Source organism: Lepus europaeus, chromosome 16 (assembly GCF_033115175.1).
Source record: "Lepus europaeus isolate LE1 chromosome 16, mLepTim1.pri, whole genome shotgun sequence".
Classification (NCBI taxonomy): Eukaryota; Metazoa; Chordata; class Mammalia; order Lagomorpha; family Leporidae; genus Lepus; species Lepus europaeus.
Genome location: NC_084842.1, coordinates 30011040 through 30083128, shown reverse-complemented (window position 1 = coordinate 30083128; position 72089 = coordinate 30011040).

Sequence of the window (72089 nt, the reverse complement as noted above, 5' to 3'; positions counted from 1 at the left end):
GATATGCTTTGATCTTAGAGGGAAAAGTAAAGTCACTCTATTTTAATTGCACACAACCTGAGTTCATTAAATGTGGGCTGTAGGTTAAAAGATGTTTCAAACCTGGTGATGTGTTCATTATAAACAGAGTTTCTGATCTTCCTTAGCCATTATTTGCAAATGAGATATTGAAGGAGAAGTCAGTTGGAAAAGCTGTCAGAAAGGAATGGTGACTAGCTGGAGTTCATTTAACTGCAGCTCTGTCCTGTTGGTACAGAACCCTCCCTGTGCTATTCTTTACTGGTAAGCATTTGTCTAACACTTTGAATTTTCTATGTATCACATCATCTTGTGGACCAAACAAGTCTGTACTGAATATGCTGTTCTAATTGAAGCAGTATGTTACAGTTCTTTTGTCTAATGCAGTTCCTCTCAGTCCAAAATTATTTCACGATTGGTCTCTTTATGCATGTTTATTCTTTCTGTTGAAATTAGTCTGAAGCATCATTCTGGTCATATCACCATTTTCCCCCTTAAAATTCTTCCGATGGATATTTAACCTTCATAATAAAATCTTACTTTTAGCCTGACATTCACAGCCCTTGCTATCTGTCCCGAGCAGCAACAACTGTAACCCACTGAAATTTCACTTTAACACTCTTCCCTGGCAGAGGGCATCACTCTCCTCCTGCCTTCCTTGGCCTGTCTTTATTTTCTCTAACTCAGTACCCTTCATCCTGCAGATTATCTTCTCAGGTAGCCTTGTTTCCAGGGGTGGCAATTCCATCCAATATTCCTCACTTTCACAGAGTTTGTTAATTTTATATCTATATGGTTCCTAGTGACCATTCTTAAAATGAAATTTAATTAACAATAAAGACTTCTTTAAGTCTGGTTATCATGTTGCTGTTAGCTTGCTTAAGAGAAAATGCCATGTAGTAAACTCATGAGGTTAAATTGAAAAATTTGTACTGCACTTGTTGCTTGAGAATTCAAAGGACAAGTCCCTTAAACTGAATGCCTGGCCAGCCCCCTGACTCACACTGACTAGAGATGCACTATAGCTAGAACTAGAAAATATTGTGTGGTTTTCATTATGTTCAAGAAAGCTAGAATAATGGATTTTCATTAAATATCCAAAGGGGTTCTAAGGTCCTTAAACAGGGAAACTCCATATGTCTAAAGATCAATCTGTTTCTAGAAGAACATTTATGTGTATGTAGCTAACTTTGAAAAGAATTTTGATTTTATTTACCAGTTTATACATACAAATTAACTGAAGTAATTAATATGATTTATGTTACTACATTATAATCATTCAATTCAATGAGAATGAAAACATTTTTATTAGTATGTTTTTAAATATTGATTTTCAATTAAGAATGATTTGAGAAACCTTATAGCTAATGAAGATACCTTGAAGAGATAACTTTAATATTTTCTAAAAAAACTTAACTAACATGAGAGTAACTTAATGTCTTTCCTAATAAAAAATCCCTTTTATCTACATTTTCTTTTGAAGAAACACTAATGGCTGAAATTCTTCATGACCACTTTGATATCTTTGGAAAGTATATCTAGGAGATACAAAAAATGATCCAACTGTCTCATAGATGCATCATTTTTTTCTACCATTGTCACTTTGGGTATTGAGTTATCCTCATGAAATAGGACCATGACAGCCATGTTTTGATGGAAGAATGACAATCAAGGTTTGGAATAGGAAATTATTCCAAATAGGAATACAAGATTTCTCATTCAAGATGAGAAATGCTCAGTATTATCAATTGAAAGTAGTAAGGAATTTTCAAAATACAAAGAGGGAGAGTGTCCAAGACAGATTTTTATTAAGTACAGTTATCTGAAATTTAATCTAGGATATGGATTTAGAACAATAAACTATTCTAACATTCTCATGCAAAAATGTGTTATCTGTATTGGCCAAATGTAATCATAGCACAGCAATGGTATTTATTCCTTAAAATGATTATTTATATGTGGAGAACAAGCTACTTCAGTTTTGTGAGAATTTTACAAAATCATATTTATACTCATTAATTCAAAACAGAACTTCAAGTTGAAACTAATTTTTTCCTTTGAATGTGTCAGCTCTGTTTAAATGGGAGCTTTGCAACTTCATTAGGATTTTTGTGTCCATGTCTTCAGAGGAACATAAAATAAGTGCTTCAGCTCTTAGAGTTAGGGGAATTTCTACTATTAGTATGTAAGTGGATTGCTCCTGTGTAGGTCATGAGAGCAGAAAAGGATTGTTGGGATAAAGTAAAACTCAGATTAATGAGAGAAAGAAATGTCAAGTATGCAGGAGATAAAATGAATACCAGGAAGAGTTGCCTTAGAGCTTGGTCTTTAGGTCAAAACCAGGACTTTTTAGGTAGGGCAGGCAAAAGGAAAGGACCCTGTCAACAAAGAAAGGGTAAAGCTGGGATGGAACCCAAAGGAGGTAAGGCAGCTGCATTGTGACAGGGGAAGAGATTTAAATGCAGGCAATTTAGCATCTTCCTGCCTTGAGAATGTTTGGCTTTGTCTTCAAACTGTTTCTTGGATAGTTTTCTGTTTTCATGAGTTGATGTCACCTAGCAATCCAGCACATCACTTTGATTTTAACTGACAGCATAAATTAGCCTTGTTCCATACACTTGTCAGGAAATGTTATCTCTCAATCAGTACCACCTGCTTAGAAAGGGGAGAAAAAAAAAAAACACTGCAAAGGCACTATATTTATAGGGATGCATTTCTATAGATTGAAACTGGCCAAGCAAAAGAGAAAAATAAAAAAAAAATTATTCTGGGAAACCAAGAAATCATCTTTCTGATACTTTGCTTTCTACTGTATGCACATTACCTCTAAATTATGCTTTGGTGTGAAATCATTATTTTATATTCTTGTACAAGAAATACTTCAATAAAATTGTATTCAATATTTATTATGTAGATTCTGGTTAAGAAAAGAGAATTGGAGCCAGACATACGCAGTTTTAAAATCTTGTCCCTGCTATTTAGCAGTGGGGTAAACTTAGGAAAATAAGGCAGGTATTTTGAGCCTCATATCCTTTCCTTATTAATAATAATTATTTATCTTATAAGTAATTATAGGGATCAAAAAAGTTTCGTAGACAGAGCAACTTAGGAACAGGTCATTAGACAGCGAGTACTCAACAAGACTTTGATAAAGCTATTACAGCACTTGTTGGAGACATTGTTCACCTAAGAGAACCTAGACTCCTGATTGTCCAACCAGAGAGAGGCATGCTACTCCTGATCATCACTTTTGTTACTGCTGGTGGTACCGTGACTCTATCAATTTTCTATGATTTCCTTTTTGCTTGACTCCTATGAAGCATTGAACCAAATTTGTAATTGCATCAGAATAACAGCAGAAAACTCATAATGGGTAACTATTTTGTTTTTTTCTCTTTTCTAAAATTTGATTTTTTTCTTTATGTGTCTACTGGTTGACTCTCAAGTTTACATTATGAATTTTCTAATTCATAATTTTAATTCTCTTTTGCTGAGTATGTTAATAGCTCTAAATCCTTTATAAGTCTGAGAGTTTGGGATGTGTATAAGTAAGTGGAACCTTACCTTAAAAAAAGTAGCATATTGATAAGAAAAAATAGGCATGATTCCCTAGTTGGAATACAGCTAGGTAAAAGTGTGGATTACAAAATATTTCCTTCCATCTGCTGGTCAACTGAGGGCTCATATTTGTTCTTGGATTAGTTATGTTGACATGTTCTTGATAATCTACAGAGTTCAAAAGCTACAAATAGATACACACAACCTCTGAAACATTTTATTCCCGCAATTCAAAGAGATGTTTTCTTCATTAATATTTCCACAACTGTGGTCTGTTTCTGTATTTTTCTAAAACATAAATGATGGGGCTGACACTGTGGCGCAGTAGGTTAAGCCTCTGCCTGCAGCGCCGGCATCTCATAAGGGCACCAATTTGTGTGCTGGCTACTCCACTTCTTATCCAGCTCTCTGCTGATGGCCTGGGAAAGTGGTAGAAGATGGCCCAACTGCTTGACCCCCTGCAGCCACGTGGAAGACCCAGAAGAAGCTCCTTGCTCCTGGCTTTGGATGGGTGCAACTCCAGCCATTGTGGCCATTTGGGGAGTGAACCAGCAGATGGAAGACTTTTCTGTCTCTCCCACTCTCTCTCTTAACTCTGCCTCTCAAATAAATAAATAAAATCTTAAAAAAAAAGATGAATTTATTGATAGTGACCACCAAGGGCTGAAATTTCTATTACGAATTATATAGTCCAAGCAGCTATGTTATATTAGCACTATTTTGCCTTCCTGGTTTCTTGAACACAGATAAGAAGTATCGCATATAAAATAATAAATGATAGTGATATTTTGTTAAACCATTAGAGTGACAAGTGATGCCAACTCAGTGTAATAATCATATTAAGATACCTGTCAGTAATCAGTCAAATTTAGACCTTGGTAACAATTTCTGAACCTTAGAAAAATGTAAAGACTTTATATTGACCGTATCTCTAATAAAAAAATGTCAATAATTTTGAAGTAATTTGAATATGTTTTCTACTTTAGAGTCTTTCTAATAGACTATACAAAAAAGATTCATAATTTTATTATATTTTAAGTATGTTTAGAAAACCTTATTAAAGCATGTTTCAGAGCATGATTTATGAAATTAAAGCTTAAAGAGTTATAACTCCCTTTAAACGTTTCGCTTCAATAATTTTTTATTTACACTTCTAGAATTCTATAGCTGAGGGCATACTGGTACTAAATAAGTTGTTTGGATATTATCATTTAAATTACAAATTGAGTTTTAAAATAAGAAAAAATAATGATATGTGAAGGCATTTGGCCAAGAATAATTCTGTCTCTGTCGCTTAAGAAATCAAATTTCTTCAAGTTTTAAAAGTCAGTCTTTGTAATTAATGATTTTTTTCTATCCAGCAACATTATCTTCATTTGGATCTTCTTTAGTAAAGGTATATACATGGAGGGTTTGGTTTATTACATCATTTATATTTCTTGCTTTATAATTCAATAATTTTTGTAGTCTTTATTTTTCCAGTTTCACTAGCTATTATCTTAAAATCCATATCCTTGTACACTGAGTGCCAATATATAAAGAAAAATTTTCAAATTGGTAAATTTTAAATATTAGATTTGAGATAGCACTTACTACTTATAGAATACCAGATTTCTAAAAAGAAAACTTGCCACAAAGTAGGTAGCATCTTCTCAGTCCATACTTGGATACTTTTATTATCTGTAGTTCTTTTTTTTTTTTTTTTTTTTTTTGGACATGCAGAGCTAGACACTGAGAGAGAGAGAGAGACAGAGAGAGAGGTCTTCCTTTTCCGTTGGTTCACCCCTCAATGGCTGCTGTGGCCAGTGCGCTGCAGCCGGCGCACTGTGCTGATCCGAAGCCAGGAGCCAGGTGCTTCTCCTGGTCTCCCATGTGGGTGCAGGGCCCAAGGACTTGGGTCATCCTCTACTGCATTCCCTGGCTACAGCAGAGAGCTGGCCTGTAAGAGGAGCAACTGGGACAGAATCCAGTGCCCTGACCGGGACTAGAACCCGGTGTGCCGGCGCTGCTAGGTGGAGGATTAGCCTATTGAGCCATGGTGCCGGCCTGTAATTCATTTTTTAAAAAAAAGATTTAATTATTCTTTGAAAGCCAGAATGAGAGAGAGAGAGAGAGAGAGAGAGAGAGAGAGAGAGAGAAAGAAAGGGAGAGACCTTCTATCTGCTGGTTCACTCCCCAAGTGGGTATATTGGCCAGAACTGGGCCGTTCAGAAACTAAGAGCCAAGAACTTCTTCTGGGTCTCCCACACGGGTATGGGATCCCAAGCACTTGGGATATCTTCCACTGCTTTCCTAGGCCATTAGCAGGGAGCTGGGTAAGAAGTGGAGCATCCAGGACTCAACTGACACCCATACAGGATGGCAGCATCACAGGAAGCACCAGCCCCTGTCTGTGGTTCTTTAACTGCTCTTTCACCCAGAACCTTAGCTCCACAGTCCAGCTGCCTGGCCATATCACAGATTCCATGTGTCAACTATTTAACTGTGATTGTCTTTGTTTTTAACTTTGTTAGCATGTTTGTTTCATTGACTACCTTCTTTCACGTCATTAGCCATGTCCTTTCTTCATGTTTCTTCTTTCAAAAATTAGATTCCACTACCCAAGATTTTAGAAGAAACGGACAGTTTCTAAACTCGCAAATAAACTCACCTCATTCTTATTTTTACGATATTCAAGTCATGGAGAGATAGGTAAACTATATTTTGTTTATATGCCTTCCCACAGTCTCAGGAAACTTCTTGTCTAATTATCCTCTTTGTCTTTTAAATTTCATTTTGCTGACCTTTTGTAATTATCTCTTGAACTGATGGAATAAATTTATTTCCTGTGCTACTTGTCTCCAAGTCTCAGTTTCTTTGTTTTGAATAGTAAGGGGTTGCCTGTGATACAGTTAAATGATATTTTATGAGGATGATAAAATTTAAACCTTACTTGTTGTCCTTAACTAGGCAAAATATCTTTATGCTTTAATATTTTTTGCTGAGTACATATGTTTTAAACAAATCTCTCTTCAAGGGGACATTTGTAGAAGGTATCCGAAAACTTAAATATGTGTTTAGTTCATACTTAACCACCTTCCCATAAATAAAGTATTCTGGAATGCTGAATTAACTTACAGAAGAAACCTCAGTTTGTTATTTATTCATAGGCTTCTTTAAAGCCAGCTTTAAAAATTATATGTAAAGTAGCATTTATGCAAATTTATTGAAAATAAGATTATTTGTTGTAAATATCCATGTATGATGATAACTTTAATTGCTATTTTAAAAATCTGGGGCAATTAGATTTATTTTTAAATTCATATTTCCTGAGTGTCTAATTTCCAGAAGAAAGTTTGTTCTAAATTTAGGTGGCAATTTCTTGCACTTTGGTTCTAATTATAAATGTACTAAGGGTAATAATGTAATATAACTGAACAGATTTCGATTATTATTATTATCAAACTGAGTTTAAAAGGAAGTATGAAAAAAATGTGATGGTGACTTGGTATTTGGAGTAAAATTGTTCAGTCCTTTGTAGTCATGAACTGTAGTTGTGCCCAGGTTCTGTCCACACATACTCTATCAGAAAAGAGCTGAAAAAAGTCGTAATCGATCTGTGAATTTGTATCAACTGAGAAAGATGACAGATCTGAAATAGCTTTTCTCATACAAAGCTTAAGATACAATATATGTATGCATCACTTTAGTGATAATGAAAACTGACTTTGTGACCCCAAGTAATCCTTCAAGGATATTTCCATGGAAGACTAGGAAATTGCAACCTTATGTAGAATGGGTTAAATTTGCCACATTTCTTTTATTCATTTTTAGAGAATGGATTCAGTTATGCTATTTTGCATTCTTATTTAAATTTTTACATGAGAATGAGGTCTTGGCATTGGAATGTTACATATCCTATGTGAAATTTTGCTATCTCCTCTATCAGCTTGACCTTCTGCTACTCTGTATATTTATTAGCTGGACATTTTATCTGTTACTCTTAGTTTAGTAAAGCTATAAATAGAATGAAGAAGTAGAAAGGTTAGCCAATCAAAATTCAGAATATAGAAAAGGTCAGGGTGGTAGGGCATGCAATTCTAATTCCCAGTATATATCAGACAATAAAAATCTGACACCTCATTCTTGTGGCAAAAATTGTAATAAGGGAATTGAAAATACTGTGCAAATTATTTTTTCATACAAGCCTGAAGAGTTGAAATAGAATAATAGTATTTGTCCATTTTCATTAAAGTTTTAGAATTATGCTCTAATACTTGTGAAAAAAGCCATATGTACAAAATAGATATGCAACACATATGTATCCAAAAGTTCTGGATTTTTGCACATTTCTTCTTTTTTAGTGCATTATAATCTGAATTATATATTGGCAAAAAACACACATGTGAGATAAGTCATATAGACTTAGAAATCCAAACTTGAAACCATGGGAAAAATATTGATAATGGAATTAGCAGTTTTTCTTGGTAAGTTCTTTAATTTATTAAAATATTTTATTTTGATTTTAATTAGTTTTTAACAGTTTCAGTGTGACTTGTAGATATAGTCCTAAAAACATAGTAATATTCCTTTCCTCTCTTCTTTCCTTCCCACCCCCTTCCTACCTTACAATATTTACAGATATTACCTATCTGTGCTTGCTGTCAAAGATTGAGGAGTAGGAGAAACCAAATAATGGCTCTTCAAAAGTTATCCGCATGTTATTTGGAATCTGTGGTTGGTACCTTGCATGACAAAAAAGAAACTAAAAAAAAAAAAAAAGACTTGATATAGGGAGATAACAAGGAGCCTGAGATTATCCAGTATCCAGGTCAATACTAAACACAATCTCATTATCCTTATAAAAGGGAAGCAGAAGGAGACTTTAAAAATAAGCATACTAGGATGAGATTATGTGACCATGAAGGCAGAGATCAGAGTGATGCTGTCACAAGCCAAGGAAAGCCAGAAGTCATTGGAAGTTGGAGAATGCCAGAAATAGATTCTCTCCTAAGGCCTCTAAACAGATCATGGTCGTGCAGCACTTTGATACTGCGCCAGTAAAAGTGACTTCAGATTTCTAACTTTCAGAACTGAATGAGAATGAGTTTATGATATTTTATGCCATTAAGTTTATGTTACTTTGTTACAGCAACCTTAGAAGTGGGCAAAATATGTAATTGGCACATTTTTGCTGAAACAGTATCCCTTTCAATTATATAAAGAAAGAGAGAGTTATGTAGGTAGAATCACAAGTTGCTCAACAATAGTGGAACTTAAAGCCACACAAACATGGTGTTAGTAACTTGACCAGCTTATTTCAAGATATTTCATTACACAGCCTTTGATGGTGAATGAAAAATCATAAAATGAACCATTTTTTGTAATTGATACATCTTCTGCTTAGCCCTTAGTAATAGTGTGAATACTTCAGGTCAAACATTTCAGGTTACCGTAATATGTATTCATGAATTAGGTAAGTTATTGATTATCCAAGAGCGCTGTGGCTTGAGATCCTCATAGTGAGATCATCATAGTGCAGAGAAGTAAGAACTGAGGGTAGGGGAGGGGCTGACACTGTGGCGTAGTGGGTAAAGCTACCGCCTTCAGTGCTGGCATCCCATATGGGGTCGCGCTCTCTCTCTCTCTCTAGCACTCTCTCTCTCTCTCTCTGCCTCTGCCTCTCTGTAACTCTGCTTTTCAAATAAATAAATAAATATTTAATAGAAAAAATAAGAAAAAAGAAAGAACTGAGAGGGAAATGTAGAGGTCTGGGAATGCACCATGGCTGGCAGATAGGCTGATCTTCCTTGCTCCTTAATTATCCCAAGTGTTTCAAGGAGGGCACAAGTGCTGCACGAAAAATCTCTCCCAATGATTCATGATAGTTAATCCATTCAGACAGTTCAAAGGAGAAGGGGTGGCATCTTGGTGAGAATACTGAATAATATCAAAGTGTGGGCATCTGGAGTATGCAAATTTAGAACAGTAATTACGAAGGGTAAGGAATAGATGGGGTAGAAAAGTGCCCCAAGTATAGTTTCATACTATTTTTAAAAACATACCCTATCACTCTCCGTGCCCATATACCCTAAATATTATTGACAGCTTACAAAAGGAATGCACACTGAACAGAGAAACAATTTACTGAAAATCTGTGGGAATTCTAACCTCTGAAATCAAGAGATGAGAACTAGCCAAGGAGAGCAATAGTGAGAACAGAATTAGGAAGAAGACCAGAAACATCTGGTGTCCTGGACATACAATCAAAAAATATTTTAAGGTGGAGAGAGACATCATGGATACAAAGTCAGTGGGTCAAGAAAGCTAAGGGTCAAAAGTTAACTGCTGATTTTAAGTCAGTAGTCACTGGTGATCCTCCTAGAATGCATTTTAGTAGTTATCTAGTTGCTAAGTTACTATATCCTGAAACAAACCTGTTTTGAACTGTGAGCAGTCTTTAGATAGTTCATGGCTGTGTATTTTGTGAAAACACCCAGCATGGATTTCATTTCAAAAATTTTTATATCTGGCCGGCACCGTGGCTCAACAGGCTAATCCTCCGCCTTGCGGCACCGGCACACCGGGTTCTAGTCCCGGTCGGGGCACCGATCCTGTCCCGGTTGCCCCTCTTCCAGGCCAGCTCTCTGCTGTGGCCAGGGAGTGCAGTGGAGGATGGCCCAAGTCCTTGGGCCCTGCACCCCATGGGAGACCAGGAGAAGCACCTGGCTCCTGCCATCGGAACAGCGCGGTGCGCCGGCCGCAGTGCGCCTACCGCGGCGGCCATTGGAGGGTGAACCAACGGCAAAAGGAAGACCTTTCTATCTGTCTCTCTCTCACTGTCCACTCTGCCTATCAAAAAAAAAAAAATTTATATCAAAATGAACTTATCTTTCAATTCCATTTTTCATTAACGTTTTTGAAGTACCTTCATTTTTTGCACAAATTAGTTCCACGAGTTTGATACTCTGTGAAACTCAATGGTGTTTCATTGATTGTCTTAAACTTAAGGTAAAAGGGCATTCAAAAATTTCATGAGACTGGAATGAAAAGATAAGCTAATTTTGATGCAAAAAATTTGAAATCCATATATGTTTTTTCATAATATAGATTCCCATAATGTTTTTGAAGGCTTTGTATATCCCTTGAGTATCTCTTGCCTGAAGAATCTTTTTCCTAAAATCAACATGTAAGAATTAGAGGAAGAAGAAGAAGAAAATGAGATGCAATTAAGATATTCAACTTTCCTAGGTTTTCTTAAAAAGAAAAGAGAAATTGGGTGTTTTCAGGAGGAAAAACTGAATCAGAAAATATTATTTCTTCTTTTCATATGGGAGTAATAACAGGGTGTTTATATGGTAATGAGAATGGCCAGATACAAAGGAAAAATCATATTGATGCTGAAGAGGTAGTAAAGGAAAGAATTTCAGGAGCAAATCTTAGAGAAAGAAGAAGAGGATGGGGTTAGGAATATGCAAATTAGGAAAGTTGACTAGAGTGGGGCAGGGATGGTAGCACATCAATTCTTTAGATCCAGCAATCAGTAAGAGTTGTAGGAGCAGTGGTATTGGAGGAAATGACAATGACACTAGAAGCCAAAATATGCAATCGAGGAGCTAGAGTCACCCAAACATAAAAGGAACATATTCACCAAGAAGGTGCAGGTTAGAAAATCTAGGGCCATTAAGATGCAAAGCTGACTTATTTCTGAATGAAGTGGAAGTATCAGCTGAGCACAGAAGATGCCCAGGTCACTTTGAAGTAAAGTGATAGGAGATATGTGTTGGCTGGGGGATTCACACTACAATTTAAGAGGGCTACAACAGAGTGATGTCTTTGGTAGAGGTGGTGTAATGAAGACAGTGATCAGAGAAGTGGATGAAGTACAGGGTATTATGCTAATCATTGGTCATTAGTTCCATAGGGCTCACTGGAAGAGTTTCTAGAGTTGGAGAGAGGTGGCAGATGAGGGCCACTAAAGGCCTTTGTGTCATCACAAAATGTAGTAGAAGGCATGATGTCATTAGTCCTTTGGTGCTCAGGTAATTTGTAGTACAAGGCTATGGGGGATGTAGAGAAGAGTCATGAGATTCACAAAGAGAAGGCAGAGACCTAGGGCCCCCCCAGGTAATTATTGATATATAGAGCTCTCTGCTGAAACCATCTTGCTGCAACTTCACTAGACACCTAAGGGGGCTTGTGTTGCTGGTTAAGCTACGGCTTGCAGCACCAGCAGCCTACATGTGCATGAGTTCAAATCTCAGCTGCTCCACTTTGAATCCAGCTCCCTGGTAATGTGCCTGAGAAAGCAGTGGAAAATGGCTCAAGTCCCTGGGCCTCTGCACCCACTTGAGAGACGCAGATGAAGCTCCTGGCTCCTGGCTTTGGCATGCCCAGACCTGGTCTTTTCAGCCATTTGAAGGGTGAACTAGTGGATAGATGATCTCTCTAGATCCCCCCCCCTCCTCTTCTCATTCTCTGTAAGTCTGTCTTCTAAATCAATAAATGAATGAATGAATAATAAAAAGGAAGATTCCTATTATCTGTGTGTGCAGGTGAGAGGATGGTGATCAGATGACTCCTGTGCCTCAAATCTGAGCGTTCCTACTGCATCCTCACTTAGAGGAGAGCATCCTCACCAAGTCTACATAATTAAATCATGAGGGAGAGCATTTAGATACAAGATAATCGAGATCAATGCTTGTTATTGATCCTATACTTGTATCAGGGCCATATAATTACTAAAGATACTCATAACTCATAGAATGAACATGATGTTAAAGAGTAGTATAATATTCATTGTTGCTCAATGGGGCTATAGTTAAAGCAAATGAACAAGTACATTATCTCGTGAGTTAACCTTGAATTAACTTGCTTATGACTAATAACTCTTAAGAATTCACAAGCAATGCATAGCAATATAACCTTAACAGAGGTGGGAGATATAAAGTTGTACTTAAAGATTTACAACTAATGCAATTACCAGTGCTGGAGCTTTGCTCTCACAAACCACTACCTCAACAATGGTTTGGATTAGAGAAAACAAATTGGTGTATTCTTTTCTAATGCAATACTTAAGAAAGTTGTTTTAAAACAATGGATGTTATTGCTATGATTTCAATTAGCATTCTGTCTATTATGAGAAAATATAAGCCAGGGTGCATTAACTTAAATTTCCAAGTAGTTCACAGCCTAAGCACACACCTGAATACACAAACACACACACACACACGTAGCAGCGACGAACACAGGAGTTGATACCCTAAAACTGTTTGCCAGGACTCTACCTCGGCACTTATTCTACTGTTATTTCAATACACATTGATATGTATGCAGATTTCTTTACATTCAATTTGTTGAAAAGAATCAGTGTCTAGCAATAGTCCAACAGACAGTTAAATTGACCTACCATATAATTTAAATATTTATTTATTTATTTGAGAGGTACATACAGAGACAGGTCTTCCATCTGCTGGTTCACTAACCAAGTGCCCCCAACTACCAAAACTGTGCTGACTGAAGCCTGGAGCAAGAAACTCCATCCTTATTTTCTATGTGGCTGGCAGGAACCCAAATAGTCAAGCCATCACCTGCTAACTCCCATGGTCTACATTAGCAATCTGTAATCAAGAACCTCAGCTGGGTCTCCAACCCAGGTACTCCAATGTAAGATGTGAATATCTTAAGTGGCGTCTTCATCAAATGCCTTCCTGTTGCCACATATTTTTTAAAAAATGTTTATATTCAGGTATAGATACCAAAATTAGAGATTATTGTTCTTGTTTACAATGGGAAATTTACCAAAGGAGAATTTCAAGGATCCAAGGGAATTAGTAGAGCTATGGCTACACCCTGAGTGGAGCATTCGCAAATCAGACCAGTGTTTGCTTGCTAGCATTTGGTCACTGTGACATTATCACTAACTCAGGAGATAGGTTTGAATAAAAAGCAAGATTACCAGCAATGTTTTTCATGTTAAATTATCCTTAAAACTAACTGAACTGAATGTTGCCTATTGATAACTGTGTTAAAAATCGGGGCTGTAAAGTAGCAGGATAGTATTTCATTTAGAAGAAGGCATTTAGTTGTTTTCACTAGTGTTTAAAATCTGAATACTAACATGCTTCTAATTTTGACTAGGGATATAGTGTTGCAATTTATAAGGATCTGGCAGGTTTTCTCTAATTAGGCATGAAGAAAAAAGAAGAAATGAGAAGCAAACTAATAAAACAAAAATTATATAATTTCTCCACTTGGGGAATTGCATAAAAAACTAACAAGGAGGGAAAATATTAGAAGACTTCCCCAAAATTAGTAGCTGAAAAGTCAAATAACATGGAATGCTGTTGAATGGTGATGAAAATGACTTTGCTGAGTCTATAAAATATTGATAATAGGGGCTGGTGTTGTGGCGCAGCAGGTTAGGCCGCCACCTGCCATGCCAGCATCCCATATGAACAGCTATTTGAGTCCCAGCTGCTCTATTTCCTGTGCATTTCCTTGCTAATACACCGGAAATGTAATGGAAGATGGTCCAAATGTTGGGTCCCTGCACCTACATGGGAGACCTGGATGGAGTTCTTGGCTCATAGCTTCAGCCTGGTCCAGCCCCAGCCATTGTGGTCATTTGGTGAATGAACCAGTAGATGGAAGATCTCTCTCTGTCTCTCCCTCTAACTCTGCATTTCAAATAAATAAAAAAAGTCTTTCAAAAATATATTGATAATTGATAGTTGTAAAAATCAACTGTTAAAACGGAAACATGTTTTATTCAGTGTCTCCACCTCGAGTAACAACAATAAAAGGCAAGATACAAAATCCTGATGTTGCTTATGATAAAATAACATAAAGTACTTAAAATGGATTCTAAAATTATAGAAATTCAGTGATGTCAAGTCTCTAGGACACAGAGAAAGCACTACATGGGTAATACATAAAATATTCAAATAATATTTCAGAATATTGCATATTGCTCTGAATATATTTTAATTGCTCCTATTTTAATATAGAAAGCAAATTTAAGTATTGCCATTATATTTTCTTATAATTATACCAAATAATTTTGTTAAGTAGTCAGGATATAAATAAATAAGCAAGCATATATTTAATTTATATATTTATGGTGTTGCAGTCAGAGGATTTTTGTAATAATATCCAATAATGTGCTTATCCATGATCTTATCTGATCCCAAATGAAAACACTTTATCACAGCAGACTTTTAGGTCATGGATGTGTCCCTTATTCCTTATATTTTGTTTTCTGTGCCACTGTTAAGGTAGAAGTAAAAAATAAATTATATTTTGTTTTATAAATATTTTATGGAAGTTTCAAGTCATTTAGTTCTAAATTAATACACAGGATTTATAATTTTGTGTGAAGAACTCTATTAAATAAAAAATATATGAGGCTGGCAGTGCGGCAGGTTAAAACCCCAGCCTATAGCACGGGCATCCTATATGGGAGCTGGTTCTAGTCCTGGGTGCTCCTCTTCTGATCCAGCTCTCTGCTGTGGCCTGGGAAAGCAGTAGAAGATGGTCCAAGTGCTTGGGCCCCTGCACCCACATGGGAGACCGGGAAGAAGCTCCTGGCTCCCGGCTTTAGATCAGCACAGCTCTGGCCATTGCAGCCATCTGGGGTGTGAAGCAGATCAAAGACCTTTCCTCTGTCTCTCCCTCTCACTGTCTGTAACTCTACCTCTCAAATAAATAAATCTTTAAAAAATATTAAAGCTGTGCCTATGGAGAAATGAGTCATGAGAATATGAAAGAGTCCCTTTGCTAATCATATTTGTTGAAAGTGTTGACCTGAGGTTAAATGCAACATATAACCTGGAATGGAAGAAGCCATGGAGACCTCAGCATTTCATAGATGTGAGAGAAGAGGGTGGTAAACAGCCAATGAGAAAAGGGGAAAATGTTGTAGGAAAAATTACCATAAGTAAAGAATGTACAAAATGAGCTGAGTCCGAATTCATTTCTAGCTCATATATGTTCTGTTGGAGACATTTCTGACCTTGTAATCACAAGAAACACCCCCCCCCCAAAAAAAAAAAAAAGACAAAAAAGCCAGGCAGAGCTGAGAATGCAAGAGAGCTAGCTTCTCTACCTGATTGTTTATATGAGCTTTGAAGAGAGAGAGAATATCGGGAAAGGCCAAGTTCAGATAGATACCTCCATGGGGGGGGGGGGGGATTTTCTTTCTCTGTTTTTGTGAGGTTATGAGCATCCTTGAACTTTTTTTTTTAACTACATACATCATTTAATGATTTCTCAACATCGCTGCTTCTAAGGCCAAAGCAAAGTGGTGTAAGTTGAAATAAAAGAAAAAAAAAATAAAACTTTTGCTGCTGATCACACGAATGACACTTTTCCAAGCATTATCAAGTACAGAAGTAATTCCACTACATAGAATAACTAGTCAGTTTTACAATTACTCGAGCGCCAATATGTGGACTCACTGCCAAGCTTCTTTGCTTTCTCTTTTTTGGATGATATTTGCTTATTTGAAACATCATGACCTTATCTGATTGTAACCAAGATTTGAAACAAATTTGAAATAGAGACTATCCCTTGCTGGAAAGATTTTTAACAATCACAGATGAAATTACAAACTCTAAGACATCTGATTTTTGTTTTCAGATACCAATAGGATATGTATATTTTCAATTGAGTTGGAAAGCTCTTAAACAATGTCAAGAAAAGAATTAGAACTTAGTAACTCAAACATACCATATCAGGACAATGATTTAAGTTCATTTCTGTAAAAAGTTATTTTCTTTTTGTAGCATAAGCAAGGAGCACATAGATTCCTTATCAGTATTGCTTGGTAGATAAAGAAAGCCCAAGTGAGAAGAAAAACGTAATTGGCAATCCAATAAATATGAAAAAGTAAGCATGAGCCCTCTTCTGGATCACTGCAATTTATATTCATTAAAATCATTTAGATCAATAAGCTAGCTTTTTTCAAATAACGGGAACAAATTGTTGAACTGGCAATATGCTCTTTTTCTAAAGTTTTATTTTATTTGAAAGCTACAGAGAGGTAGAGACAGAGAAAGAGGTCTTTTTTTTTTTTTTTGAAGATTTTATTTATTTATTTGAAAGGTAGAGTTACAGACAGTGAGATGGAGAGACAGAGAGAAGGGTCTTCCTTCTGTTGGTTCACTCCCCAAATGGCTGCAACGACCGGAGCTGTTCTGATCTGAAGCCAGGAGCCTGGTGCTTCTTCCCAGTCTCCCCATGTGGGTGCAGGGGCCCAAGCACTTGGGCCATCCTCCACTGCCCTCCCAGGCCACAGCAGAAAGCTGGACTGGAAAAGGAACAGCTGGGACTAGAACCAACGCCCATATGGTATGCTGGCACCACAGGCAGAGGATTAACCTACTGTGCCAAAGCGCCGGCCCCAAAAGAAAGGTCTTCAGCTAGAGCTGAGCCAATCCGAAACCAAGAGCCAGGAGCTTCTTCTGGGTCTCCTATATGGATGCAGGGGCCCAAGGACTTGAGCTGTCTTCTGCTACTTTCTCAGGAACATTAGCAGGAAGCTGGATCAGAAGTGGAGCAGCCAGGATTCGAACCAGCACCCATTTGGGATGCCAGTGCTGCGGGCAGGGGCTTTAACCTGCTGAACCACAGCCTGGGCCCCTGACATTATATTCTTGTCCAATTAGATAACCATTTAATTCTTATGGTGATGGAAATAGTGTCCTAGATTTGAATGATTATCAAATTTTGTGATTTGTAAAGCAGTAATGATCAAGGTTCCAGGGGTTAATTCTTAAACAGTCCCTCACAGTCACAGACTGTGTGGTCTAGAATCCACATGCAGCCTTGATGAAAGTAAGTTTCATCGAAAGTTGCACAAAACAGTGTGAATTGATATGGATCAGTTCTTGCAGAAAAGATGATTTCAAAACCTGTGTTTGACTGACAGGAGATCAGCCTAGTTCTCTGTATATAAGTCAAGCTCAACATTTGACAACTGAACGAACGTCCTTGTTAAAAGTAACTTGAGATATAGCAAGCAGAGCCTTCATTACAGGGCTATTCTGTTTTTGGTAGGTATATCACTGATTCAACATAAAACATCCCTTTGGGAGTAAAAGGCAGAAATGGAAAGCGCACGATCCATTCAAGGTATGTGCCCATGGCTAAGTTTCCAATGAAACTTGTTATCAGTTTAAACTTTTTACATCTAATACAATGTAGGCATTATTATTACCTTCTCTGCCCAGATAACAGAGCTTTCTGTGATTCCTCAGCCAGAACAGAAAAGAACTTCTATTTCTTATTTAGTAGCATTTCATTATTTTTTTCTCTCTATGTATTTAGTTTTCATAGCCCAGTGGCTTTTGTGACTTAATCAAAGAAAAATTCCAACATAAACAGATAGTGGTAAAGCCTAAATGTGCAGCATGGAGTACCTTTAGCACATTTTTTCAGTCACAAAAGAAGCATATCTTGGTGGCTCATGGTATGGTAGGTTCCATACTATTTGCTGTTGATTAAAAAAAATTGAATAAACCACAAATCACCTTCAAACAGCACCAACTTCTTTAAAGCAACCTTAAGATATTTTTAATTTAGTAAGCATTTCTAATTTTTACTTTAATATTTGGATGTGGCTCAGCACAGATATCTGTTTCAAGTAGCTACTACAGACTAAGACACTTGGGAAATAGGAATTTTTTTTTTAAAAAATTGTATTTATAGTATACAAACTTCATGCATTTCATATACACAAATTTAAGAGCATAGTGAGTCTCCCTGTTCTACCCTCTTACCTGTACTCTGACACTTCTTCTTCCTCCTTCTCCTATCCCCATTCTTATTTTTTACAAAGATGTGTTTTCAGTAAAGTTTATACTCATAAGATTAACCCTACACTAAGTAAGGAGTTCAACAACTAGTATGAAGAAGAAGAAGAAAAAAAAAAACTGTTTCCCAACAGCGGAGCCTATAAACAATGGTTGAGTCTCAAACTTTCAATTTCACTTCTATAGATTACCTTTTAGGTACTCTATTAGTTACCACAGATCAGGGAGAACATATGGTATTTATCTTTTGGGGACTGGCTTATTTCATTAAGTATAATGGTTTCCAGTCAATCCATTTTGTTGGAAATGGCAGAATTTTTTTTTGAGTGTTGTGTAGTATTCCACAGTGGATATGTACCTTGATTTCTTTATCCAGTCTTCAGTTGATGGACATCAGGGTTGATTCCATATCTTGGCTATTGTGAATTCAGCTGCAGGAAACATGAAGGTGCATAAAACTCTTTCATATGCTGATTTCATCTGGATAAATTCCCAGGAGAGGAATGGTTAGGTCATATGGTAGGTCTATATTCAGATTTCTGAGGTATCTCCATACTGTCTTCCACAGAGGCTGCAGTAATTTACATTCCCACCAACATGGATTAGGTTACCTTTCCCCACATCCTCACCAGCATTGTTGCTTATTGATTTCTGTATGAGAGCCATTCTAACTGGGTTGAGGTAAAACCTCATTGCAGTTTGATTTGAATTTCCCTGATGGCTAACGATCCTGCACATTTTTTCCAAGTGTCTGTTGGCCATTTGAATTTCCTCTCTTGAAAAATGGCTGTTCAAGTCCTTTGACCACTTCTTTATTGGATTTGCATTTGTTAACCACCATTTATTGGTGCCTAAGTTGTTTCCTTTAAGTGCTAAATGGTAAAGCTAAAAGAAAAATGGTTTAAAAATAAAACTGACTTGAAGAATCTCCATTGTTCTTAAATTTGAGATCTCTGGAAGCCATTTTAAGTGGATAGTAGGTCATATGTAGTACTGTTAAGCATTAGTCTATAAAATATTTTATCTCAAATAATGTGTGAAAACACTGTTAAATATAGTCTAACTGTGTGTAACACATCTTTAAGCATCTTTTGCAGGGCTGGACGAGTGGCGACAAATTCTTTCAACTTCTGTTTGCTATGAAAGGTCTTTATTTCACCTTCATTCATAAATGAGAGCTTTGCAGGATATAATATTCTGGGCTGGCAGTTTTTTTCTCTTAGTACCTGGGCTGTATCTTGCCATTCCCTCCCAGACAGTAGGGTTTCTGATAAGTCTGCTGTGAGTCTAATTGGAGATCTTCTGAGGGTAATCTGACGTTTCTCTCTGGCACATTTTAGAATCTTTTCTTTATGTTTCACTGTGGTGAGTTTGATTACAATGTGTCGTGGTGAGGATCTCCTTTGGTCATTTTTATTAGGGGTTCTATGAGCTCCCTGTACTAGGATGTCTCTATCCTTCTCCAAACCAGGGAAGTTTTCTGCTAGTATCTCACTAGAAGAGCCTTCTAATCCTTTCTCTCTCTCCATGCCTTCAGGAACTCCTAGAACCCGAATGTTGGGTTTTTTAATAGTATCCTGTAGATTCCCGACAATATTTTTTAGAGTTTTAATTTCCTCTTCTTTTCTTTGGTTTGATTGTATAATTTCCTGTGCTCTGTCTTCTAAGTCTGATATTCTCTCTTCTGCTTTACTCATTCTGTTTTTAATTCTCTCTAATGCATGTGTCATTTGATCCATTGAATTCTTCATTTCATTTTGATTTCTCTTCACTATCATAATTTCATGTTCTACTAGTTTCTTCATTCCATTTTGATTCCTCCTTAGTATTTCATTTTCACGAGAGAGATTTTCTATCCTGTCAAGTAAGGATTTCTGTAGTTCAATATTTTGTTTTTGATAACTTCTAGATGTTCTTATCATAAATTTTTTGAAATCCGTATCTTGCATTTCTTCTATCTCATCATCTTCTTAATCTTGAATTGGGGTGTCTTGTTCATTTGGGGGCGTCATAGTGTCTTCCTTGTTCTTGTTCCCTCAGTTTCTGCATTTGTTACTTGGCTTTGTGGAGATATTCTTTGGTTTCTCCTTTTTTTTCCCTTGCTGTGGTGGTTTTTCTTGGTATACTATGATCCTAGATTAAGTGGACTGTCTGCTTTTGATGGATCCTTAGAGGCTTGTGATGGGTGTGGCCAGTGAGCTCTGTTTGGTTCTTCAGGGTTAAGGGTGTGCCAACGGTGACATACCCAGGTTAGGCGTGGTAAATCTCTCTCTCTCTTATTTTTATTCAGAAGGGACATAAATCTGCACAGCTGAGTAGAGTTGAAGGCTATACTGAACTCTGAGCTCTGGCCCCTTTGGGTATAATATTCGTCTGCTCTGTTCCAAGGACCACACAAAGGATCTGTGCAGTCTTCAGTGTAAGCTCAAATTCCCCTGCAATCTCCCACCAGGTTGCCAAGGTTACCAAGATTATGGCGTCTCTGGTACTCCATGAGTCCTCTCACACACTCTGTTTTTTTTTTTTTTTTTTTTTTTTCACAGTCTCAGTTCATTAACTCCACACACTCACTAGGTCCTAACCTCCTGTTATTTCTCCCCACCAGAGTTAGGTTTTTCTGCTTGGATGATGTGGGGCGCAGCTTTTATGTATGTCCAAAATGGCGCCTGCTCTTTGTCTTGCTCGCCTTTGTAAGGTGAGTGGAGAGAGAGAATCGTGTCTGTACTGGTCCCATATATATATATATATATATATATATATATACACATATATATATATATATATATTTTTTTTTTTCCTCTCCTCTAGTTAGGCTAATGAACTTTCCTCCATGGGGCTTCAAGCCTTGTTCCTTCTAGGCTCTTCCTTCCGCTTTCCTGCCAATGTCTTGGGCTACTAAGGTTTTGCCTCACTTCCCTTTCCAGTGCTGGTGTGTAGATTCGGCGGCTGGGGTCCCAAGCCATGGATGCCTGTGCCCTGCATGTAGATCCACCATGTCCCACTAGTCCCGGAAGAGTTTCCTCTGCTGTTTTTTCCCTAACTCTTCCCTGAACCTATAGTATCTACACTTTTATTAAACTGTCTTTTCCCGGACTATCAGTGTGCTCCCTCCCTATTCCGCCATCTTGGAGCTCCCCCAGTATAGTTTAACTTAACAATATGATTGTAACCTCAATTATTGGCTAACTTCTTTCTATTCACAACTTTCTGGAAATACTTGTGAATAGAAAATTCTAGTACAAGTGCAGCGTTCTATGGAAAAATATTTTCTGGTGCTCTTTCTGATTCTGTTGGGGAGAAAACTTCAGTTAAATGTTGGTGTGTTGATAGTCTGTAATTCATCACCTCAAATCCTGATGTTTTGGCTTTTCCCAATACTAAATCACTGTAGTTAAGGGGCTCTCTTACAGCACTAGCATTAGCATAAGTTATCTCCATAGGTAGAGCTCAGGAGGGGAAGTACCAACTACAGAACCAGGCGCAGGCAGTGAGTGTGAGCAGGGAAGGAGGAAGGTTGTGTGGCTTCCCAAAGATTTGTGATAATTTTACACCTTGTGCTTGGCCTGCTTTTATGAATTTTGATTGTTTAATTTTGAGAACAAATATCAAACACCTTGACTGAGAATTGCATTTTTCTTTCCCTTTTGTTTCCACATTTACATCCACAATCATTGTCTGAATTTTGGATCCGATTCTAATTTCTTTTTAGATTTTTTTGTTGGATGGGTGGATACAGAAAGAAGTAGAACTAGAGGGAGAGAGGGAGATGGAGAGAGAAAAAGAGGGAGAGAAAGAAAGAAAAAGTACTCCCGTCTGCTGGTTTACTCCTTAAATCCCCAAATGCCTTCAATGGACAAATCTGGGTCAGAAACTGAATCCAGGTCTCCCATAACGCAGACCGAACTCCCTAAGCCATCTCCTACTGCCTCTCCTAGAGTCTGCAGTGATGGCAAGCTGATATCTTGAGTCTGAGCTGGGAATCAAACCTAGGTACTCCAGTGTGGCAGGCAAATACCTTAACTGGTATCTCAATCATGAATCTAAATCCTCCCACCCCCAAATATTAATTTAGAGCTCAGTTCTTAGGCATTTTTTAAAATGCTAATATAAAAATCATGAATTTCTTCAGAATAGAAGTTCTGGCATCCAAATCAGAAAGGCACAAAAAACACATTTCACATTTAGAGTGTGAAACAATACAGTACAAGTGTGCATAGTCAGGGTTACCTGATTTTTCAAATGAAACTATGCACTATGTGGGACATATATTATTAAAACATTTTTTGTTGTTTACCTTTAATTCAAATTTCACTTGGCATCCTGTACTTCATCTAGCAACCCTAATTATAGACTACGGTAGATACAAAATTAGAATAGGTCAAGCCTTAATTCTCTTTATCATACACAAAAATACCAACAGGGAAGTTACTAATTCATTAACATGAATTTATTCCTATAAAATTACCTCTCCAACTTAGATTTGTAATACATCAAAAAGTAAACTACTAAATATTTGCAGCACTAGATTAATCACTTTAAATGACTTTGAATAACAGAAAGGAGTTAGTTTTCCAAGACAGTTTTCATATTAAACTAGAAAAAAAATCACATCATATAGCATGTTTTAAATAAGTAATGTTTAACTCAAATTTTTGAGACTGTAATTCCATTAGAAAAATAACTATTAGGAAATTAATTGAAGTTGTAATGGGAGAAGAGAAATATAGCCAATTCTATTTTATTTTTCTCTTATTTTTCAATTTCTCCACTTTTTTTTAAAGATTCCTTTATTTTTTGACAGAGCTACAGAGATAGGGAGACACACGTATGCACGCACACACACACACACACAGAAAAAGAGCGAGAGAGAGAGTGAGAGAGTTACCATCTTTTGGTTCACTCCCCCAGATGGCCACAACAGCCAGAGCTGACTGTGGTGGAAGCCAGGAGCTTCATCCGAGTTTCCAACATGGGTGCAGATGCCCAAACACTTCGGTTATCTTCCTCTGCTTTTCCCACACCATTAGCAGGGAGCTGGATCAGAAGTGGATCACCCAGTACTCAACCAGTGTCCATTTGGGTTGCCAGTGTCGGAAGTGATGACTTTACCCTGTACACCACAATGTAAGCCACACATTTCTCCTCTTGAAAATAAGGAGCCAGCTTTGTGGTATTGCCAGTAAAATGCCTGTGATTCTGAATCCAATATGAGTGCCAGTTCAAGTCCTGGCTGCTCTGCTTCCAATTCAGCTCCCCACTACTGCACCTGGAAAAGCAACGGAAAATAACTTGAGTACTTGGGCCTCTGTCATGCATATGGAGTCCCAGATGGAGTTCTAGGCATGGCCCTATCCCAGCCATTGCAAGCATTTGCAGAGAAAACTAGTGTATGAAAGACTTCTCTCTGTTTCTCCCTCTCTCTGCCTCTCTACGTTTGTCTTTCAAAAAAAATAAAAAAGAAAGCAAGAAATTTGAACTGAGATTCTCTGTATTCTAGTCCTGGTCTTTCCACTTAATAAACTGTATGCTCTTGGCCAAGCTATTCGTCTTTCTTGTGCCTTAGTTTTTTTTTTGTTGTTGTTTTTGTTTTTTATCTGTAATGTTGGGAGAACAATATTTTCTTACTTAAAGAGTTGTTTGAAACTTAAGTGAGCTAGAATAACATGAACTAGTATAAAATGCCTAATTTAGGGCATGCATTTTCCCTAACCCTTAAGATATGGCTTGGGATGTCTGTGTCCCATTTCAAAGTGCCTGGGTTTGAGTTTCCACCACACATCTAATTTCTGCTCTTGCTAATGTGCACCCTGGGAGGCAGCAGGTGAGGGCTCAAGTAGTTGAGTCCCTATTACCAACATAGAAGGCTTGGATTAATATCTTTTCTATTGGCTTTGGCCAGATTCAGCCTTTGCTGTTTATGGGTATTTGGGAAGTGAACCTATAAATGGGAGGATTTCTCTCTCCCTCTCTTGTAAGTAAATAAGTTATTTTAAAAATAAAATTCCTGACTCACTTAAAGTGTTATGTTAGGGTTAGTGGCAGTTGTTTCTATTATTATTAATTATTAATATGTATAAGGTGGAAATCTTTTATTTACTTTTGCTTTTATTTTTGTTTTTATCCCACTGAGCTATAGGTTGCCAAATTCAAGTAGATGCTAAGGTATCAAAGTTGCTGCTTAAACATTTTTTAAAAAGATTTACTTGTTTATTTGAAAGGCAGAGTTACAGAGAGGTAGAGGCAGAGAAAAAGAGGTCTTCCATCCACTGGTCCACTCCCCAGTTGGCCGCAACGGCCAGAGGTGTGCCAATCTGAAGCCAGGAGCTTCTTCCATATCTCCCACTTGAGTACAGGAGGCCAAGGACTTGGGCCATCTTCCATTGCTTTCCCAGGCCGTAGCAGAGAATTGGATTGGAAGTGGAACAGCCGGGACTCATGCCAGCACCCATTTGGGAGGCCAGTGCTGTAGCCGGTAGCTTTACCTGCTATGCCATAGCATTGGCCATGCTGCTTGAATCTTTTAGAAATAAACCCAGGGAAAGTTGTGGTAATGGGAAAATCCTAAAGTGACCAGTAAGAAAAACAAAGTTAAGACACTACTTGGGATGCCCATCATTCTGTATTGGAGTGCTTGGGAAAGCTGGCTACTCCTCTTTCCACCCAGCTTCCTGCTAATGTAAACCTTGGGAGAAAGCCAATGATATCACAAGTGGTTGGGTTCTTGACACCTACTTAAGACCTAGATAGAGTTCTGGGCTTCTGGCTTCAGCCTAGCCTAGTCCTGGACATTGCAAACATTTAGGGAGTGACAGCAGTTGGAAGAGCTCTCTCAATCTCTCCCCCTCCATCTCAATCACATCCAAATAAAAAAAAAAAAAGGAAATATATATATTTAAAAAAAACTCTGATTTTAAAAATTCTCTTTTTAAAGAACCTTATAAGTTTAGCAAACGGTAGTTAGCTACTACTAGCAACTTTCTATTTCTGTTAAGCTTAATATACAAATAGAAAACTATGTAAGTCAGCTCAAGTTGTTATAATAAAATACCATGGGCTGGTAACTTAAACAGCAAATACCTCATTCTCACAGTCCTGGAGGCTGGTAAGTCCAAGATCAAGGTAACATAAACGTTCAGTCCACAGAATAAGCCCATGTCACCTTGACTCCGTGTATTTATTTTGAACACCCTTGTACACACACCACTTGGCTGGGGTCATTTTCAGAAAGAGCACTGGATAAAACAGTATCCCGTGCCTGTCATAAAAATCTGTGCCGGTTCTTCACAGTCTTAACCTCAAGTATCTTACTTTTTTTTTTTTTTTCTATCTTCACCTCCATTCCCTATTTATTTTCTTTTCAAAATTAAATGTTGCAAAGAAGAATGATACTAAGAAAGGGATTGGGAGCAGAGGTGTACATTATAACTGAATCTGGCTCATTATTGCATTTTTGGTATCACATTCTTAGAAAAGACAGCATATGGCAGAGAGGAGATGACTCACAAATGATATGCAATCCAGCTGTGTCTGGGTGATTTTTCTTCATACAGGATTAAAAATAAATTCCTGGTCAGATTTAAACTTTATCAAGAAATATAAAACCTGTGTCCCAGATACATACATCTTTTTATCTGAACATATACAAGTATTTTCTTTTCTTTGTAGAAACAGAATCTGAAGACTAACTTAACTATGTAGGAGAAATGAGTTTAAATTAAAAATAAAAATGTGACAAGATGAATTATTAGATTCTTCACATTGAAGGTAAATAACAAAATAAAATTAATTAGATAGATTCATATCAAAACAAATGTTATCACCCTCTATAATTGATTTAGGTAATATAATTGCAAAGCAAAAGGAACAGATTCAAACAGGTGAGTAGAATACACCTTTATTAGCTGTTTATTTACATTAAAAATTCATATTCCTCAATTTTAAAATAAAATATTATTGAATAAAAATTCCCAAGTGATTTTTATACAAGAATTTATAAGAAGTTCATGAATATATTTTTATGGAATTACATCATTGAACCTTAGTTTTACAATGCCTTTATGTTGTCAATTTTAATGTATAGTGGAAAAAAACATTTTATTAGTTTTTGGGAAACTACTTTTTTCTGGTTTGATATATTATGTTTATTAGAACTATTCTTTAAAATAAAATATAGGAAAACTAGAAGAACATTGCATTAGGACTAAATCCTCAGCTGGAATGTAATTAGATTGAATTTTCCCCTTCATTAAGCATATGGACAAATCAGATGTGCATTTTCATTTCAAAAGTTTATTATGGAGAAAACACATAAATGTAATTATAAGCATTCTCATTAATTTACCTTTGATTTCTTCCCACTCTGCATGTATGTCCAATTTCACATCTATGCAGGCCGTTATCTGGAATTGAGTTTCTGCTTTAGGGGATATAGCCTGTTGTTATAATTGGAAGGCTTTCTGTCACTTAGAGGCAAATGTTCACAAAAATAACACTAATATTACTCCAATATTCAAAAACAAACGTAATGAAGTGAGCAAGTACCTGGGAATTATTTTGAAATTGCTCATTGTAATTTACCATTATAAATCCCTTTCTTAAAAAAAATGATTATTTTCATCTACTTCAATGGCATAAAGAGGGAAAAAAAGGGAGAGAGACAGAGAAATAGAGAGAGATCCACAACTGAGAAATCTTCCATTTACTGAGTTCACTCCCCAACTGTCCACAAAAGCCAGGGCTGTGCAAGGCGGAAGCCAGGAGCCTGGAACTCCATTTGGATCTCTTATGTGGGTGACATTGGCCTAAGCACTTGAACCATCACCTGCTGTTTCTTTAGCATGCTGGGGTAGCCGAAAGCTGGATTAGAAGTGAATTTGCCAGGCTTGGATGCAAGCATCTTGAGGGCAGCTTAACATTGTGCCACAATACCACGGCACTTTTAAATACCAACTTTGGTTGTATGGTTGACAACCAATCATTGCTATAAAGAGGATGTTACTTTTACGTGAAGTTTACTACTAATATATTGGTTTCGAGAGAAATACCTAATTGCTTTTAGGAAATGCTGTTTAATTGAAAACAGAGAACGTGCATTTTTATGTTAGCTTCAGTATTGTTTAATAACATATTAGTGCACAAGGTAGTTAATTAAAACATGCTTAGTGAAAGAAAAATACCATAAACTTGAAAATCATACAAGATTATATTCCCAAATATTGCTGTTAAGCTTGTTCTGGCTGAGTGTGAGTTTAAGTTGTGCATGTCTTTTTAGTCAGAAGTCCACGTTTTTCCCCAGTAATACTTGTTTTAGTCAAATTACTCTCAACAAATAATCATTAATGAACTAAATAAATATGGTCATTGCCATCAAAAATTAGTCTGGTCATATTAATCAAATAAATATATGATTACAAAATGTTGTAAGACCTTTCAAGGAAATTTAAAAATTCTGTAAGAGGGTATATGCAAGCATATTTCCTGGCAGCACCTATGTAACATTTTTGGAAGCAATGCACAAAAAGACTATTATTTGTAGATCCTACTGATATGTGGATGAAAAACACCACGCCTGGCAATGATACACACCAGTATTGAGTAGATCTACTTCTTGGGATGAAGGAAAGAGGGAAGAAGGCAAAGTGTGACATTATTAGTATTTTAGTTTATATTAACAGCAACACTGAAAGTGAAAGTGAAACTATAGATTGTTAAATTCTGTTAAATCTGTATAGTGTCTATTGTACTAGTGAATGGGTGAGATGGTTTGTAACAAATACCTCCTCTTTTATACAAGGAAATTTATTTGGGATGGAATCTGAAGGATGAGTAAGAAAGAAGCTGATGGGGATAGTCACGAGAGAGTCAGGGTGACCCGATGTAGGGGCAATGGGAGAATTAAGTTATTACATGACTTATGTACATGTAGAAGGGTATACATGTGTATGTGTGGGCATATAAATACAGTTATGTGCTGTTTATAATGTACATATGCAGTACTTCCTTGAGAAAAATTTTGATAAACGTCCCAGATTGAATGATCAATATATAAGCTCCATACAATGTTTATTGGTACAGCAAATCTGTATTATTCACTATTTGTATTATTTTGAATTGATTGCTTTACACACTTGAATTTACTAAGAACATTGTGTGAAATAGCAAAATATCAGGCAGGCATTTGTCCAAATAGTTAAGACACCAGTTAGGACTCCCACATCCCACATGGGAGTGTCTGGGTTGGTTTGTTCCCAGTTTTCTGGCTCCTGCCTCCAACTTCCTGCTAATGTAGAACCTGGGAGGCAGTTTTGATGACTCAAGCAATATTCCTGCTACCCACATGGGATACTTGCTTTGACTTCCTGGATCCAAGCTTTGACCACATGGCTGTGTGGGCATTTGAAGAGTGAAACAGCAAATGGAAAATCTCTCTCTCTCTTTCTCTCACTTTTTCTCACTTTCTCTTTCTCTCTCTTCCTCTCTCTTCCTCTCTCTTTCTCTCTTTCTCTTTCTGTTTATCTACATCACAACTAAACAATTTAGAGAAATAATCAACTCTGCAGTTTTAAAAGTTGAAGTATGAATACCAAAGCATTGCCATAGTTTTTCTTCTTCATAGTTTATAATATCTTCACATTGATGGAGTTTTCTATGTTGCATAGTTTTCCACTTAGATGTGGAGTTAATTTATTGTTAACTACAATTTTGTGTATGTAAACAGGTTATGGATTGAAATAATCTTTGCATCACTTGCATTCTACTTTTTAACCATTATTTGAATTTATTTCACCAGAAATGTAGGATTTGTCATGGCTCAAATTTTCCACAACTACAATCCTTTTGTTTTAAAGATTTATTTATTTGAAAGGCAGAGTTACGGACAGAGAGAGGGGGAGAGAAAGAGCCATCTTCCATCTGCTGGTTCACTCCCCAAATGGGTACAATGGAGAGAGTGGGCCTATCCAAAGCCAGGAGTCAGGAGCTTCTTTCAGGTCTCCCACCCAGGTGCAGGAGCCCAAGCACTTGGACCATCTTCTACTGCTTTCCCAGGCCATTAGTAGGGAGCTGGATCAGAAGTGGAGCAGCCAGGACTTGAACTGGTGTCCATATGGGATGCTAGTGCCGCAGGCAGAGACTTAACCTACTGCACCACAGTACTGGCCCCTACCATCCTACTTTTTTTTTTTACTCTCCAAATTCATTTTTCTATGATTAAAAACATGTTTTCTAATAAAATATAAGGCATTAATTTTACAAGTGCAAACCATTATAAGCCCAGATAAATAAATATTCACAGGTTTTGAGTGCCTCATCATGCACGTGGAGGCTCTACAATCCTTTTTCAAATGTTAATAATTTATCTGTTATTGAGAATAGACCATATCTACTACATGAGTAGGGGACAATCTTTAAATTATATTTAAAGCTTTACATTCTCATATATAATTTCAGCTTAAAGCTATTATTAATTATCAAATTGCAAGTAAGCAATAGATGTCATACAAATTCAAAGCGGTTCTTAGAAATGACCATATTAAAATTGCTTCAAACCTTTAATGCACACATTTCAAAAGATAATGAGTTTATGTTACCAACACAGTGTTAATGATTCTAAAGAAAAAGAATAGCACTTTCTTGCACTATTAACTCCTAATTAGTTAATTAGTTAAGTGTACTTACAGATCTCAGCCCTCCTCATCTGGCTGATCACCTGAGATTCCAAATAAAACTCCTAAAATGCACACTTTTAATTGTGTCATGACTTACAATTTAGAAGAAAAAATTAACACACAGTGTTTGGAAAAATAAATACTTCTTAGAGTAATGTGAAGTGGTTTCCTTTAAAGTCACCCTTGTGGAAGTGGCTGTAAGTTGGACTAGGGGAGAAGTGGGACTCATCAGGTATCCATGTCCTCCTTCCCATGGAGTTTTTCTGCATCTTGTGAGACAACAGCTGAACAGCGGCAACCCTGCTGTTTTTCTTATAAGTATGGGCCAGCTGCTAACCTTTTAAAGCCCCATTTCTTTCTGTAAAATAGGGACTGTCTTGCCCTGTTGTTGGAGTCTACAAGAGGACAGGTTTAAATCAGCTGGCTTGCATCAGTGAGTGACAGACAGCGTGGGTATTCACTCAGTGTCATTTCCCGTCTCCTACCCTCTTTTCCATTCTGTCTTTGAAAACAGACTTGCCATAGATTTTCCTTCAGTGTGCTAGTGCATGCATGTTTGTATTATGGAGTTGGTGGAAAGAAATAATGTCTTAGTTCATGGGTGTCTTATTCCATTTTATATTGCTATAACTGAATACCACAGACTGGGTAATTTATAAAAAATAAAAATGTATTCAGTTCACAGTTCTGGAGGCCCAGGTGCTGCATCTGGTGAGGGCCACCTTGTTGGTGGGAGATCTTCAGAGTCCTGAGGCAAACACAGGGCATCACATGGTGAGAGGGGTGCATGTGACAGAAAGAACTACAGTGGATTTTGTAACTGATCTGCCCTTGAGATAACTCATACACAGCTCATTTTGTTGCTGTTGTTGTTGATCATTAATCCAAGAGTGAATTACTCCATTCAGGATGGCACAGGCCTTCTGCCCCCTTCACCTCTTCAAGGTCCCACCTGGTCCCAGCTCTGAATTCCTCACGATGGGGAATACATTTCAACATGAGCTCTTCATTGGGGCATTAAAACCATAGCACTGGGCAGTTTATAAGAACAGATATTTGTTTTCTCACAGCTTCATAGCCTGGGAAGTCAAAGGTTTAGTTGCCAGCAGGTTCAGTGTCTGGTGAGGGCTGCTGTCTGTGCTTCCAGCATAGCTCTGTGCTACTGTGTCATCCCGACAACAGAAGCATGACATGCTGAGTGCTACGTGAAGCTTCCTTTACAAGGACTTTAATCCCATTTACAAGGGATAAACCCTCATGGCTTACTCACCTCCTGGAGACATCACCTCTTAATATTTTCATATTGGCAACTAAGTTTCAACACTTGAATTTTGGAGGGAACATATTTTAGCCATAGGATTAGGAAGACTGTATCCTATCACTGATGTGATATAGGTCAAAATATAAAATTCTGCTATGGTAATTATTATCCTGTGGAAAAAAATTATTGCAAGCTTCAATACTTATTGAATATCACCTGACGGAATATCTCTCTCCCGTCAATCCACCAATTTCTAATGGCTCCAGATAGATGGTAATGGAGCCAATGAGTTAAAAGTATTGGTACCATCGGAAATGGTTTTTCCATTCTTTGAATCCAAAATAAGTATCCAGAAAAAAAAAATAATGCTCTGGAAGTAATACAAGAATACACAGAAGGAGGAAATCACTTAGTGTAGTCATGCATTATGTGTTTACATCATGAAGGGTATCATTTAAGTGATTATTATTAAAAATATTAGAATAAAGATTTGACACATATCAAGCACTAAAGGAATTTCGTAATATTTACTATAAGGAATTGAGGAACAATGTAATATTATTGGAATAGAAAAGGAAAGCAGGGGCCAGCGTTGTGGTGTAGCAGGTGAGGCCTCTGCCTGTGTGCCATCATCCCATATGGGCACCAGTTCAATTCCCGGCTGCTCCACTTCTGATCCAGCTCTCTGCTGTGGCCTGGGAAAGCAGTAGAAGATTTGGGCCCCTGCACCCACATGGGAGACCAGAAAGAAGCTCCTGGCTCCTGGCTTTGGACTGGCACAGCTCTGGCCATTGTGGTCATCTGGGGAGTGAACCAGCAGAGGAAAGACCTCTCTCTCTCTGCCTATGCCTCTCTGCCTCTGCCTGTGCCTCTCTGTAACTCTGCTTTCCAAATAAATAAATAAATCTTTAAAAAAAAGGAAAGGAAAGCAGAAGCTTCATGGATACATGGATAAAGTGGGCAATGAATAGTAACTAGCTATCCCAAGAATAATGGGAAATAAAAAACAATGAAGCATTAAATGCTAAACAGAATTTCCATATGATCCAGGATTTTAATATATATATATGTATGTATGTATGTATGTATACATATATCTATATATATCCAGAAGAATGAGGAAGAAACTCAGTTACTTAGACATCAGGGTTCATAGCATCATCATTCACAATAGTCAAAATATGGAAACAATCCAAATGTTCATTAGCAGATAATTTTGTGTAAACAAAATATGGCATATATCTACTACAGAACACTATGAAGCTTTAACATAGAGTGAAATTCTAATACATGGAAGACCCTGAAACATTATGCTGATTAATATAAGCCAGGCACAGAGATGAACATTGCAGACTTTCACTTAATATGAGTTGCCAGGAACAGGCAAATCCATAGAAATAGGAAGTAGGATAAAGATTACAGGAGCTAGAGTGAGAGGAAAATGTGGAGTGATTGTTTAATGGGGACAGTTTCTGCTTGGGATAATGAAAAAAGTTCTGGGAATGGATAATGGTTTTGGTTGAGAACTGTGGATGTTATAAATGCCATTAAATTGTGTACTTACAAGTGTTTAAATCTGTTAAAAAGCGACTAGAAGAATAAGGTCAGTTAAACATTTAAATTTACCTGATTAAGGCCTTCAATATCAATTTTCTAACTCAGGTATGACTTAGGACATTGGTGGGGAAGCAGCACTATAACTTAGTGATTAACATGACCACATCCCACATGGGGGTGCTGGGTTTGATTCCCTGCCCTGGCTTCTTACTCCAGTTTCCCAGCAATGCAGACACAGGGAGCCTGTGATGTTGGCTCAAGTAACTGGATGCCTGTTCCCACATGGGAGACCTGGAATGACTTCTCCTCACCTCACCCAGACACACTGCTTCTCAATACGATTTCTAAAAATTAATTTAAAGAAGATATTGTGAAATGGGAGTATAAAGCATGGGAGGTTATCAAAAAGTGGTCATTCAGGGGGCAGCGCCGTGGCTCACTTGGTTGATCCTCCGCCTGCAGTGCCGGCATCCCATATGAGCACTGGATTCTAGTCCCGGTTGCTCCTCTTCCAGGCCAGCTCTCTGCTGTGGCCCGGGAAGGCAGTGGAGGATGGCCCAAGTGCTTGGGCCCTGCACCCCATGGGAGACCAGGAGGGAGCACCTGGCTCCTGGCTTTGGATCGGCACAGCGCGCTGGCCGTAGCGGCCATTTGGGGGAGTGAACCAACGAAAGGAAGACTTTTCTCTCTGTCTCTCTATCTCACTGTCTAACTCTATCTGTCAAATAAAAAAAAAAAAGTGGTCATTCAGATGTATTCACATAACAACTAAAGGATACTACATAATAGATGCATCATATTTAAGCAGATTAAGATTTTGTTGGTGCCACACAGACAAGAGTTCAAATTTCACTTGATTTTGAACCTTGGGCATGTTAAATTTTCTTACCTCAGTTTCCTCATCTATATAAGCAGGATTATAAGGTAACTATTGGTATATAATGATTAAATGAGAAAATTCTTGCAAAGTGTTTAACATTGTACTTGATATTTGAATAGTGCTCCAATAATAAGTGGTACAGTTAGTTGACATTACCTGACCTAAGTTCTGAGTCACTTCAGACCTGGGGATTACTAAAATCACACAGCAGTGGTTCTTAACCTGGAATGTCCATAGCAAATAAATTAGATAACATGTGTGTTTGTGTTGTCATCCATTTTTTCTGGAAAGTTAGTTCAGAAGTTAAGAGATTCTTTAATCATTTTTTTCTTTTAGTGGCACTGTGAAGAAGGTAAGTCATAGAATTGAGCCAGGAAACAGAATACATTTGCATGAATAGTTGATTCTGTGTTTAAATTGACAAAAATTGCCAGTGTTGAAATACATATTTGTGTGGAATGGCTACCAAATCAACTAATTAACATATACATTAACTCACACATATTGTTTATGATGAGAATCCTTAAAATCTACTCTGTCACTGATTTTAAAGAATACAGTACATTGTTGTTAACTGTGATAATGTTGTACAACAGATCTCTTGACCTTATTCCTCCTATCTAACTAAAATTTGTATATTTCAGTCAGCACTTCCCCAGTCCCTCCCAACCTAGCCTCTCATAACCACCATTCTGCTCTCTACTTCCATGAGTTAACTTCGTCATATTCCACATATAAATATGAACACGTGGTATTTAACTTCTTGTGCCTGACTTATTTCACTTAATGTAATGTCCTCCAGGTTCTTAAGAATACATGAGATTCTTAAAATAGTCCAAGACCTTGAAATATTCAGATTCATGTTCATAGAAGCATATTTAAGTCTATTGCCTTATCCTTTAGGAAAATTCTACTTATTATCTAGAATTACTGAATTTGCCCATTTTACGTGTAATTAAACAAGAGTAAAATTATTTAGCAAGCAGGCAATAAACTGTATCATTGGAAATGCTTTCTATTTCCTAAACTCTTTATCCTTAAGATATGACACAGTGCTGTTTCATCTTGATAATCAGAATCAAGTTCTGGAAACTCAGTGAGAACCCATCAAATACTTGACTATCTCACAAAAGTCTTCCAGCTAGCTCTGAGAGATAAGAAAGATCAGGAAAGTTTAAACCCAGGGATGCTTACAAGAAGGCTTGTGTTCAGGTGTTGAAGGGTGGGAGAAGTCTACATTTTCTCTTAATTGTTCTCCTAGGTTCAGTAAAGCAGCACAGGTTCTGTGCATTTACTTATCTCATCTGTAAGGTCACAGGTGCAAGTTATTAGACTCATGAGTTATTAACACATGGCTTGATATTTTAATTAAGTAAAATTAATACATTTTAATTCACAAAACTCCTTGGTGACAAGGTAAATAAGGACTTTGAATCCCATGTTAACAAGTTTGGGATTGGGGAAAAGTGCTTCCACTCCCTAGGTGTGTGACTTGGAGCATTTACGTAAATATGGCCTCTATGGGCCTCATATGTAGGAGTTGAAACAAAGCAGTGCATGGGAATGCTTTTAGGAAAGACTGGTGCATAAAACAAATACAACTACATCTTTCTGCTTCTAACATCTGTAGTTTACCTTCTATTCCCCATCTAGTCATAGGGCTAGTTTTTACTAATTTTTTAAATGAAACATATTTTAAAAACTATTCAGCTAAAGAAATGTTGAGTGATTGTTAGACTATAAAATTCAACAAAATGCAATGGCTTTATCCCCAAAAGTGTAAATTTGTAAACTGTATTTTAAAATTCAGATGTCTACTTGAATCTCTATCTGAAAACACTCTCTCTATCTGGGCAATTGTGTTCAAATTCCTCAGTACCATGTGGTATTAGACTCTAAAGAAGAACCAGCTGTTTAAGATATTCAGATTCCTGCTCTCAATAACATTTCCTGGACAGACAACATTAAAGGATGAAATAAAAGAGTTATATAGTAATAATCCCATGTTTGAGGTGCTTTAATAGAAAAGAAAGTTTTCTCTGTCCTGAGTTGTTGAATGGGAAAAAAATGACGCAGGCCTCAAAACTGAACATGCACTCCTCAACTAAGCAGAGTACTTCAGTTACTCTCTCTACATTTACAGTTTTACTCACTGGAGCACCTGATAATAATTACAATCAGAATAAGTGACACTGTGATAAATATGCAGTAATCTCCCCCTCCCTCTGAGTCCTCCATGAGTCCTTAGGTAAGCTTGTTGCTTACCTAAATCTACTACTGTAACAAAAAAATAGTTTATATAAAATATACCCTCACACTGAATACAGATAGATGATCAAAATTTCCCTTTGTTAACATAATAAGAACCTGCCAGTTGTGAAAATATCAAGAATATGGGCATGGCAACATAATTGTTTAACTGGTGGGCTTGACATCTGCAACAAAGGAAGTGTTCTAAATAGAGAGAAATAAGCCACCCCATTTTAGTATCTTACTGCATGTAGTCATTTGTACACATACAGTGATGCCAAATAGAGTTGTCAGCCTCATATCTTTGCAGGAATGCTTCAAAATCAACATGGTGTAATCAAACCTGTTGTTATTTTAGATATGAGTTGAGTAAGACTACCCCACAGTTATGGACTTTATGCAGATTTCTTGCTGAGAAGTATTCATGTAAAAAATGCTCAGCTTTGACTTTATTTCATCTATCTTTCTAACAGTTTGAACACACAATAACTTCCTTTTGTTGAATTCCCTCTGTTTACCATTCGTTACGAAAATGACAGATGATTTAAGAATCTACTCTATGTAGCTGATATATTTAAGTGGTGCTTTATTTGATTTATTTGGTTAAATTTTATTTATTTGAGAGAGGGAGAGAGAGAATGAAGGATAGAGAGAGGAAATGAAGGAGGGGAGGAGGGGGAGAGAGAAAAATCTCTTGTCCATTGATTCATTCCCCAAAAGTTCAGAAAGGCAGGGCTGAACCTGAACTGCAAATTCAAATTGACTCTCCCATACCGATGACAGGAATGCAATCCCTGGAGTCATCAGTGCTGCCTCCTGGAGTCTGCACTGGCAGGAAACTGGAGTCAGGAACCAAAGTGGGGAACTGTATTCAAGCACTCTGATGTGTGATACAGTTTTTGTTTTTTGTTTTTTTTTTTTTTTTGAAGATTTATTGATTTTTATTTTAAAGTCAGAGTTACACAGAGAGAGGAGAGGCAGAGAGAGAGAGAGGTCTTCCATCCGCTGGTTCACTCCCCAATTGGCCGCAACGGCCAGAGGTGTGCCAATCCGAAGCCAGGAGCCAGGAGCTTCTTCCGGGTCTCCAACTCAGGCCCAGGGTCCCATGCATTTGGGCCATCTTCCACTGCTTTCCCAGGCCATAGCAGAGAGCTGAATCGGAAGTGGAGCAGCCAGGTCTCTAACTGGCTCCCATAAGGGATGCTGGCACTTCAGGCCAGGGCGTTAACCCACTGCGCCACAGCGCTGGCCCAATGATAGAAGTGTTTTAACTGCTACATTATATGCCCAGTCCTGGTGCTTTATTTTAAATGCATTTATTTCATTTGATATTAAATTATTTTTGTAACAAAGGCTCTTTATTTTTTTTTGATATAACATATTTTCATTATAGTCAAAAGTTTAATGTTCTGTTAAATAAAGAGTTCAACAAACAGAAAGCAAATAGACCATAGTTCAGCAGGAACAGAGGCAAGGGCCATAAACAACAGTTAAATGCAAAGATGTCAATTTCACCCGTATCGAGCAAACTTCAAGATAGTCACGAATCATCAAACCATAGTAGTATATAGCTCCTAACAATTTGCCCGACAGAGATTCAGAGCAAAATATAGTGACAATACACTATATTTGCAACAAATTTTCAGAGTACTTCTCAGGAAAACATGTAAAAGCTCCCTTTAATTTTTTTCATGGGAAGTAGAATCAAATGACAAGTTTACTTTGGTGCAAAACAATTGAAACCTAAGTGGAATTTTTTTTTTTCTAATATGCACTTTCCATGAAGTTTTTGAAATCTCCTCTCACACAAATCAAAGAAACTCCAAGTACATATACATACATAAGTCCAAGATATTGATAACTCCCAATTTAAAAATCATTTGTGGTACCTTTAGTTTTTGAAATAATGTTTTGCCTATTTCTCTTCTTTGTTGACTCTTTGAATTATTTAGATATTGAGGAGAATATTGTAGCCTGCATAATTCCCATGAAATTTTCTTTCTTATAGAATAAATGTGCAACCATAGACTTTTCATGTCTATATCACATATACCCTAACTTATGTCTGTCTCATTTTAGCCATTTTAGAAGAAAATATTTATCTAACATTGTGTAGTAAAATTCCATCACCAAGATTTCACCCATGTCACATAGGCATATTATGAGACTGAAATCTACACAACAGCCTCTTCTTCTGTTACCTCAAATCATTCAGAGAGGTCTAACGTGCACCTCAGTCCCGGGCAGAGTGCTGCTTCTTCACGTCCCTTTGTGTCCACTGCTATCCACTGCAAGACTAAGAGAAAGGACTGCATAGCTAATTATTCAGAGATGAAAATAACATTAAGAAAGTACACCAAAGTTATTCTCATTATGACCTCAGGCTCTAAACAATGTAAGCAACTCTGTGGCAAGAGCAGATGGTACCTTCATTTCTTGAACGTAATAAACATAAAGAAAAGTATTCCTGAGGAATCTCGTCCCCAGGAAAACAGTCATGTGCATTGTAAGCATTGGGGAGGATCCCAATTCTCCATGCATTTTCAAAGTCCAGGGTTGCTATGAATTGAACCATACTGACACCTTTAATCTAGTAGGCATAAATAACCATAATGCATTTGTCATTAACAACCTGAGGGAAAGTGCAGAAGGGGGAAATGCATATCCCCATCTGTTTCTTGGCTAACTAAATTTTCTTAAGAATAATGTGCCTAAATGGATGTAGATATAAAAAAGGAAATACTATGAAGGTGTTGGGCACTTTAAGACTCCGTGGATCATACTGAGGCCATATAAATTAATCAGGCAGTCACTTTCATTTTCCAGACTTTGGTCTCTGATTAGCCTTTTTTTCAGCAAGAGTGAATGACAGTTCCTGCTTTATTGCTCTTTTAACCTCAAATGTCAAGTCTCACAGCAACATCTAATTCAAAAATAAAGTGAGAATTACTATTTCTTTTCTTGATATCTGCTTTTAATGGTATATCGAAATAAATGTCTAAAAGTAGTTCAACAATGGAAAATGAAACAAATGGGTATATTCTCATCAGTGAGAAAGCAATCTTGTTGATAAATTCTGAATCTTTCAGGTCACTGGGATTTAAGAGAATAAAAATATAAAAGGATGCATTTACTTTTATCAGCCCCAGATTCATTTAGTGCCAGGTTAGGGTAACACTATGTCCCCATTTGTCATCTCTTTCTAATGTTTTCTTTATTTTTGTGATTTTATAATAACACTTCTGTCTGAATTGTTATTTAACCCACAAATCTGACTAATTTAAATATTTCTTGGTAAAGTACAAAATTATAAAGAACAAAATTTACCTCGCTCATCACAGCAATCATCAACACATAGGAATAGTCGATTCATGCTGTTTCCTTTTGTCCTTGCTTCCCTTGACCTGAGAGCTGTCAGAGCTCCCTGTATAAGGTGCTCAGCATCTATTAGATCCAGGCTGATGCTGCCGTCTGGAAGGTGATGAATCTCCATCACTCTGATTTTCATCCACTTCTCTGGTGCTTCCTCCAGCACCACAGGGAGCTGTTTTGGTCCTGGGTTGTGCTAGTTTTCAGCTATAAGCATCCTGCCCCTTTTAGATCTAAATCTGGCATCTGGTAACCTGTAGAAGAGATAAGAGTGACTCTGGACACCAAGAATCCTTGCCCTCTATCATTCTGTTAACCATGATTCTAGCTTCTGGAACTGCATACCTTACCATTTGCTGAAGAAGCACACCCTGCCCTTGTCCTGGACAACCCCATATGCCTGGGTCATTTTCCCTTGGACGCCTGCATCCCCACTCATTCTGCATCATCATGACTGCTTTTTCTTGGGTCCTGGCTTCAGAGCCCACACCACCAGCTAACTCCTATGTTGTACTTCCACATTGTGGGCTGTGATACACCTGCCCTACTTGCCACAAGGCCAGAAACAAGACAGCTTGCCCCAGGGCCTGCTAAAATTATTCCAATTAACTAACCTTAAGGCTACGTATCCTGCCTTATCCAGTATTATTTTTTCATCAAAACCACGGTAAAAATTCTTGCTCCCAGACGCCCCTCTCAACAGTTAGTGCTCCCCTACCTGTGCCTCCACCCCTCAGTGGGTCTGTCCCTTCCTTTCTGGAACTGTTGTAACTCATCTTTTTAATGGCAACTGTTTCCTGATCTATTGACCTTACTCTACATCACATTTTCTATTAATACATCATATTTTAAACAAATATATACAGGTAGAAGAAGAGTTGGATACCTGCACGTTGGTAGCTTAACATTTTGATGGCTATCAATCTGCTAGGCTTAAAAATTATGATGAAGAGAAAAGCTATAGAACCCCAGAGACCAAGAGAAGCCTTTGCCACTAGCATCACATGAATGATTTGTTGCGGGTTGCCAGGCTTTTTAAATCTCACAAAGGCCCACCAGAAGCACTGCACTGAAGACCTCTGGGCACACTGTTCACCTCAGAGTCTGTGAATGGTGGCCCTAGAAGGTACTGTATTCAAACTGCGTGGCTCTATGCTTTTGTTCTGGTACCAGAGCAAACCCAATCTAATTCCTCAAACTTTTAATGAAACTTGTACTTGAGTACTGTGTCTTGGTAGTGTTCGCATACAATGTAAGCTAGAGAGAGTAGATTTCCTCCCAGAACGTGTGAAGAAATCCAGCCTGGCCACCGATCTAAAGCACCTTCATTCCAACAGGAGGTTCCTAATATTCCTTTCATATTTCTAAAAAAGTTATAAGTGCTATCATGCCATATGTTTATGTCTCTTAAAGTTTAAATTCAAGTTTCTATGAATGGGAATATTATGGAAACAGTCATATTAAATTGCTATTTATTCCTCATAGCTGAACATGTTAGCAGAGCAGAGGCCTGGGATTATGAATGCAATTTCTGAAAGCATACAGTAGCAACTGGAAACATTTTTCAACACTTTGGAAAATTGGATTGACTATATCATAAAATATGGCAGTTGTATGGAAGCTTAAAGATTTTTAAGTGTGCTGTTTTTAAACTTTGCTAATTATGTTCTTATATGCTCATAATTTGTTTTTGACATGTGCATACCCAGAGTTATTGAAATTTAAATTTCTTCAGTGCACTTTTATAAATGTGTATTTCAGAGAGCTTATTACCAGACAGAGCTGAGCTAGGTTGAACAGAGTAGAGAAAAGCTCTTCGTGGAGCATTACTAAGAATTTCTGAGGCTTGAGGTACAGCCACACTGTAAAATTTAATGCATAAGTTTATGAAAGAAAAATGCTAACATTCAAAGTCTTTTCAAGTAGCTAATGAAGAAAATGTATTTCTAAAGAAAAGCTTTTTAAAGAAGAACTTCTCCTTTATAACACAAATCTGAGACATCCCATTGAACTTCTGCATATCCAAATATGCAAAGAGTAGAGCCCTTGGATAAATTTGACGACAAAGCTGTTACATCCCACAACTCTAGTTTGATAATGAATACATTAGGAAGTTGAAAGTTTCCATATATGTTCAGTCTTTTTATGGTAAAATGATCAAAGAAAATATAGTAGTGGTGTCCTCACCAAAAACTCATCAAATACATAGTGACTGACCATAATTCTAGAATGAATCTGAAAATTTATCTAAACATGTAGCTTGTTCTCATCTAAAATCATGTTTTGATCTAACATACAGATTTATCTTCTTGGGAAGAAGAGTCCAGAATTCTGCAATAACTTATTGGAATAACATTTCAGAATTAAAAAACAAAAAAACTAACAAAAACTAATTACAGAAAACTTTAAAAACAAACTAAAGTGCAAGAAATTAAGTATGGTGCTTCTGATGATCGATAAGTAGGCATAAATATTTAAAATATTTTGCCTAAAGCATTATAATGTTGATAAAGAAAAACAGTTTGAGGTATCCTAATTTTAATGAAAAGGAATGGGAGAGATGGAAAGGAAGATCATTAACAACTGTAGAAGAAACCAACAAAACAATTGTTTATGTTGAAGCATTGACTTTAATTGTGCCAAGGGCATCCTGTTAGGCAGACAGGAATTGTAGGACAATAGTGACACCGCCTTGGCTGCCTGCATCTCATATCTGAGTCCCTGGGTACCTGGTTCTGCTTCTGATCCAACTTCCTGCTCACACTCACACTGAGAAGCAGCAGCTGATGACTCAGGTACTCAGCCCCTGCCACACACGTGGAGACCTATATTGAGTTTTGGTATCCTGGCTTTAAACTAGACCAGTACCGGCTCTTAGAAACATCTGGGGAGTGAACCGGCATAGGAAAGATCTCTCTGTGTCTGCCTCTTTTTCTATTGTTCTGCTTTTCAAATGTGTACTCTTTGCAAACTATGAACTCCTCTCTTTCACCCTCTCTGTGTAACTCTGCCTTTCAATTAAATAAACGTTTTTTTGGTTTTGTTTTTACTTTTTGACAGGCAGAGTGGACAGTGAGAGAGAGAGACAGAGAGAAAGGTCTTCCTTTTGTCATTGGTTCACCCTCCAATGGCCGCCGCGGCTGGCGCGCTGCAGCCGGTGCACCGCGCTGATCCAAAGGCAAGAGCCAGGTGCTTCTCCTGGTCTCCCATGGGGTGCAGGACCCAACCACTTGGGCCATCCTCCACTGCACTCCCTGGCCACAGCAGAGAGCTGGCCTGAAAGAGGGGCAACTGGGACAGAATCCGGCTCCCCGACCGGGACTAGAACCTGGTGTGCCGGTGCTGTTGGGCAGAGGATTAGCCTGTTGAGCCATGGCGCTGGCCAAATAAATGTTTTTTTAAAGCATACTTTTCTTCCTGACCCAAGTTCTAAAAATTTCTAATATAAAACAAGTATTGGTAGGTGAGGGTAAAAATATCTTTAATACTGATAAGGACTCTGTTGGAAAATGTAACTTACAAATGCATGCAGAGGGCTCATTAATACTGAGCTCCAAATTAAACAGCCTGTGCCCCTGGCAGTCAGTGATTGCTTCCTCTGGAATTCCTTTCCTGACAATTTTAAATCCTGGGTGAATGAAAGAAAACTGACGCTATCTCTATGAAAAGTCACTCCCAAGAAGACAAAGGCAGGGCTCTTACATCTTTTCCTGTTCAACTTACTAATTAAATTCAGTCATTTCTCGAGGAGAAGGAGATGTGTGGTAAGATGGAGAGAAGCCATGAGTGTCATCTAATTACATTACTTCCGGGAGAGTTAGGAACTGCCAATGAAAATGCCACCCCTCCCTCACCAAATGCAGTATTGTTTTTAAAGCTATGTAGTATTTTATGATACAAATATCACATCAGTGTCTAAATTAATTCTTTCTTATTGGGCTCTTTAATTGTTTCCAAATGTTCACTACTAGACACAGTAATCTGTTATCTATCTTTTGGCCCATGTTTTTGTCTTTCTTTATCATTTTGAAGATTAATTACTATACCTTGAGTTGCTAAATATGTATTAGCAAATTTCTCTGCAGAAAAGCAATCACCATTCAAATGCTCATAAGTGGTGTATGAGATTATCACATCCATAAGAAATTTTGGATTCTCATCAACCTGAACACACCATTTAGCCTTTCCACTTTCCATGCCTTCTTCTGTGAATTACCTTTATAAGTTAGTCCTGCTTATCATTAAAGAGTTAATATGCTGTTTTGTTAGGATTATCATTATATAATGCTATATATAGTAAAGGATTTTGGAAGATGTCAAATGCTATTTAAAGATTACACTAATAATTCATTTTGTAATTCTTAAGTACAGTATGTTCTATTTTTATCTTCCATGCTGAAGGTGCTTATTTATAATTATCACCTTTAACAATCTTAGAGTCAATTTTTCAAAAATACATTTGGAATACTTTACAAACTAAACTTCAAAATGAGAGTAATTGTAAGAATTGCCCATTTTAATTCTTAACTGATGAATTTAAATATACGGAGGTTTGCATGATTTAGGGCTTTGTATCTGTAATTTTTTTAAACCTCTTATAGCAATATTTGCTTCAAATTATCTGATTATCCCTCCCAAATCTGAAACCAATTTTAACATATGAGACTTGAGCAATGTGTTCCACTGCCAACACAAAACACTGTGATCATTTCACTGGGTCCTTGAACTTGGAGGTGATGCAGCTAGTGGGAAGTATATTTTTGCTTTCTATCCATTGAGCAAAAACCTTATTTATGGTTTCCATCAACCAGAAAGCTCTAGATCTATTTCCTTCTCACATCAAAAGTAAATATTTCTCAAAGCATTCCTCATCATTGAGTTGAGTCCCTTTTGGCTACTATGGTAAATGACGCTGCCATTTCAATTATATGTGATCTGACATAACCTACCTACATTAGTGCATGGCCTCATTACAAACACTAAACATTTTGTTTCCTCTTTAATTCTCAGTGGTGCACAAATATATTAACCCCTGACATTTTTCATAACAGAGATTAAAGAATGAGTGTAATGCATTAGCATTCAGTGTTCTCCTTTGCTTCAAAAGGCAAGTAATAATTTTGTAGAAGTTTGTTGTTATTGAAAGTTTTCATAGGAGATATAACTATGCAAGTAAATACCCTACTCTAGAACAATTGTTACTTGTGCAATATGGCTGATGTCCTTTCCATTTCACGTTTGTCTTTTGAGCAGTGGTTTGGACCAAAGGAGTGAGTTTCCTTGGGGAAGCACAGAGAGTGCACTTATACAGAGGTGGGGGCACCCAGAACACATATTCTAAGCCAGCCCACCTCAGATGAGTACATTTATTGATAAGACAAAAAGAGGTATACAAGCTATTTGGTCACCAAGCAATTTAGAAGTACACAAGATATGTGTCTGCCATCCTGTGTGTAGAGCTAGGCTTTGAAATATCATCCAGTTTCTCTTTCCATCTCAGTCAATGGCTGAGCTACCAGGAGGAAAGTAATACTGATCTCTCTGAGGCCTTTGGGGCTTATTCATTCTTTTAAAAGTGGGAGCTTTGGAGGAAAATCATTAGTCATTGCCTGAGTACTAAAGAGAGGAAACTTCATCCACTAAACAATGACCATTTTACTGTTTGCAATGAACCATTCGGCTGGGGATTTGCTGTTGTTGTTTCTTTGAGCTGAATGAGGTTATTCATCACTTTATCTCCCCCCAGGGCTAGTTACTTGGGAGCTTACTGAATAAAAGAAAAGAAAGAAGTAAAAGGGAGGGAGAGAGTGCGGTATTTTCACTAGCCTCCTAATTATAATGATTTGTGAGTTACTAAACAAAAGTATCAGACTTATGTGCTCCATGAGTCACTATATTAGTTTTGAGATGGATTAGACTCTGTGTACATGAACTTTGGTCTTATAAGCGGTAGCTATGCACCAGTGATTTCATATTCCACTTAAAATACAATTCACTCACAATAGTACAGGGCCATATGTATTCTGGCCCCTCGCCTCATTTCACTCACCATTCCAATTGCACCACATTTTCTGTCTGTGAAACACACCAACCATATATCGACTGAGGGTCCCTTCTTAGAAACACATCTCCCTTGAATTCAGATATCTTGGATCTAAGTTGTCATTGGATCACAAAGTCTTCCATTAGGGAGAAAAGCCTTCCCTGCCTGCCTGCCTAGTATGTAAATGTTTCACTCCCAGATTCTCTATTACAACAATGGTTTCAGTTTCTTCCTGTTGCTGTTTAATGATATGTGTTTCTGTTCATTGTCTCCCTAACTATTATGTAAGCTCAGAGAATATGGAACATATCCATCTTGTCTCTACCATTTCTCTCTAGCACATGTAAGAGTACCTGCTATGTAGCTGTTCCTCAATACAGGATAGCTGAATGAGCAAATGCTTGTTCAACTACACAATTTTATTATGGGGCATCGACTATATCAAGGCCACTGCTGACAATTGCAAGAGATCCCAGAAAAATAAATCCTATTGCTGTAACCACATCAAAATGTCCAATCCAAGATGAATCTGACATCCTGAGATTCAGGATTGAATTCTTTCCTTTTCCTGGTGATTTGTGTTGAATTGAGTATTATGTTTACCGTGGTGCTGAAGTGATGGCCAGACAGATATGCTGTTTGATGTACTATCACAGTGATTACAATCCAAAATTAGTAACAAAGCAATAATTAAGCATGAAAATAGATTGTAATATGAGGAATTCACCAAAAAAAAAAAAAAAGCAAATACAGTTCAGCCCTAGACAAAGCACCAAATGCAGTTTAGGAAGATTGGTAAAGACTTTTCAGAAAATGTCTCAAATCACACACTATGATGATCTCCAGCCTTTGAATGGCTGAAGAAGGCAGGAAAGATGAGGCTGAAGAAACAAATTAGAAGTATTTACATATTTAGATTGTATCCACAGGAAGTGAGAAGTGTAGCATTTTAAGTAAAGGAAGAGGATGAGATTGTTTGTATTTTAGCAAAATCTTTCAGTTGCATCTCAACCAACAGAGGTACTGAAACAGTCTGAAGTAGAAAGTTAGATGCTGTTGCTGCCAATTAGAAGCTGATGTGAATATCAAGGAAGCTGGTGACATGATTTTAATCATTGAGTGGCAGTGGAGAGACATAGATGGACTCACGTAGAGGGACAATCAATGGGGCTTTAAAAGTCTTTTAAGTGATGAGCCTTTTGAAGAAAGGACAGATCAAAAAATGCACTCAAATTTCTGGTTTGCACATCTAGGTGGCAGTACCTCCTATTCTCTGTTTCCAAAAACACTTACTAAAAAAGCACTGATTTTGAGCTAACAAATATACAGGCATGGAGATACGGCAAATGTATAATACACAAAGTCTTAGGGTAACAAGAGGTTAACTATCTAGTGTGACAGAAAACAAGATGTGTCCTAGGAGAAAACAGTATAAAAGTAATAAAGTAATGAGGGTGCTGAAATTATCAAAGAGGATATATATGTATATATATAAATTACATTCATACATACATATCTAAATATATAAAACTAATGTCATTTGAACAGACCTTGAGAAGTGGAGGGACATACAATTTGGTAGATGATACAGAAGATAATTGAACATATGACAAATTATTGAAATTAATTCCTGTAGATCCCCTCTGTAAATTCTGGCATTATGATTTTATTATTCTCAATCAAACCTAATCTGAATTATCCTGCTACAGGTCATATTTGGGTCAATACTAGACTTTGCAATCTTCAAATGGGAGCGGCTTCCTCTATGAGACCCAGGCAGTCAGTAAGACCTGCAATAGCTGCATAGTTTGCTGTCAGGGTCCCACGTGCCCATGAATGCTGTTATAAACATCTGCTGACATTATTTTCAAATAATGATGATGTGGCCTTTCTTACTGAAAGAAGGCCTTCAGCAGTAAAAATATTCTGAAAGGAAACAAACATGAGGTTGACCTGGGCTAGCCTTAAGCAGTATTGACAAGTAGTAAGATATTTCCTTGGATACTTCTCCTTCCTTCAGATACACTTCTGCTTTCCACTTTAGGTAGCTTCTCCCACTGTTTTCCTAGAGAAGCTCCCCAGCATAGTGCTTAAGGCTATTTTTTTTTTTGTATGTTTTCCATTACAACCTGAAATTATATGTTCAGTTCTCTCAGTATACTGATGTTTGCATTCCAATGTGAAAGCTAGTCCATCTGATAAATTCATCTGTTCGATTTCTTCTTTAAAGTTTTACTTATTTTCATTTTATTTCAAAGGCAGAAAGAGAGTAAGAAAAGGTTTAGATGGGGATAAAGAAATAAAGAGCAAGAGAGAAAGAGAGAGAGAGAGAGGTCTTCCATTTGCTGGTTGCTGATTCAATTCAATTCCCAAATGCCCACAACAGCTGGGACTGGGCCAGGAGGAAATCAGGCGCCCAGAACTCCATCTGGGGTCCCCAGTGGGATGGCAGGACTTGAGCCATTCTCTGGGCCTCCCAGGGTGTGTGTTAGTGGGAACCCGGAATGCGAAGCAGAGCCAGGACTGGAATCGAGCAGCATCTTAATTCCTGTGCCAAATGTCTGCCCCGATTTGTGCAATTTTATAAGTGGAAATGGCTAACTCATGGTTTTCCTTCTCTTCTTGTGTGATATATACAATCTTTCACGGCTTCTTTCAGATAATTATTTTTTCAGCTGACATTTGAAAATTGAAGTGTCATGTAAAATCCTTGTGTGGTAGATGGTGTCTTATGAAGCCTTAAGTAGAAAAGAAGAGTCTTCTGCTTAATCTGTTTAATACGAGAACTGTCCCTCTCTGTGGACAGCACACTTTCTCAGTGTGTTCATGGAACCTACCTGAACTCAAACTCAGGGAGTGGGCAAAAGAGAGTTACACTCATCTGCAAAGAAGATAGTTAAATAATAGCAATCTGGCCTCTGTGCAAAGCTCCAAAAGACTTCTCTGCTTATCAGAAAAGTTGAATCTTAGCTGATGGCTACTTCATTACTTAAATAAAGTTCTTACTCAGCCCTCTTTAAATAACATCAAAACCAAACTAAACCATTACATCAGTCTCAGTAGAGACCAGAGAGTGATCAGACCATCATAATCAAATTATATATACATAGGCCATGAAATATATCTCATTAATATGGCATTGTTTCAAATTGTTATTCTTTGTAATGATGAATTTTTACTCTCCATGTATTTAATTTAATTCATGTATTTTTGAATTTTTATATGTGTTCCCAAAGGCCTTCAGGCAATTAGTGCATTTTTAATGAATTGCATTTGAAATAAATAAATAATAGTGCTTCATTACACTTAGACTTACTGTTTTCCATGGTAGAATTAAAATGGATGAGTATTTAACACTATTATTTCAGTCATTCAAGTATGAATTTGTGGGTTTTTTTCTATTCAGAATGATAAAATTATGAAGTTCTCATCTTCTTTAGATAGAAAGATTTTCTTTGAGCATGCTTTTCTTTCAGGTTATTTTGGGATAAAAATATATGTTTATTAGATTTTTTCAATCAAAAATTTCTACTATTTTTTCTGTTTTGCTGAAACAATCAAATGTACCTGAAAAGCTAACATTCACAAGAAGGTTTAACTTTAATGTAATTAAATATGGAGATAGAACACTAATGATGAATAAGTTAGCCTCAATTTTTACAAAACTTTTCTAGGGCCTTAGCAATAGCTTTCTGTTCTGTCACGATTCAAGATGATTTTTATGCCTCTTCTTTTTCCTCCTTTAGAGAATTAATTTTGGCATAATTTCTGGAATAAGAATTAAGTAGACATAATGCACACTCTAAAACATTAAGATGGACATATCTCCAACAACGGTTTCAGTTTCTGAATACCAAATATACTTTAATCGCTCATTAACAACATTTTAAACTGTCTGATGCATGCATATTGTGGTGATATTCTTAAAATCATTTTTCATTACAGCAGCTAAGTGCTATAACTGTCCACTTAAGATCATCAAAAAAGTATTAGATAAATTTTAAATAGATGTATCTTTTTGGAATAGACCTATTTATCACTATTATGTATAAATATCAGGTTTTATATGTATTATGCATAGTTTGATATACTTACCAACATTATACACAATTTCCAGTATTAAATATGAGCCAAAATAGAAACTGAGGTTCCATTCAAGGACATATCAAGTCAGATATTGTGGCTACATGCACCTGTGCAATGTGAATTGATTACAATATCTTTATGGTACATACATGCTAATGATACAATTCCCATTATAGGAAGGGATTACATATTATTTCCAATCTTTGTAAACTAGGTCTCGTTACAGAAGTTTTGAATTTAGTATCCTATGCTTTTTACCAGGTGTGTAATTGATTTAAAATTTCTATTCTCAAAAGCAAACTTTTTCTTAATGATAGTTAGAGGCTAATAGAATTAGCATTTTTCAGTGATAACTGGGAAGAGCCATTTTTCTTTGCTGGACTTTTTTATACAAGTGAATGATTGTAACCAGAGGATAACTACTGTCAGTTTATTAAGACATCATGGATGTGTGTGTACTGGCCTCTGCATTCAGAAATATATGTGTAGATTAGTGAATCACAGGGCTGTTCTTTACCTTCAGAGAACTTCTGTTTTATCTGGTGCATCTAGACACAAGGACATGAAACTTAGGACCATTGTGTAAGTATGTTTAGGTCTACTATGAGTTTTGTAGAGGGATATTGTCAAGATAACACACATAAAGGCTGCAGAATCAGCAATAGTGTGAATCCTGGTCACTATACTTTCTGTTGTAAACCCTTAACAAATCTATTGTATCCCTCTTTTCCCAAGTTCCTTTGGTATAAAGTGAAGCTGAATCCATGTACTTAATGGGATGAGTATGAATCATAATAAAACAATGTGTATAATAGGCATTCAATAGTAATTTCTTGCTCATTGTCCCCACATGCTCCAGTGAGGAAAGAAATAGTTATCACAATAGTTAAGTGAATGATTAAATTATAGGGATTTAATGTAAGATGAGACAATTCTGGAAGACACTGATTCACAGGAAAGTAGATGGCTAGTCCCCAAATGGGAAAATTTAAGAAAGGTCAGCTACTAATTCTTCCCATATTTTGGTGAAACCAAAAATGTGTGAACATATGGCCTCCTTGTCTATTGTCCTGGGATAGTTTGTAGTATGCAAGCAACTAGGGAAGAAGCCATCTCCCAAAGAATATTTGAACTCTGTAGACTTCCATGTCCACAGGGAGTCCATGTCATAGCCAAGGAGAGCCTGTTCCAGCGGTGATAAGAACAGTTGTTGCAAGAATTAAATGACTTAGTACAAATAGTACTTAGCACTAGACCTGACATATGGTAAATTATGCATGGTGATTACTTCAATTATTGTTCTTGATGTTACAAATTGTAGCAGAAATCAGGACATGAAGACATGTAAAAAAGATACCATGTTAGAACATGTTGCATGTCAACAAAGACTTCATAGCAAAGGCAACAACATGGTTGAATATTTTTTAAAATGAGTAAAAGTCAAATCTATAAGATCTAGATGCATGTTCTGGGCCCAGAAGCTAGTTTTAAAGCTCCCTTCCTTCCTGAAATTCTTTTTATTTTATAATTCTTTACCCAAGGTAGGAGCTCAGCAAATGCACTTGAATACATGGACACTTTAATGGATGAATAAAACTCCTGAAATAGAAAAGAAGGTTAGACTTATGAGCCTGCTCATCCTTTCTGAGAGCTAGTCAGATTTCATGAACCAAGTCTTGTGAAGACAGGAAGGTAAGTAGGAAGCCTGCCTCCACAGCACGATTGGGTTTCCTGTTGGTGTGCAGTTCTGATCCCCAGGGGACCTACATCACTCTCGGCAGCAATGGAAGGCATGTGAACAGCCATCTCCGCTCAGAGTCCAGGAGAGTAGCATTGACTCCATGGCAGTTATCGTTTACTAATCATTGTCCGTGGGGTCAGATAATTTTTAAACGGGGCAAAACTCTCATTGCCTTGGAAAGTTGGTTTGTCACATGGATTTCTGTGGAAGGGTGATTCTGATATTAACATTATTCTGAATTTAACATCTGCATTTTCCTCTTGGAATTCAGTGAGATATGCTTACTTCCTTATATACCATTTATTTTCAATTTTGTAATATCAGAATGGACTTGGTACAGTAGAGAGACTGCCTCTGGCTGTATTCTAGTCATCTGATTTTTTTCTCTCAGCTGCTGGACTGCCTATCGATCTGGTCACCTAAGGTGAGGGAAAAAACAAGCTCAACAAAAATTGTATTCAAAGCTCCTGTGATCATGTCTTCCCCTTTTGTGGCGGCAGGAAGACGGGGGGGAGGGGACATTTCTTCCTCTCACTGGGGAAAATGAGAAAATCACAGCCACATACAATTTATGTAGGTCATGCTACTACTGAAAGGAGAAGACGTCTATGTCCATTTCCTATAAAAAGAAAGCAAAATTGGCCCACTCCAAAATTTAGTCCTTTGTCTATTTCAAAAATCACCTTACCTAACAAAAATCAAGCTGTTTCTGTAATGTAGTGTTGGATACTAGGATTCGCGCAAATGAAAAACCACTGGAAAATAGACAATACTTTTATCGTTCCATTGGCAAATACTTTAGGCAGACGAAGAAATTATTGCCATGGATAGCCACGAATTTTAAACAAAGCTGAAGTTAGGAAATTATAAGGAAAGTAAAAGCATTGGATAATTGCCTAGTACTACAATTACTAAATATATTATTTCTAAGTGAAATTTTACTTTAACATATTTTAATTGGTATCAATAAATTGGTATCAATAAATTAATTGGTAATTAATTGGTATTTAATTGGTATCAATAAATATCTTACCATTCTTTGTTATAAACTTATTTCCCAAGTCGAAATGATAATGTAGTAATAATGATAGGAAATTGAGAAAAGATGTCCTTTGACCTCTTTTGTGACATTGTCTTGGGCTCAGCCTCCTCTCTCCTTTACTTTTCTTTTTCCTAAACTTATTTGGGATAAAATGAGATTATCTTCATCCTCTTCAAATGGAATCTTTAGCTTTCTCTCAGACGATGGGGTTAAAGGTCAGGACAGAAGACAGTAGAGAAATAAGGATGTGAGCAGAAAGCCCCAGAGGGAATGCCTCGCAGACAGAGGGCAGGACACTAGGGTGTTCAGAGGCACTAAAGAAGACAGAGAAGGGCATGGGATTCAAGCTGATAGCACCAACGTGGCCCAAGAGTGCAGCTGTGAGACAGGACGGGCCAAAGAGCAGCTCAGGAGGGCTCAGGGCACCACACTGACACTCAGAACTGGAGAAGGGATTACAGTGGAAGCAAAACAGGAGGTGTGTGGTTTATGTCTCTTTGTGTGTGTGTATGTGTGTGTGTTTTACACATTTTTTCTCTCTTGCCCGGCACTTGTAGCAAATCACTCCTTCCCTTTCTGCCTTTGCAGGAAAAATTCAGGCTGTAGGAGGAAAGATTCTCTCAACTCCATGCCCAGCTTTGTCCAACTCTTAAATATATGTACACAGCCCTGTATTACTCCTCTTTGTCACCAATCCCTCTGTGCTCTGAATCCCCACAGTTCTGGCCATCTCCGGGCTTTATTCCATAGATCTTACTTCTCTTCTGGACTTTCAGCTTCTGCTCTTAACATGGGAGCATGCCCAGTCTCATAAAACAAACAGCAGACCAAGAACAAAAAGAAAAAGTACAACGTGATAAGCTTGTTTGTCTATCTTTCTCGTTCATCTATGGCCTGTTATTTCTCTCCTTCATAGCCTAACTATCTCCACAACCTATTACTCACCCCCACAACCTCACTTTTTCCTGACAGATCCTAATTTTTTTCATCTTTCTACTAGATTCATCCTCAGAGGTGGATTTTGTCTAACAGCACCTGGATTTCTTTTGCTTATGGTTATTTGTCCAGGGTAGATGTTTTGTAAGTTTGGTTTTAAAAAATGGAAGGGCCCATTACCTCTATCGGGAGTGTAAATAAAAAGACTGGCTTCAGTCCGTGTCTCAGCCATAGGGATCCAGTTTTTTGGTTGAGGCCGCGCAGAGATGGCAAATCTCAAAGAGAAACGCCCTTGTCACACAAAGGGACAAATTACACAACTCTGGGGCCTACATTGCCTCCCATTACCTACTACGTAATACCATAGCTTTCCTCAGCCAGAAGCTTTTTTGAGTTAGATTTTTGTTGCTTTCATCATAAACTATCTCAAGTTACATGTGGATGTCATGGACCACACTTCTACTTTTTATTCAGTCCATGCCCATTCCAAACTACCCTACAACATCTCAACTAACAGTTCTGGCTGAGACCCACCGTTAATGTTTACTAGGTCTCTGATAGGGTAATTTCCTCTTTTTTTTTTTCATTTATTAAACTTTTATTTAATGAATATAAATTTCCAAAGTACCACTTATGGGTTACAGTGGCTTCCCCCCTCCCATAACTTCCCTCCCGCCCGCAACCCTCACTCTTCTATTAACTGAATCCTTGACGCTGCTTCCTCTTTGAAATATTAGATTCCATTTAACATTTGAAAACATAGTTCCTGGTTCTGAGGCTTGAAACTGTTGCTTTCTCTTAACAATTCTATAACAGAGAACTCCTCCTGGAGCCCAGGTCTTTTAATTCATTTTTCTGTCTACTTGAATGGTATTCAGTATCTTTAAAGTTCAAGGTCCAAAACTGAATTTATTATGACTCTCCTCCTGATGCTGGATCTCAGATTATCCATATATATAAATATATATATATGGATATAAACATATATCCATATATATCTATAATAGTTTATGTATATATCAGTTTATATTATATATTATAAATTTTATATATAATTTCCTAATTAAAAAGTAAATCAAATAGCACATAATAATAATAATCATTAATTAATTGAACAAATGACCTTGCTAAATGCTTGTGATATACAAGAAGGAAAAATCAGTCTTCTTCATTCTTTCTTTCAGTTCTTTCCAGTTCTGAACATTTGGGGCACAGAATGTTTTCACCCATGGTGCACTGCATTATACTTATCATGCAGAGAGTTATACTGGCAAAATCCAAGACAGAAGTCAGAAAAGTGTCCAGGCAACTGCATTAATAATGATGTTCACCTCTGTGTCCCTGGATCTCAATTGTAATTGTACTTTATTCTGTCTCCTAGTTGATTGTTCTAGCAATGATTTAACTACTTAGCATAGAAACCTGTCATCTGAAATTCCTGTCTCTTTCTCATCCCCATTGTTCACTAGGTACCTGGGCTAATTAAATGTGTCTCAAGCTATCTTATTTTTCTTAATACTTACTATTTTTCCCAAGGACAAACTCTATGCCTGCTTCTCCTAGACCATCACAGTAACCTGTAACTAGTTCCCAGCCTCTTTTCCTATGCCCTTTTGAACTGTCTTTCATCATGTTTCCAGCTAGCGCATGTGTTATAAATCAAAATATAATTATGTTGCTTCCTTTTCACTGAAAATATCCATGCACTTGCTACTTCCTTGAGTGTGGGGTCAACATTCACCATTACTTTTGACAAGACTGCAGGTGACATGTTTTGTCACCTCCTCACCAACCACGCAGCTGTCCAAACTGCTGCTTTACTCATGCAACATTTTTGTCGGAAATATGTTTTCCTTAAGTCAAATTAATAAATTCTTTCCTAGATCTAATTTTTTTTGACAGGCAGAGTGGACAGTGAGAGAGAGAGAGAGACAGAGAGAAAGGTCTTCCTTTGCTGTTGGTTCACCCTCCAATGGCCACCACGGCTGGCATGCTGTGGCTGGTACATTGCGCTGATCCGAAGCCAGGAGCCAGGTGCTTCTCCTGGTCTCCCATGGGGTGCAGGGCCCAAGCACTTGGGCCATCCTCCACTGCCTTCCCGGGCCATAGCAGAGAGCTGGCCTGGAAGAGGGGCAACCGGGACAGAATCCGGCACCCCAACAGGGACTAGAACCTGGGGTGCTGGCGTCGCAGGCGGAGGATTAGCCTATTGAGCCACGGCACCGGCCTTCTTAGATCTAATTTTGCTTCAGTGAAGTCTTCTTTTCCATCTCTATTATAGTGTTTAACCCGTAATATTATTTCCACATCTTCTTTCTTGCTTGAATATAAGTTCCTTCAGGAAACTAAGTCTTATTCACCATTGAAATTTTAAGTAAGTAAGTGTGAAATTGTTATTTCTTCAGAAACTTTCTGTCAATCTCAGTAGTTTAACATGTGGGTCTGTGCCATCTCCTAAATGAAAGGACTTGTATCCCACAAAACAATTCTAATCATTGCATAGCAACTGCTTGGAACCCTACATGGGGGAGGATTTGGATATGTCATGGTCAATTAGCACTCATGTGGGAATTCTCCTTCTTGTTCTCTAAAGGGTTTTTTCCTCCTTGATATGGCTAATAGTGTAGCTAGTCTTCAAGGTGTATAGCATTACTACAGTCAGATACTTACTTTAAATTTTAGAGTAGGGAGGATAAATAATCTCCTTGGATTTACAGTTAGAGATAGCCATGTAAGAAATCTCAGGGCTGGCGCCGTGGCTCAGTAGGCTAATCCTCTGCCTTGCGGCGCCGGCACACCAGGTTCTAGTCCCGGTCGGGGCACCGATCCTGTCCCGGTTGCCCCTCTTCCAGGCCAGCTCTCTGCTGTGGTCAGGGAGTGCAGTGGAGGATGGCCCAAGTTCTTGGGCCTTGCACCCCATGGGAGACCAGGAGAAGCACCTGGCTCCTGCCATCGGAACAGCGCGGTGCACCGGTCACAGCGCACCTACCGCGGCGGCCATTGGAGGGTGAACCAACGGCAAAAAGGAAGACCTTTCTCTCTGTCTCCCTCTACTGTCCACTCTGCCTGTCAAAAAAAAAAAAAAAAAAAGAAATCTCAGGTGCAACCTGGAGAAGATATTTTTCTTGTGGTGATATGGTCAGACTATAAACCAAGTTTCCTAATATCCAAACCAATTCATCTTATAACTGCCCATTAAGAAAAGCCCCAATAAAATATCACACTGGAATCTTTGAAACCTTGAACATGAATCATATTCTGGGCTAAAAATATCATTAGGTGATTGCAAACATATTAAATGATTTATTCCTATTCAAGCGGATTCCTAATTGCTCCATCTCTTAGTGTAAGGTGTATTAATTATGTGAGTCACCGATGGCTACATGACTAGGATCTGTGATAGAGGAGAACATGCAATTTGCTTGATGTAATTGATAGTGGTTGGGACAGACTCTCAGTTTAGTTTCTCCAGTGTAAAGATTTGGTGACCTTGGGATAATTGCCCATTTCTCTTTGCTTCAGTTTCCCACCTGTGTCCATAAAGACAAATGGCATTTAAATGTAGGAAACCATAGTGATCTCATAAGCTTGTTGAACATATTCTGTTAACACATGTGAAATGCTTAAGGGGACTTTAGTTGTAAACGGTAGGTATTTGATTCTGAGAGACAATTCTTCATGCATTTATTGTGTCTTGCAAGCAGAGATACCAACTACATCCTGGATTATTTTTTCAAGAATGGTCGTATAGTGAAAAACTTCAGAAACAGAGATAATGTCCACCTCCAGTGCAGAAAGGTTTGCTTATTTTCCATTATAAGATATTCTGCTTCTCTAAGTCCATGGTTCCTCTCCAGTAACACAGCGCACCTCTTGAGCAGGTGCCACCTGGCTACTACTGTTCATGTGAGCAACAAACTATCCTTTCTTTTTGCTCTAGAAGCCTCCTGTCTTCTGCTGGCATCCTTGAAAATGTGGCACACTAGCTTTTGGCTAGCACATGTGGTCAAGCGTCAGATCCTTGCCAGGTGTTAAGATCTGGCTCCTGTTTATGTTTTCAATGTAGACTTCAATACTCCGCTCATTTCCATGAGTTCTTCATTTTAATAAATGGTTTCTGTGCCAGAAGAGATCAATAACTTCAGTTTTTAGATTGTCAAGTCTAATCACAAAAGACCCAGGATCAGTCTAAGCTCTCACACATTTACTTCTATAATCAAGCTATTAGTTCTTGATTAAACAAGGGAATTTTGTAGGTTTTTTTTTTTTTAAACTAAACTAGGAAATTGAAAGGCTGACTGAGCTATTTTGTTTCCGTTTATGTGGTAGATGTTAAAACTTAGGCAGAAATATGAAGGGTTTCTATGGGGAAATCAACATTTTGAAACTAGCTTTTGCTTACATTTAAGATGTTCTTTAGCCTCATCCCCTTAGTGAACAATAGCATCTCTCCAGACCCATGGTGAGCCTTCCTTTCTCTGTCATTTTGTCTGATCTTCAGAGTCACTAAGAATTTGTGCTGTGCCCCTACATATTTTACTTACCTTTTCTAAAATACAACATAGACTACAGAATTACAAGGACCATTTTGAACAAGCATATTAAATTATATCTATTATGCCCACGCATTTCAGGCAGTCAATATATGTCTGATAAATATTATGAAAACATTCCTTATAAATGCTATAAAGTTATCTATTATCATATGCCTCCCTTTGTGAAATAAATCTAAAGTTTAGTAGAATTGGAAAAAGAGGTGGAAATCCTTAGTATTCTTTTCCTAAGATTGTAAATCCAAAATTGTGTTGCAGAGATAAGAATGAAAAAGTAAACATTTCCTATTCCACTTCTTGATTCAATTATATCCAATTGTATATTCATGCAAGGTGGGAATCTCAATAAATGTTGCAATTCTCTAAGATACGAGGGGAAAATATCTATATTTTAAATTTAGTTGTACTTTCAGGTTTACTGTGGATGAAAGATTGCATACAAGACTGATGCCGTGACCCTGGGCAATGAGGACTCCTGAGACATCTTGGAGGAAGCTCCATGAGCTGAGTTTTATTAACTTACAAAGTAGACCATGACACTCAGCCATGAGCTCCTTCCCTAAGGCTAGTCCTTTGGCTATGTTGCAATAATAGTGCCTCCTTGCCCATACCAAGAGCTGGACAGCTCTCATCCTTGTTGCTCACAAACATTTCTAACTGGAAGATAAGCATTACCCTAGGCCTTGCCTCATAATGGGTGTATCATGGGATGAGGAACAGATAATATCCCCTACTCCTGTGCCTACAGAAGGATAGTTGTGGGGTCCAAGATAAGAGGGAAATCTGGGTCACTAACAAGTTTCTGCATGGGTGTCTTCAAGAGTTCATTACAAGCAAACTTTTCTTAAATTCATTAAATATCCTAGTAACTCTTTTCTCACCATTTGGTTGCTGTAAAGATTGATATTCAGAAAAAAGATAAGGATTCTGAGTAGTCCTTAATCTTCCTTTATCTATTTTTATAAACATTTATCAAATAAATTTCCTCTACCCTAGATAATATTTACTGAACCTGATCAGGTACAATACATATGTAGGCCACGTCTTAAAAAAATAATGTTATGATTAGTGTCAAGTATTGGGATAAATATTTGAGGCTATAACATATGCCTTATGAAGTGGAAATGTGGCAAAAAGTTATCCCAGAAAATGAAGATTAAAAGATATTGTTGGGGCTGAAGTTGTGTCATAGCAGGTTAGGCCTTCGCCCACAATCATATATAGGTGCCAGTTCAAGACCCGGCTACTATACTTCTAATCCAACTTCCTGCTAACACACCTGGGAAAGCAACGGAGGGAAAAAGTGCTTGGGCTACTGCACCCATGTCGGAGAACTGGAAGAAGCTTCTAGCTACTGGCTTCTGCCTGAATCAGCCCTGGCTGTTGCAGCAATTTAGGGAGTGAGCCAGCAGATAGAAGATCTCTAAGATTCTCTCTCCCGCCCCACCCCCAACTCTCTCTCTCTCACTCTGCATTTTAAATAAAGAAAATCTTCGAAAAAAAAAAGGAGATATTATTTTTACATATTTACATGAGAAAACACTATGAAAATATTTAGAAAACAGTTAATTCCTAAAGCAATCTGATGAATTAAAATGATCAAAATATGTATTTAGAAATTCATTTTATAAATTTTTCTGTATTCTAACATTTACAGAAATATTGTTAGACAGAAATATTGAAATTCAGTAGCAATTTGAAAACTGGTGTTTCATCTACCAAAGCAACCAGAGTGAAGTTCCGCATGGCCAGTTGACAGCAAGCGATCATAATTAACACTGGAAGACTTACCAATGTGGAAAAACTGCCAAGTTACCAACCAAAGCTGGTGAAGTTAACTCAGTGAGCAGTGAAAAATCTCTGAGGTAAAAATGATTCATTTCCCCATCATTGATTTTCACTGTCCATTGAACCATGTTTCTTAATTTATTTTCTTTCCATTGCATTTTCCTGGTTGTGGGCTGCATCCCTCAGGCAGCAGATCCCATGTTGTCCTCAATTACTCTAAAAATCTGGAAAACTAGTATTCTTGGATCTGTAACTTAGTATAAATACATGGATTGCATCTAGCCCTAGGGAAAGATTCTCGTTGGGGTAAGTTTTAGAGCTTATATTTATATTATTGGGACTATTTAAGGAAATATTTTGGTTTTATGTACTGAAACAGGCATATTTTAGAATCACATAATACTGATTGGATTTTTTTCCTCATAGACTTTACTATGGCCATTTTTCCGGTTTTATTAACAAGCCACATAGAAACTCAGAGAACCCCAAACACTGCTTCTCTCTCTCTCTCTCTCTCTTTAGGTTGATTTATTTATTTGAAAGTCAGAGTTACACAGAGAGGTAGAGAAGAGGAGTCTTCCATCTGCTGGTTCACTCCCAAACTGGCCGCAATGGCCAGAACTGGGCCAATCCAAAGCCAGAAATCAGGAGCTTCTTCTGGGTCTCCCACATGAATGCAGGGGCCCAAGGACTAGGGCCATTTTCTACTGCTTTCCCAGGCCACAGCAGAGAGCTAGTTCAGAAGTAGAGCAGCCGGGACTTGAACTGGTGCTATATGGGATGGCGGCACTGAAGGTGGAGTATTTACCCCACTGCACCACAGGACCGGCTCCTATCTCCTGATCACCAACTAGAAGAACCAAAGCATCAGGGGGCCAGCACTGTGGTGCAGCAGATTAAGCCAGCGCCTGTGATGCTGACATCCCAAATAAGCACTGGTTCCAATCCAGGCTGCTCCACTTCAGATATAAGTGCTTGGGCCTCTGCCACCTGTGAGAAAGTCATAGATGCAGTTCCAGCCTCCTGGCTTTGAGTGGCTCAGGCCCAGACGTAGCAGCCATTATAGAAGTGCACCTTCAGCTGGAAGATTCTCTCTCTCTCTCTCTCTCTCTCTCTCTCTCTCTCTCTCTCCTTCTGCCTCTGTAACTCTGCCTTTCTGATAAGTCAATCAATCAATCTTAAAAAAAAAAACTAATTGTTTTTGGCCAGCACCGTGGCTCAATAGGCTAATCCTCCACCTGAGGCGCCGGCACCGCGGGTTCTAGTCCCAGTTGGGGCGCCAGAATCTGCCCAGTTGCTCCTCTTCCAGGCCAGCTCTCTGCTGTGGCCCAGGAGTGCAGTGGAGGACGGCCCAAGTGTTTGGGTCCTGCACCCACATGGGAGACCAGGAGGAAGCACCTGGCTCCTTGCTTCGGATCACATAGCAGCCACTTGGGGGGTGAACTAACGGAAGGAATACCTTTCTCTCTGTCTCTCTCTCTCTCTCACTGTCTAACTCTGCCTGTCCAAAAAAAACAAAACAAAAAAAAACCAAAACACAAAAAAACTAAACTAATTGTTTTCAATAGCTAGGGAAGAAAGGCAAGGAAAACTTGGAGCAATTCTTTTGGATAGAAGTAATGAAAATGGAGACAACAAATAAAGTTCAAGAGACAAGAGCAAGTGGCTTCTCTCTCTAAGTAAACCTTGTTATTGATCATAAATCGATCCTCAATTAGAGACTTTTATAGTGCCATCACAACCATTCCCACTGCAACATAGTTAAATTCTTTAGGATAGCAATTTTTTATTCTTAATGGTAGTCAGCAGTATGAAGCAACGTGCCCAGAATATAGCTGCTTGTCAATTAGTACTAGTGTAAAATGTGAATAAAATTATTAATCCATGGATGTGTGAACTGAATTAGAGCAGAAAGGTAAATCTCACCTAAAATATTATTTGTAGATCTTGATAAAAAGTAATAGGAAAGTTTGCCAAATTATTAACACTGCCCCATTCATTACATCAATTAATATGTGTCTATGCTCCACAAATCACCTGGAATTATAAAGAATACACACAAACTAACATGCAGATACTCTTGTATACATATGCACACACTCAGTTTCAGCTTTTATGATCTTACATCTCACCAAGAATTTTTACCTAAATTATTTCATTGACAAAAAGCATTTTCTTTCTTGACTGCCACAAACAGATAAAGTCTTACTTAGAATATTTGTTGAATATACCAGAAAGTTGCTAATGTTTAGATCTGATAATGCTTAAAACCATTTTGCTCTGTATGAAATTGCATCTTAAACTAGTGTTTATAGGAATTGCTGTATTCACAATAGGAACAGTATGCATTGTTTTGTTAAGCAGGTATCTCTACCCTTTGCTTTCATATTTTAAATGATGTTACCTTTTCAATTTTTATGCCATTGCTTCAAAAGGCTATGTAAAAGAGATCTCAACATGAGTGATATAGGATAGAAGATAGACTTGACAATTGTTCAAGTGAGGAAAAATGGGAGTGGGAAATTTAGTTATTCTACATGTATCTAAGTATTGGAAAAGCAGCTAACATTGTTATTATGCCCTCAAGAAGGTAGTGTTCTGACAAAGTGAAACATCTCTTTGACTTCCCTGTTATTATAGCTTATATCTGGAATGATTCAAGCTCAGGACAAACTGGGAAACTGGTTTTCTCAACCAATAGAGGTCTGGAAATGTCTAAGGGGTACTGTTGCTTTCTCATGAGTGGGAGATAGAAATACTGCTAACATGAACACCAAAATGTGTAGGACAATTTTCCACCATAAAGACATAACCAGCTCAAAATGTGAAATGTGCTGAAGATGAGAAACATTGGTTTAGAATAAGCCTTGGCATACTGTAGCTCATGTGCCAAAATTGACCTGTCACCTATGTTAGTGAGATCTATGAAATAAGGGTGATTTTTATTATATAGATGACCTTAAACTTCCATTTTTATATTTTATGACATAAAAATTCCATTTATGACATAAAATATAAAAATGGAAGTTTAAGGTCATCTATATATAATAAAAGCATAGAATGTAAAATTTAGGTTCTGTAAATAGTTTTATTTGACCACAACCACACAGATGCTCTAGGATAGCTTTTTGCCTTAACAGTAGTTGAGAAGTTTGGACAGAGACAATGACCCACAAGAATTAAAATATTCTCTGACTGGCCCTTTATAGAGAAAATTTTCAACCTCTCTGCTAGAGAATGCAACACACACACACGCACACACAGACACTCCTAGTAAATTGACCAGACTATTTAGCAGTCTAGAATCTCCAAGACAATGACATGTTATAGTACTTTTACTTCATTAATTTTACTGATAAAATGAAGTTGAACTTCGCTTTTCTGTATATGCATGCAATTCAGTACTTTATTCAGCTTTCTGTATAAACTGTACCAATACTTACAACCAATCTTGAGGTACTGGTTTTGATTTCATGAGTGATGGCTTCCCAAACATAGTTTATGGGTGCTGTGTTTCTTCTGTACATTTGAGAAAACCTAACTGCTCTTCTCCTCACTTTCAATTGAGTGTAATACTCCTACCTTACATTTTCCGACCTTACATATGGCTTCATGATCATCTAACACTGAAGTATGCTGGTAATCTCTGATATTAATCTGACTGTTCTTCCCAACCCCCATCCTTTTTGGTTGATATACTTTTTCTGCAAGGATGTCTAAAATTTATTGCATTACTAATCCTCGGAATTGAATGATTTATTGTTAGGTTTATTGGTGACATTTTTTCATAGGATTTTATTGATATGAATTATAATTTTGATCTGCAGATTCAACCTTTAACATTATAAGAATTTTTATAATACTTCTATTTAGTGTTTTCCCCCACATTGAATGTCTCTTGGGATACTAGTTATTTCTTAAGTGAGAGCCTTTTTCTCCTCTATTTATATCATACACTTTATGTTGTTTTCATGTCACTGGCTTTTTCTTCTTCATTTACTATGAACTGGAGGCCACTTATCTTTCCACAAAAATCTGAGTTCCAGGCACATTTGCCATATCCTCTCCCTCTCCCTCTGAACGGCATTTCTAGTTCAAAAGTTTTCATTCTTGGTGGCAGAAGTTATAGAAAGCCAAAGGTCCAGACTATGCCCCAAAACAAAAAAAAATCCAGAGACAACCAAGATATTGGTATTTTTGATGGTTTTTGAGGCAGATCCAGTGGGTGATACCATTTTAATCAATTTAGACACATAAAGATTTTAGTTTGATTTTTGGGTAGGCAACATAAAAGAAGTCGGTGTGCTTCCTGCTTTCAGAGTACTTACAAAGACATTTATCATGTGCTCATTACATATATGCAATGATGCCAGAACTATAAAGATAATATTAAAAAACATTGAATGTATATTTTACAATATTGCTAAAAGTTCTAGATAAAACTTACATAGCTTTCAAAATTCAAACTAATTAAAAATATACTTAAAGTGTTTAACTTTTTTCATCTATTTTAAAAACTTTACCAGGATTTGTATGACTACAGAAACTTTTAAAGTCTCCACTAATATTATGCTTTTTTTAATGGAATGTTCCTGATATATATGACTATTCCAACACATACAACATGCTTAATCATCCTATTGCTCTTTTTTTTTTCCATTTCAATGATTCTTGTTTTCTTTGCACCTCCCAAACCAGGTGCTGGATTTACATTTCACAGTGGAGTGAAAACCCTTCAGGATAAGTTGTGAACCTCATTTCTCTTTTTCTATGACATGGAAAGACATAGTTCTTTGAATGAAGAAAGTTTGTAATGGAAAGAAAAACAATTGCTCCATACATAAAACTATGTCTTTCCTAAGGAAAGATATGTAATATTGCATATTAATTTTGTAAAGAGATCAAACTTTCTCATGTATAGTAGAATGCACATTTTTCAGGGCCCTATGTGATTCATTGTTCTGCTAGGATTAAAAATTGAGTGAAGATATAATTCATTCTGTAAAGATGTAGTGAGCATGTATAGTGTCTAGAAGTAAATATTTTTCAAGAGAAATGTTTGGAAAACATGTATCTGTCCTAAAAATTTGCAGTGTTATTTGTAAGCAAAGTATAAACATAAGAGAAAAGGGAAAATGTATGAAACATTATAGTTCTTCATACAGAAAAGTAAGTTTATCAAGGAAAACTTTTCTTTAGGGGATAATTTTGAATTAGCATTTAGGAGAAATGATTGGCATTTGTTGCTGAAAAAGAAGTGTGAAAGTCCTTTTAGGTGATTGAAAAGCTATAAAGAAAGACCATGATAAAGAGGATCATTATTAAGCTATTAGTGTTCAATGATTGTGTTTGGGAATTGTGCAAAGACTACTGGTTTGCTCACCTCATATGTATTAAGCGTGTGCTGAAACAAAACTTCCTCTTGGCAGCTAGGACTCTATGGAAATTTAGATAATCATCTCTGTAGGCAATCCAAGAGCAACTTAGAAGAAAGAGTATTCAAAGTAAGTTGTAGTGTACAATTAAGTGCCAAAATTAACTTTATTAACAAAATGAAATGCTAAGAAAATTATGTATTAGCTAGATCAAGAACTCTGATTACATTTCCTGGAAAAAGTAATCTAAGGAATTTTTGAATATTTTTCTAATGAAGAAAATTTCATTTTCTCTGAAGAATACTATTAGAAAGCTTGGGTGGTAGCAATGATGAAACAGAATACGGTTGGTGAGCCAATGGTGTCACATTGTTTGACTTAGTTTAAAGTGAATTCATTATTATCTAAGCATTGGAGCTTCTTGTACACACCAGGGGTATCTATTCTGACATAGTTGTGAAGTTTAGTTAGTTCTTATATGTAAACTTTTCAGCAGATAATTCACTATATAGTATACACCAAGGAATTTGGATATTGGTTATTAAAATGAAATGGTGATGATTATCATGATGGCTTCAGAAAAGAAGAGGAAGACAGAGAAGAACTAGCCGATGGGAAAAAAGGAGGAGGAGAAAGAGCTGGAGAATTGAGGAAGAGGAAGAAAGACTTATATTTTTATAAAACATACCCTTTCAGATTAATTAGATGAAAATGGGAGTAGGGGATAGGCAAATAGTAGAAATCTATGATAATCAGGAGAAAATCTTAGGCAATAGCTGAAAAATGGGGAAGGGGTACATTTGTCAGAGTTTTCAAAAAATATTTGCTGACCTGAATATCAGATTTAGATAACACTACAGTGAAGTCATCAGGGAAAATGGCTAAATTTGAATAAAGTCACTTTGGGGACTGAGGAGGTAAAAGTTTGGTGCTGTTTAAAGACATGGTAATGTGACAGCAGAGAACATTAACCTGGGAAAACCTGTAAACGCCTGGAAACAGAAAAATAAAGCTTACATCACACCTTGTCGTACAGATTTGAGACTCATCAAGTGTTGCTACAACTCAAAATTAAAATGAATTTATAGAAAGAGCATGGAGCAGGATTGTTCTTTTCTGCTTAATTCTTCTACAGGCAATAGTTTTCATCATAAACTCTTACTCCAATGGCAGTACCCTCCTCCACTATGGGATGTGGAATTGCCAGCCTTGTCCAGTAATGAAGTACTTGATATACACACTTGCATGTGCACACAAGAATATAAGCTGTGTTTATTGAGAAGCTGCATGTGAGATGCTGTGGAAAAAGCGGATTCTGAGTCTTCTCCACTGACTGGCTTTGTAATCGGCTGCAAGACATTTGTTCTCTCTGAGTTCATTCTTGTGTCTGGAAAAAAATTCCTATTAGCAAACTCAGTAGTGAAGGAGTTGACATTATTTATAGAAAGTGTTTCTGCAGCTGTGAAGATATAAACAGCAGGCAGTTGTAGCCAGGCCCATGGAACAACTGCAGACATCATTCATCCACTCTTGTCATTGGTCCTTGACCAATTTCCTCCTGTACAAAAACAAAACAAAGTAGTTGATTTAAATGTTTTGCAGTTTCTCTCTTTGGTCCTATCCAGTTGACATAAGGCAAAGATACAACATAAATAGGGAACATCATTTTTTTAAAATCTTTTGTTTAATGAATGCAAATTTCATAGGTATAACTTTAGAAATATAGTGGCATCGCGGCTCACTAGGCTAATCCTCCGCCTTGCGGTGCCGGCACACCGGGTTCTGGTCCCGGTCAGGGCACCAATCCTGTCCCGGTTGCCCCTCTTCCAGGCCAGCTCTCTGCTGTGGCCAGGGAGTGCAGTGGAGGATGGCCCAAGTGCTTGGGCCCTGCACCCGCATGGGAGACCAGGATTAGCACCTGGCTCCTGCCATCGGATCAGCGCGGTGCGCCGGCCGCAGCGCACCTTCCGCGGTGGCCATTGGAGGGTGAACCAACGGCAAAAGGAAGACCTTTCTCTCTGTATCTCTCTCACTGTCCACTCTGCCTGTCAAAAATAAAAAAAAGAAAAAAAAAAAGAAATATAGTGGCTCTTCCCCCCATCCCTGCCCTCCCACCCCACCTCTTACTCCCTCTCCCATCCCATTCTTCATTAAGATTCATTTTTCAAGTCACTGTTTCTCATAGTGTCCATTTCACTTCAACAGGTTTCCTTTTTGGTGCTCGTTAGTTGTCACCGATCAGGGAGAGCATATGAGATTTGTCCCTCTGGGACTGGCTTATTTCACTCAACATAATGTTTTCCAGATTCCTCCATTTTGTTGTATAGTATTCTGTAGAGTACATATCCCATAATTTCTTTATCCAGTCTACTGTTGATGGGCATTTAGGTTGATTCCAGGTCTTAGCTATTATGAATTGAGCTGCAATAAACATTAAGGTGCAGACCACTTTTTTGTTTGCCAATTTAATTTCCTTTGGGTAAATTCTAAGGAGTGGGATGGCTGGGTTAAATGGTAGGGTTATATTCAGGTTTCCGAGGAATCTCCAGACTGACTTCCATAGTGGCTTTACCAGTTTACATTCCCACCAACAGTGGATTAGTGTCCCTTTTTCCCCCAACATCCTCTCCAGCATCTGTTGTTTGTAGATTTCTCAATGTGAGCCATTCTAACTGGGGTGAGGTGAAACCTCATTGTGATTTTGATTCGCATTTCCCTGATTGCTAGTGATCTTGAGCATTTTTTCATGTGCCTATTGGCCATTTGGATTTCCTCTTTTGAACAATGTCTACTGAGGTCCTTGGCCCATCTCTTAAGTGGGTTGTTTGTTTTGTTGTTGTGGAATTTCTTGATCTCTTTGTAGATTCTGGTTATTAATCCTTTTTCTGTAGCATAGTTTTCAAATATTTTTTTCCCATTCTGTCGGTTGCCTCTTCACTCTCCTGACTGTTTCTTTTGCAGTACAGAAACTTCTCAATTTGACGCAATCCCAATTTTGACTGCCTGTGCTTCCGAGGTCTTTTCCAGGAAGTCTTTGCCGGTGCCAATATCTTGCAGATTTTCTCCAATTTTCTCTAATAATTTGATGGTGTCGGGTCATAGATTTAAGTCTTTAATCCATGTTGAGTGGATTTTTGTGTAAGGTGAAAGGTAGGGGTCTTGCTTCATGCTTCTGCACGTGGAAATCCAATTTTCCCAGCACCATTTATTGAATAGACTGTCCTTTCTCCAGGAATTGGTTTTAGATCCTTGATCAAATATAAGTTGGCTGTAGATGTTTGGGTTGATTTCTGGTGTTTCTATTCTGTTTCATTGGTCTATCCATCCGTTTCTGTACCAGTGCCATGCTGTTTTGATTACAACTGCCCTGTAGTATGTTCTGAAATCTGGAGGTACCTTTCTCTGAAGGGGGGAGAGAACTTCCACTTTGACTATGACCTTGTCTAAATATGATCAGAGTCGGTGAACTCAAAAGGCTTCCATAGCCTTGCAACTCATGACAAGAGCCTAGGGTGATTACTGATGCCATAAACAAGAGTATCAATTTGTTAAAAACAGGAGTCACTGTGCACTTACTCCTCATGTAGGATCTCTGTCCTTAATGTGCTGTACATTGTGATTTAATGCTATAACTAGTACTCAAACAGTATTTTTCACTTTGTGTTTCTATGTGGGTGCAAACTGTTGAAATATTTACTTAATATATACTAAACTGATCTTCTGTATATAAATAGAATTGAAAATGAATCTTGATGTGAATGGAAGGGGAGAGGGAGCAGGAAAGGGTAGGGTTGCGGGTGGAAGGAAAGTTATGGAGGGGGGGAAGCCATTGTAATCCATAGGCTGTACATTGGACATTTATATTCATTAAATAAAAGTTAAAGAGAGATTCATTTTTAATTAACTTTATATACAAAAGACCAACTTTATACTAAGTAAAGATTTCAATAGTTTGCACCTCCCTACACACACACAACATATAAATTAATGTTTAAGAACGAGTCTTGCAGTTAATTCTAAGAGGAAAATACATCCTTCTTTGGTGGTTCCTTCTTGCCACTGGGGTCTCACTCACAGCGATCCTTCATGTCAGATTTTTTTTTTTTTTGCCACGATGTCTTGGCTTTCCATGCCTTAAATGCTCTCATAGACATATCAGCCATATCTGAATTCTCTAAGAGCTGATTCGGAGGCCAGAGTGTTACTTAAAGCAATTGTCTTTCTGTAAGTCTGCTGTGTGGACTGCTTCCCATGTTGGACACTCCTTCCTTTTTAATTCTGTCTATTATTATTACCAGGCACTTGATGCTATTTATATGATCTCTTTAACACTTAATCCTATCTATATGTTCATTTTAACACTTAATATGATCACTTTAACAATTAAGATGGCATGTTACCCCAATTTTAATGGGATTTGGAGTCCCATGACAAGTTTTTTAAACTATACCCTTAGAAGTAAGTCAGTAGGATGTATGCAGAACTATATAGCTTCATAGTTACAGACTTCCTCCTCCCTCTATTATTCCCCCTCTTATTTTTTACTGAGATCTATTTTCAACTGACTTCATATATGTAGGATTAACTCTAAGTTAAGTAAAGAGTTCAACACATAGTATGAAGAGAAAAAAATAAAAATAATAATAAATTGTTCTTCAACAGTCAAGACAAGGGCTGTTTAAGCCATTGCTTCGCAAAGTGTCAGTTTCACTTCTATAGCTTTCATTTCAGGTGCTCTATTAGTTATCACAGATCAGGGAGAACACATAGCATTTGTCACTTTGGGACTGGCTTATTTCACTAAGTGTGAAGTTTTCCAGATTGATCCATTTTGTTGCAAATGACTGGATTTCATTTTTTTACTTCTGTGTAGTATTCCATAGTGTACATATCCCATAATCTCTTTATCCAGTCTTTGGTTGATGGGTCTTTAGGTTGGTTCCATGTTGTAGCTATTGTGAATTGAGCTTCAATAAACAACATGGAGATGCAGATAGCTCTTTTGTTTAGTTATTTAATTTCCCTTGGGTAAATTCCCAAGAGTGGGATGGCTGGGTCATATGGTAGGCGATATTCAGATTTCTGAGGTATCTCCATACTGCCTTCCATAGTGGCTTTACCAGCTTACGTTCCCACCAACAGTGGATTAGGGAACCTCTTTAACCACATCCTCTCTAGCATTTGTTATTTGTTGATTTCTGTATAAGAGCCATTCTAATGGAATGAGGTGAAACCTCATTATGGTTTTGATTTGCATTTCCCTGACAGCTAGTGGTCCTGAACATTTTTTCATGTGTCTGTTGGCCATTCGGATTTCAGGGAACATCTTTATAAGTCAGAAATCCTGACCTCTTCTAAATGACTAAATGCATAAATATTCAGTTTATGGAAAATGATTATTATATAGATTATCTATAACCTTTTATGAGCAGATATGGCAAAATCACATTTATTCTATGACTGTGCCATATCAAGAGTGAAATGTATGTTTCTCATTGTTTAAACCTCTAACTATGGTGAAACTTTTTTTTTTAAATTTAAGGAAATTTTCCATGCTATTGACCAGTATGAGTTTATTTTTCATCCTAAATAAAAGTTCTTTTAAATAACACTGATTGAGTGGCATCTACTGAAATTGACTCTTGGAAAAGAGATACTGGAGAGATAACAGTGTGTCTTTCCTTAGGGAGTGTGTATTTTGTTCCTTCACTTCATTTACATAGGATGTTATCTGTATCCATTTAAAACCCACTTAGACTTTTTTTTTTGTTATATTCAAAATGTTCTATATTAAATTTAGATACATAAGAATTTTAAAAATCATCTTTTTCATTAAGGTATGTTTCAATCTTTCCAATAAAATTGATTACATTGATCTGTTTAAATTTTGTGCTTTATATTTTATCTTTTTCCTGAGATAGTGAATTGTCAGGTAGAATTTTGGTGTTTCCTAAGTTAGATCACATAAGATTTGGTTAAAGTTAAGAATTTCCTATCATAGAACAAAAACATGTCATTTCTATATATAATGAACCTAAATTGAGAAAGCAGCTACCATTCGGGAAGACCTAAAGCACTATGGTCCTATACATTATAAATTTAGAAATTTAACATACTTTGAGCTCTAGAACAGTTAAAAGTATAAACAGTTATTTGAAAAGATTCATGGATCTTTTGGGGGACTAGAGAGAATAGACATTTTATATGAATTTTTATTTCTATTTCATGCTTACCTAAATTATTAAGCATACGATTTACTATAAACCGGAGAAGTGCTTAAAATTACATAGGCCTGCTAATCATGGAAAAAATACCTTTCAAGGCAGAGATGATAAACACAATATTTGAGAATAGCTTTTTAAAATTTTATGTCACATTTCTCAAAACAAGTGTTGCAATAAAGTTTTTATTGCAGAAACTTAATACAGAATTAGGTCATTCATAAATCTATTGCAATTAATGTTTCAGGACAAAATAAATAAAAAAGATCTGTTGTTCTTTTAATAAATGCCTGAATTATAAAATACTTCTGCTATAACTATGCTCTTAATGGCAAAATCTTTTATCAGTCTATAAACAACCATCTCAGTAACATTTCATATTTTTACCAAAAGGTATGTTTACTCAAGTTTCATATATTTTCTCATAAAATCTCTTAGATAACTAAAATAAAATTTGACATTTGTAATTCCACAGCGTTCGTGATAAGAAGTTCCATTTAAAATACCCCCTAGATTGTAATACACAGAGTAACACAGCCTATCTCTGTGTTCCCACTAGCAGAATACCAGAGATTATGTTTTTAATGAATAAATGTATGAAAAGAATGAATGAAGGAACATGAGTATTGCGTACAAATGAAAAGTGTGCACTGTATTTGAATGGTTGTGGAATATGCATTTATTTCTAAGCTCTAAAGCCAATGTTCAAGTATTTATAAAATTAATGATTATAGAACAAGGTGTTATTTAAAATCTGATGAGCTAACTGAAATTTGAAGTTGTGTGATAGGAACTTCGTCGATTTGGCAGAAGGAACTTACCTGAAATATAACATTATACCATGTAAAAGATTTTCCAACCCAGATTTTTGATATGCGTACAAAAGTAATTTCAATGTCTACCCCATAGGGTTAATAACTTTCATACATGCATCAAATTTTGTAGTATCAGTA